The sequence below is a fragment of the Ranitomeya imitator genome, chromosome 2 (genome assembly GCF_032444005.1).
Source record: "Ranitomeya imitator isolate aRanImi1 chromosome 2, aRanImi1.pri, whole genome shotgun sequence".
Taxonomy (NCBI): domain Eukaryota; kingdom Metazoa; phylum Chordata; class Amphibia; order Anura; family Dendrobatidae; genus Ranitomeya; species Ranitomeya imitator.
Window position 1 is genome coordinate 407,705,954 of NC_091283.1, and position 72,089 is coordinate 407,778,042.

General features: G+C 45.3%; 1 long non-coding RNA gene across 1 annotated transcript; it reads right to left on the reverse strand.

Moving 5' to 3' along the window:
- Positions 1-11,619: 11,619 nt before the first annotated feature.
- Positions 11,620-14,486, reverse strand: LOC138667450 (uncharacterized). The gene is made up of 3 exons (XR_011318763.1): positions 14,241-14,486; positions 13,999-14,127; positions 11,620-12,352 (listed from the first exon to the last, which is right to left on the reverse strand). It is a non-coding gene; the product is annotated as an uncharacterized lncRNA (long non-coding RNA).
- Positions 14,487-72,089: the final 57,603 nt, after the last annotated feature.

The window sequence follows — 72,089 nt, forward strand, 5'->3', positions numbered from 1 at the left end:
AGTCTCGAAAGCTTGCAATCTGTTACCATCTTTTCAGCTAGCCATTAAAAGGTATCAACCACTGAGGACTCTCAATTCTAAATATTTTTCTTTCTACTGGCTTAGGCTAGTTTCACATTTGCGTTAAAAAACGCAGCATTAAAAACGCATCCGCAGGTGGTGAAAAAAACGCATGTAAACGCATTCAAACGCTGCGTTTTTTAGACGCATGCGTTTTCGTATGTGGTAAAAAAATGCCGCGTTTTTACGCGTTTACATGCGTTTTTTACCGCGTTTGCGTGTCTTAAAAGCATGATGAGAAATTTCACAAGAGAAAAATCAAGATCCAGACACCGCCAATGGGACTACAGAGGGCGTGTGACATGACTCTGTGGACCAAAATATGGAAAAATTGTAGCTATCAAAATGTGGTAACGCAAAAAATATTTTTGGGAATAAAAAGCGTCTTTAGTGTGTGACAGCTGCCAATCATAAAAATCAACTAGAAAACCCACTATAAATAGAAATGGCTAGGGTTAGGGTTTGGATCCCTAGGGTTAGGGTTAGGGTTTGGATCCCTAGGGTTAGGGTTAGGGTTTGGATCTCTTTATCACCTTAATGGGTTAGGGTTAGGGTTTGGATCCCTAGGTTTAGGGTTAGGGTTTGGATCCCTTTATCAGCTTGATGGGTTAGAGTTTGGATCCCTTTATCACCTTGATTGATTAGGGTTAGGGTTAGGGCTAGGGTTAGGGTTAAGGTTAGGATTTAGATCCCTTTATCACCTTGATTGGTTAGGGCTAGGGTTAGGGTTAGGGTTTGGATCCCTTTATCACCTTGATGGTGGGGGGTGGCTTATCAGTGTGTAGACTTGTTTTTCTCTATGAAAACGCATGCGTTAAAAAACGCAACAAAACGCATGTGCTAAAAGACGCATGCGTTTACATAGACAGCAATACGTTTTTATGCCACAAAAAAACGCATGCGTTTTTTTGCGGCAAAAAAACGCCTCTAGAAATTACTACATGTTGCATTTCCGCAACAAAACGCAAGCATAGAAACGACGCATGCGTCGTCAAACGCGGCAAAACGTATACACAAAAAAAGCATGCGTTTTTAATGTTAGATATAGGGAAAAAACGCATGCGTTTTTTTTGCGTTAAAACTAAGCGGCAAAAAACGCAAATGTGAAACCAGCCTAACACGGTACCAAGATATATTTCTTTCCTGTATCAAAGGTCGGTATTGTCATGCGACAGTACTGGAATAATTTGTCCGGATGTGTCCGCAGAGCTGAATAGAGCCTGTGAAATTGGCCTTTAGTGAGGCGCTGGCCTAAAAAGTGGATGCACCCACATTCTTCTTCTCCTCCTTCGCGGATCAACTATCACGGGGTATGGCTGGCCAAAGCGGCGTGACAAGACCCAAGTAAATAGCACCCGCTGATTGGTGTGAATTGCAGGAGGTCACACATGTTTCTCAAGTACCACATAAACACCTACACAAGCACAGCAACAAAATGGCCATATGGGAGGGTTCCACCTATTTTAGAGGCCTTAAATAGGATTATGCTGATGATTTAAATTAATTTAAGGCCTCAAAACCGTTAAATGTCCATTTTGTAAGGTTGTGTGAAAAAAACGCATCACGGATGCCATACGGATGACATACGGAGGTTTACATGCGTAAAATACGCAGACACACCCTGTCTACGGATGACATACGGATCACTGTTTTGGGATAATTTCTGCGTATTACGCCTGTAAAAAAATGGACCGTATTTTCATACGCCAAGTGTGACGCCGGCCTAAGAGTTTGAGTCCATCTTTCCCTTAGTGCGCTAAAGGTCCCCGACATCCATCTCGAGGTTTCCAGGCCGACAGACCGATTCATGCTAAAGGGTCCTATGCACCGCCCCAAGTAACAGGCTCACCTTGTTCCTAGAAACCTACTGCCTATAACGACTGCTAGTACCACAATACACTTTCCCTAACTGAACTTGACACACCCTGAACTTGGCACTAACTCTCTACAGTACCCCTAGCAAGACACAGTGCCCCTAGAAAACCACAGTGTCATCAGTAGCTACACCATACCCCCAGCAAGGCACAGTGTCCCCAGTGTCTGCACCATAACTCAAGCAAGGCACCTTACCACCACTAAGCCTCAGTATTCCATGAAGTAGTCATACAAACTCCAGGAGGCTTAAGATTGTGTTCACATGACTTCTGTTACACATGGGTGTAAGCCTATGTTCACATGTTGCTTTTTTGCTTCTTCTTTTCTGCAACCAAATCCTGATCTCTTGACAGTACAAAAGCTGCAGACAAAAAGCAGATGTTGCTCACTTTTTTGCTCTTTTTCTTGCTGCATTTTCCAGATTCCAAAGTTCAGCTTTACTGCCACCATACGAGCATGAAGAATGCAAGGTGTAAGGTCACCAATGCAATATACAAAAAAAGTTGCACTCTATAGTGTTAAAGCATGTCAATGTGAAATATATGAAATATGAATAGCAATATGGCTTTTGAACATTAGAAATATATTAATGAGACGCTTTGCACAAAATTTGGCCAAATAATGTCTTCTCATTATAAGGCCGGAGTCACACTAGCTGATTGCATCCAATGCGAGGGCATCAGTTGCGATATGCTAATGACCCTCGGCTCCTGCTCTGCTGCGAGCTGGAGCCGAGTGTCATGCGTCTGTGCTCCGAGCCTCTCGCACTGAGAGGATCGGAGCACAGCTGCGGAGGAGGCGGAGAAACTAATTTCTCCATCTCCTCCATTGCCGGGGTCAGCGTATAACGCACATCAATGTTTTCCGAGTGTTGTGCGCTGTCTCACTCGCACCCATAGGCTTATATGGGTGAGAGTGAGCCGAGAGTCGGCCGAGTGTCCGTGACAATCGCAGCATGCTGCGATTGTCGCGGACAGAGGAAAACGGGCAACAAAAAAAATCGGCTGCTGGGAGTTGCCCATAATTTAATATTGGTCCGAGTGCAATGCGATTTTTTATCGCATTGCACTTGTCCGATTTAGTCGCCAGTGTGACCCTGGCCTAAGAAGGAAGACCGGACTGTGGGTACCTGTGTCAGACCGGATCCAGAACTGCTGAGGCTGCGTCCCATGTTGTCCGGGGGAAGGCAAAAAGGCCCGGGCAGGTTCCCTGACCCGGAAGCTGGGGGCACGGATATATAGTAAGTAAAAGCGCGCACAGCGTCGGGCAGTTTTCCCGCCGGCGGTGACAGAGGCAAGGTGCGTGCCCAGCGGGCTCCGAGGGGCACGCAGCCGGGCCGCAAAGACACCTGGCCGATCCGATGCCAGGAGACTGCCGAATCCCACCGCAGTTATAAGGAAAGAGCCGGGAGCCCTGTTCAGCTAAGCGCCGCACACCAGCCTAAGAGCCAGGGCAGAGTTCAGCACTGTCCGCTGCTACCCTCGTTGCCAGACCATGGTCTGTAAGACCTCGTTGGAGAAACATTGCGCCAGCTATTGTCGGCGCTTCAGTTTTGGCGGGAACAGGCAGCGTGCAGCACAGACAGAGAAGTGCAGCGCGCCCGATGGCTGACAGAGAGTGAGGTACCGAGTGCTTTGTGACCGTGAGTACAGCGCACATGCCGCAAAGAGAGAACCGGGTACTGGACAGACGTTTTCAGCCCACCTTACCAGCATATACCTTCCCACCCATGGGAGACCCTGATTGTGCTGCGGCCTTGTTTGCTCTGGCTGCATATATTCATGGACTAGGGGCTCAGCGGAAGTACCGGAGACCGACCGCTGCCACCAGAAGACGGACCACCGTTACCAGCTGAACCTTCTTGTACCAGCACTGCGCCAGCCGTTGTTGGTGCTATTGACTCCCCCGCAGCATTCACAAGAACTGCAGTCATCTGATTCATTGTTCCTTATCTCTGCATATCCTTTACAATTGGACTGTTAATTTCCCCATTTAACCCTGCATCTCCCTGCGAGAAGTTAACCCCCTGTTAAATTAAAACTGTTATATTTGTTAACCCTTGCTCTGCCTTCTGTCTGTCACTGCATCCCGCAACCTGCTAGTGCGGCGCCCCAGAGACCTGGTCGTTGCAATATGACACTCTGCCACTAAGGGGTAAAGAGGTAAAGAGACTGCAAACTTGTGTCCTCATTATTGCCTGCACCTCACACCATCACCATCCACCTTACTGGGAAGCCCTGGGGACATACTTCACCTGTGGGAAGGTATACCATCCAGCTGCCATTCCATCACCCCAGCGTACCCCACAGCAGCGTCGGTCACCCTGACCGGACACCGCAGGTGGCATCACGAACCCCTGACAGACTATACCACCTTTATTGGACGCCCCTTAGCAGGGTCGGGGACCGGGTCTAGCCACCGTGACAGCCTCAGAACCAAACCAGAGAGGCCTGGTACCAAGAACGCGTAAGCCCTGTGTCTGGGGGCGATCCAACTTGGCGTCACGAACAGGATCGTACTTAAGCCTAAGAAGCAGGTCATGTGTGCCTTGGAACTGTGATTGAAACGTGTTTGAACCGTGATTTATTGCAAGGACTGTGTATTGCTACTTGCCGCAAGATTCCCGCCAAAACTGCCGCCATTGCAGTGCCACGAGGAGCGCAGGAGAAGAAGAAGGGCGTGGAGGTGGTCGTGGACAAGCTGAAGAGCGCGAACGACAATGGCCGCCCAGTCTAAATATTTCTGTACCTTGAGGACGTGTCCGTCAGCGGCCGAGATCTGCCTCCTGATCCTCAGTGGGGAGCGGAGACAAAGAAAGCGAAACCGCCCACGAAGGAGAGAGCGGGAAAAGGACAAGGAGGGAGAAGAAGTGACCCACGTGGAGGACGCCATGCCAAGCCGCCCGGGACCGGAGCGTGGGGTCGGAGCCGAGGACTCCCCCAGCTACCCAGAGAGATACCTCGGCCAGGCGTCACCTGTTGGCCCCGACTTCCTGCAGGCTGGAGTGGACGAGCTCAGCGATCGACTCCGGCGGACGCAGCTGAGCACTGAGGCCGGGTGGAAGGAGACCATCATCGGGGGCTTCACCAGACGTCTGTCGGCAGCCTCGTCTAGTCCGGAGCAAGAAAGAAGTTCCAGCGCTCCGAAGCCAGAAAGCAAGGCCCTGCCGGAAAGCGAGATACTGCAAACAGAGATGACAACGCCACAGCGCAAGGCCCCGCAGTCAGCGTTCCAGATCCCAGCGGAGACGGAGCAGGCCGGCACCGTAGGGACCGCATCTGAAGCAGGTATGAAGAACGACCCTGCCCCAGTGACAGAAGACCTACTGATAGGCTCCGCAGCAGCGCCACCTGCTGCCATGACTAAGACTAACTCTGAACTGACCAATCCTAATACTACTACCACAGTGGGCATTATTGCCGCTACTGAACCTACTACCAAAATTGACATTCGAACCCAGATTATACCTGAAAAACCGATTAGAGACATTGATACCGCATCGGATGAGAAGTCGAACACAGATCTTCCCAGCCCAGGAAGTGTTCGCTATCAACTGATGCCTTGCAACAAACCGTCGCAGAAATAAACCTCGAAAACCTGAAAATGTAAATAGTTAACTGTTTTCTGCTTTTGCTACTTTAAACCCATCCAGGGTTATTTCTTAAAGGGGTCCCTTTGTTTACCTGGGATCCCTATTGTTTATAGTTCTTTTTCTACTTTTGCACAGAGTTATCATTGTTCCAAAGACTGCCGGATCAGGGACAGTGAATGATTCAAAACTATTTTTGTATATAGTTTGCACTTTCTTAAAGGTGCTCCCTACTGGTTTTACAAGTGAAAGAAGACTTTGCGAAGATAATGCTTCTGGACATGACACAGAAGGTCTTGCTTTCAGTGGACTTGCAGACAGAGAGAATCTGCACTACTTTCTAGAGACTTGGGTCCCTCTTAAATGGAATGTTTACATGATTGCCTTAATAAAAGTTGAAACGTTAATAATGTTGAAATTTAGAAAGTTTGATCATGTTGATAGAGACTGAGGACAGGAAAGCTTGAAAGTGAACCCGTAGGGGTTAGAGAGAGAGTCCTCCTGAGAACTGTAGAAAGATGGTCGGCACAATGACAGTAGGCCCAGCCAAGGAGCTAGGCGGTCCTGCATTGGGGAAGTTAGAACGGAAAGAAAAGTTTAGTTATTTATATAGCATTTTATAGTAGGCCTTTAGTGGGTTCAGCATATACGCCCTTAAAGGAAAAGTTAACTTATTGTTCAAAGTTTGCACTTGGTAGAATACCCGGCTGGGTACTGAGAGTTATTTATAGTCAACATGTTATTTAAAAATATTTAATATTGTTTGTAACGTTCAAGTGTCCTCACCTCCCATAAAGGGAAGCATTGTTCTATTTACTTGTTTTAGCATTTCAAAAATTTTGTATGTCTTTTGCTGCTATGTATTGTTGTTCTTCTTCCCAGTCCAGGAGTACTGGATTTAACCGGGGGGAGTGCAGCGCCCCAGAGACCTGGTCGTTGCAGTATGACTCTCTGCCACTAAGGGGAGTGATGGTACATCTGATGGCACTGAAGGAATTCTCCTGACCAGGTATCACCAGCACACATTACACTTCACACTCTGGCCACTAGGGGGAGCAAAAGGCTTTATTTATTGGGCCCCTCCTCACACTGGTAAAACTAGGGGTTGGATAGAAAATTAGTCAGAAGCTGACTGGGTTGGATTCAGGCAACATCCCGTGGCAGGGGGTGTTGCAGGGAGAAGGCACAGGGGAGTCCCTGTCAGGCGTGGGAACCTGGCAGGTGCCTAGCGAACAGAACAGAACGTTACGGAACCGCGCCTGCACCTCCTTGCGGCGGTATCCTAAGAAAGAGACAAGAAAGGAAGGATATTGTGGAACAGTGTAAACGAGATCTAGCAAAAAGGAGTACCAGTAGGAGTCGTGCCATGAGACTGAGGCAACATCCTACTGAGGCGCGTAGCCGGTGGCCGGAACACCGCGGAAGTAACTGACTCTAGGCCTTACTTCAAACTCCGCAGGACAGTTAATTATAGGTTGGCTGTCTACCTTAAATTTCCTAAGAAGACATAGGGGGCAACATTGGAAGAGGGGCGTCTCTAGGGTCCTGGAAGACCTCCAAGCCTTCCCGTCATACGGGTGCGTCCTAGCCAAAACATACTGGGGGACGAGAAACTAGCAACATCTGGAACTAAAGAGAGAGAGCTGTAGAGAACGAACGAACGAGAACAGCAGTTGTGAGGACTATTCCGAATGCTCAGCAGGGTAGGACTACAACACACAGGCGCTAGTGGTGGGCAACGATTTCCATCTGCGAGGGAAACTCTGGAAGTGCCCATCAGGCCGGCCTGTCTCTGCTAGCCCTGTTAAACGTGCTCTGGATTGAGGATCCTGAAGTCTTCAGTAAAGAGGTAAAGAGACTGCAACCTTGTGTCCTCGTTATTGCCTGCACCTCACACCATCACCATCCACCTTACTGGGAAGCCCTGGGGACATACTTTACCTGTGGGAAGCTATACCATCCAGCTGCCATTCCATCACCCCAGCGGACCCCACAGCAGCGTCGGTCACCCTGACCGAACACCACAGGTGGCGTCACGAACCCCTGACAGACTTGCCACCTTTATTGGACGCCCCTTGGCAGGGTCGCGGACCGGGTCTAGCCACCGTGACAGCCTTAGAACCAAACCAGAGAGGCCCGGTACCGAGAACGCGTGGCCCTGTGTCTGGGGGCGATCCACTTACACCATCAACCAACGTCAAGGTGGTCCGATAAGACTGATGGGTCCCCAACAAATGTGAATACCTCTCCTAAGCTGATGTCTGAATTTCTGGGTGAATGTGGACACCTCTTTCAGAAAAGCCTGCAATTTTGGGTAGAGCCAGTCAGTCTTTTGTTATTTCTATGTTAGCTTACTGACTGAGCACTTCACTCTTCACCATGTGGTGATCTTAATTACTACAGGTTCCTATCTACCCATCAGTCTTAGGCTACTTTCACACTTATGTCTTTATAAAGACTTTGCAATGCGTCGTTCTGTGCAAAAAACGCATCCTGCAAAGTTGCCCGCAGGATGCGTTTTTTGCAAATAGACTTGTGTTACCGACGCACGTCGTGGCACTGGATGCATTGGTAATTGGCGGACCGTCGTCACAAAAAAAGTTCAATGTAACGTTTTTTTGTGCGACGCGTCTGCCATTTTCAACCGTGCGTGCTAGGCTGAAACTCTGCCCCCTCCTCCCCGCTCATCACAATGGGCAACAGACGCGTTGTAACACTGCATCCGCTGCCCACGTTGTGCTAAATTTAGCATAACGTCCATTGGTACGTCGGGCCGACGGTTTGCATTTTTGGGTGCAACCTGAGCCCTTGGTCAATGTTTTTGACCCCTGATGTTTTTCCAGTATGTTTGGGCCATCTGGTTATTGTTTTTTTTGTGTCTCTCCATTCAACAATGAATAAATCGCAGTTTCAAAAGTGAAAATGCTAAAAAAGATGGACGGACATATTTTCAGGAAGTAGGATGTAGGAAGTTTTTTGTATATTCTGCTGTGGATTTTTTGAAGGGTTTTAATACTGACCGCACAGAACTCTGTCCTATTCTGTCCTATCTAGCTAGAGTGGCCTCCTGTGCTAAATCCTGTTTTTTCTGCCTGTGTATGTTTTTTCCTCTCCAACTCACCGCCAATATTTGTGGGGGGCTGTCTATCCTTTGGGGATTTTCTCTGAGGCAAGATAGTATTCCGATTTCCATCTTTAGGGGTATTTAGTCCTCCGGCTGTGACGAGGTGTCTAGGTGTGTTAGGTATGCTCCACGGCTACTTCTAGATGCGGTGTTAAGTTCAGGGTTGCGGTCAGTATAGTGGCCTCTTTCTCCAGTGAAAGTTCTCATGCAGCTCCAAGGTCACCGGATCATAACACCAGTCACGTAGTATATTGCCCAGTCCCGTAGTATATTGTCCAGCTACGTAGTATATTGCCCAGCCACGTAGTATATTGCCCAGCCACATAGTATATTGCCCAGCCACGTAGTATATAGCACAGCCACGTAGTATATTGCCCAGCCACGTAGTATATTGCACAGCTACGTAGTATATTGCCCAGCCACGTAGTATATTGCACAGCGATGTAGTATACAGCACAAACACGTAGTATATTGCACAGCCCACGTAGTATATTGCCCAGTCATGTAGTAGATTGGCCAGCGACATAGTATATTGCACAGCGACGTTGTGTACAGCACAGAGCCCCGTAGTATGCAGCACAGAGCCACATAGTATATTGCCCAGCCACATAGTATATAACACTGCCCACGCAGTATATAACGGTGGCCACGTAATATATAGCACAGCTCACGCAGTATATTACACAGCCCACATAGTATATAACGCTGCCTATGTAGTATATAGCACAGAGCCACGCGGTATATAACACAGCCAACATAGTATACAGCAGTGTGGGTACCATATCCCTGTTAAAAAAATAATTAAAATAAAAAATAGTTATATACTCACCCTCCGGCGGGATCCACCGAAGCTCCGGCGATACGCGCATGGCTGCCGCCATCTTCCGTTCCCAGGATGCATTGCGAAATTACCCAGATGACTTAGCGGTCTCGCGAGACCGCTAAGTCATCTGGGTAATTTCGCAATGCATCTATGGGAACGGAAGATGGTGGAGGCCGCGCGCGGCTCAGCGGACAACGGAGGGTGAGTATAGCAGGTTTTTTGTTTTTTTTATTATTTTTAACATGACATTTTTTTACTATTGATGCAGCATAGGCAGCATCAATAGTAAAAGGTTGGGGACACACAGGGTTAATACCGGCGGTAACGGAGTGCATTACCCGCGGCATAACGTGGTCCGTTACCGTTGGCATTAACCCTGTGTTAACGGTGGCCGGAGGGGAGTATGCGGGCAACGGGCAGTGACTGCGGGGAGTAAGGAGCGGCCATTTTCTTCCGGACTGTGCCCGTCGCTGATTGGTCGTGGCTGTTTTGCCGCGACCAATCAGCGACTTGGATTTCCTTGACTGACAGAGGCCGCGACCAATGAATATCCGTGACAGACAGAAGGACAGACAAAAAGACGGAAGTGAACCTTAGACAATTATATAGTAGATAGCGTCTTTGGAGCAGAAGACACCTGAAGAATGGACCTAATCACTTGGTGTCTTTGGGAGCCTGACTGCACCCTAAAGGTTCAACTTGCATAGACCCTACGAGTGGTTTGGCACCATTGCTTCAACTTTCAGACATAAGTTAAATAAGTTCGAGCTCTGGATTGAGTGCGCGATGGCTGTAACTTTACTACGTCAACGCATGATAAAGATGAATGAATGGTATTGCGCCTAGACTGTCAGAAAACACAGGGTTAACGAGACAAGATTCTCCATAAACAGATTATGGAGAAATACCCGTTAAACACATATAAGAAGATTTTTACTCCATAAATTGGGATTACGTGGCGCTGAAGTCTATATGATCATTGTTTTATTTTTAGATGATCTTTTTGCACAGAACCTCTGATTAATCCTCCTAAATGGAGTTATGTAAGAAGTCGTTAGTTATACAGATAGGAATAAAGCCCCAGATGTGCTGCAGTTTTCGGATTATGATGCAATTCTTCAAGCCTAGATGTGTCTGCAAGGGCACGCTGTCGTATTCACTCCGCTGTGGGGGAAGGAAAGTGAGTGACAACCCCTCTAGGTGCCAGTAATAGGTGACTGGGCTGGCCGTCTTCTACGGCGCTGCAGTGACTACAATGTGATTGTATATTGCAAGGGTTAGTGCTCTGATTCCTGTGCAATCTGCAGATCTGTAGTTATGTTGGAACTACAAGGTCTAGCACCTACTCTGCCTGACAGTTCTGCCACATGGGGGGCGACCATGACCCTAGAATAGGGTAAAGGATTTGGTCTTACTGGTTTATTGGTATCTTAAGTGGCAGTATCTCTATCTTTATGCCTCATTTTGCCTTTTGCGTTTTTTTTGCAATTTTTATGGACCATTATACCCACATGGGTCTAAATTATTATCTGGTAAATTGTGATAAGGGTATTATGTTGCTTATGTGTCAGCGGTTTACACATTACTTGTTAGCTTCATAATTTAAATCTTTGCCTAATGAGGTCCTTGCAGCTGACTGGTTTCATACAACCCTCTCACAAGAGGATGGTTTGAATATCTAAAATTTTCTATATGATAGCAGCAGGTATATTTTGTATGTATTTTGTGATTGCCTGCATTTATTTATTCTTATCTGCAAATCTTTGCATCGGGCTACTATTTAGAGGTTTGTCAAATATTATGGCATGTAGGACTCTGGTGTATTGTACACATCATTTGTATGACCCATACTCTTTTGATTGTAATCGGAGTTGTGTATTTTTTTAAATGTTTTTAATGTTTTTTGTATGTGGTGGTTTTCAATAAAAAGCATTCTTATGTAACACTTCATAAAAAATTCTCTTCGCGATCCCCTTCTTTTTTATGCATACACTTTGTAACGGGGTCTACCAAGCTGGGGTACCTCTTTCAGTACCACCCCGTGTTTCAGGAGGTCCACTCTGCTTTTGCTGGATTCTGAATGAAGGACGCTGGCTGGAATTCCTTGATTACATGAGAGCATATAAAAGCGGACTGCTACTCCACGTATTTCCAGTCTAAAAGAACACGCTTTATTCACAGCACACAGAATATATAACACAGATATACAGGACAGGCCAATAGAAAACAGGCCAGACATACATTACAATAGCCGCAGGGGGCCTGAGCCTGCTGATATTTACTGTGGGAATTACAAAGGTGGGGGAGGACAGAAGGGGGATATCGTGTCCTCTCTGCCCAGGGGCGCAGCCTGTGGACTGATGCATTTCACATGGAACCTATTATACATAATATATAAAGCATAACATATTCTTGGTGCTGGGGGTTCTGTAACACGGCTCCCTTTTTCAGCGACACGATCGGCATACACAGTCTGATCCTTAACGGATCGGTTTGGGGATGACCGAAGTTTATGGGGTTGGTACAAGTTCCGTTTGTCGACTTAGTCCATCGGCATTACCGTTTTGTTTGCCGGGTCTGTAGTGGATGGTGAAGTCCAGAGGTTGTAGGGCTAAACTCCACCGCAGCAATCGGCCGTTGTCTCCGGAGACCCGATTAAGCCAGACTAGGGGATTATGGTCCGTTAGGAGGGAAAACTGTCGTCCATATAAATATGGTTGTAAATTTTTGAGTGCCCATACTATTGCCAGGCACTCCTTCTCGATGGCCGCATAGCTCACTTCACGGGGCAGTAGTTTCCGACTCAGGTAAGCTACCGGGTGTTCTTGGCCGTCCGGCCCAACTTGGCTCAGTGCTGCCCCCAATCCAAACATAGAAGAGTCTGTGTGAAGAAGGAAACGTTTAGTTGGATCGGGTGCGGCCAATACAGGGGTATTGGTGAGGGCGTCCTTTAGCTGGCGGAAGGCTTCCTCACACTCTGGGGTCCAGGTTACCTGGTGGGGTTGGTTCTTACGGGTCAGATCAGTGAGGGGCTTGGCCATGCTGCTGTAATTGGGAACGAATTTCCTGTAATACCCCGCTGTCCCTAGAAACGCCATGACCTGGGTTTTAGTGCGTGGGGTGGGCCATTTGGCTATGGCCTCAATCTTGGCTGGTTCTGGTCTCTGTTTCCCACTTCCCACCCAATGCCCTAAATACTGAACCTCTGCTTTGCCCACGTGACACACTTTTTCTTTGATATGTGCTCTGTTGTTTTGTATGCATTGGGTGATCCCAGTGTTCTTGTATTGATTGACGGTGCCTGCTTATTCACATACATATGCTGTTGGAACTACAAGTCTCAGCAATCCTTGATAGACTAAGGCTGGGTTCACACTGTATGTACGGCATAACGCGGTGTAACGTAGTCCATTAACGCCGCCATTACTGGCAATGGCAAACGCCACAATGGGCGTGCGCTAGCGATGTGCCGTCATTGAGTGATGGACCCGAGACGCGGGCTGCAGCGTTTCCGGGTCCGTCAATAGTAGCGCACTGCTAGCGCAGATGGAGCTAGCACATGCTCCATCTGCGCTAGCGCAGTGCTAAAGTTGGCACTTGCATTAGTGCAGTCCGTTTAGCGGATTTGTTGAACGGACTGCACAACGGAAGTGTGAACCTAGCCTAACATGAAGAGAATGTTTAGTGGTGTAACTATAGTCCGACAGGCTGCAGAGCAGATTTGGACCTGTACCCAGTAGCGTAGCTACCGGGGGGGGGGGGGGGGGGCAGAGCGCTCCAATACAGTTACATTCAGCGGCAGAGCAAGGAGAATCGATCTCCCTGCCCTGCCGATGGCTGCTATGGGGTCCCTGAGCAGGCGGGGGCCCTAGTGCCAGCAACATTTAGCCGATACAGCTGACCGCATTGATGGGAGAAGGAGCGCTACCCTCCCTCTCCCATCATCCCCCTGTCAGCGTCTGAGATGAGTGGGCGCTCAGAGCAGCGGAGGAACCAGGAAGAAGAGAGGTGAGTATTTATAAAACCCGCTCCACCCAAAGCACCGCTCCCTTCTGAACACGCGGTGATTCCAGATGTGTTCATTGCACACATCCGGAATCTCCGCACCCCATACATAGGACCCTGTGATTTACCTTGCGGCAAAGGAGCGTCGCCGCAAGGTAAACAGACATGCTGCATTCTAAAAAAGACGCATGTCCGGAAACGCAGGGCCGCCGGATGTGTGTTCGCAAGCGTAGTGGAGACGGGATTTCATAAAATCCCTCCACTATGCTGTAACATCTGGATGCTGCGGGTTGAATGCTGTGGCTGTACGCAGCGTTCAATCCGCAGCTAATCCGGATGTAATCCTGAACGTGGACACATACCCTAACAGTGTAATCACTGCACGCTTCTCCAATGCTGCACAGGGAGCCGGCCATCATGTCACCACAAGCAATTTGCATACTTCCGGACACAATCCGACTAGATGTGTGTAGCCTGACATGTCTAGTTGGCATATGACCCGCGTGTAGGCAAATCACATACTTGCAGTCACTTGCCCGCTGCTCCCGCCACCAGAAAATCTTGACAGTTCACACTGAGGATTCACAAGTCTGTGGATACATGAAGTGACTGCAGACTTGAACCGCAAGCCTGGAGAACCCCTTTAAGACACTGCAAAAGAAAATAACATTACGCAGATGTGTAATAATCTTTACTTTCATAGGATTTTTTTTACTTTAACTGCCCATGTTCACTCTTTAAAATATAGATTTTACATGACTTACTCAGAAGGTGATGACTGCATTGCAAGTCTGAGCCAAGCGATCCCTTTGGTTACAACACTCTGGCAACCGAAGGTAAATTTAGATCAGGATTTTGCTTGATCAACAAAGGCCCCAACAAACAGGCGCAGAAGAAGCCTAGTCACAGCGAGTGACATAGTGAAGAGCAGCACTGCCTCTAGTGGACAACTGCTGCACAAACATCTAGATTCCTGCAAGTGAGAATGTGCAAAGTCACTGTGAGGGGAAGAGGAATAATTCGGAGGGAAAGAGATAAATCTACAACTTAGTGCATTGTATCAGCTGCCTGCAAACATTGATCGGTGCCCTGATGAAAATCTTATGAGGCAGGGGAGGTATTGGTATTATATATCTCTACAACCCAGACTTATAGCGCATGACATTGTACAGCTGTAAGGTCAGGGCCAGACTTCAGCCTGAACCACACTCCAAAAGAAGTCAATGGAAGAAAATCACTCACCCATCGCTTACCTGCTCTGATCATTATTTATTTCCTTTGGAGCACAACTGTTGTAAGTTGCGCCGATTCTTTGGAATGCACTACCTAGGTTAATACGATTAATCCCCAATCCCCACAGTTTTAAGCGTGCCCTAAAAACTCATTTGTTCAGACTGGCCTACCGCCTCAATGCATTAACCTAACGATCCCTGTGTGGTCTATTTATAATAAAAAAAAAAAAAAGGTTCCTCGCATCATGTTCTCATACACTTTATGCAGTATTAGCCCTCTGTGTCTGTACTGCTACATACTTAGGCAGGTAACTGGTTCATGCAGCTTTACATGAACACCTGAGCCTTACACTATAGCTGGCCCGAATAACTAAAGCAATTGTTACCATCCACCTCTCGTGTCTCCCCTTTTCCCCATAGTTTGTAAGCTTGCGAGCAGGGCCCTCACTCCTCCTGGTATCTGTTTTGAACTGTATTTCTGTTATGCTGTAATGTTTTTTGTCTGTACAAGTCCCCTCTATAATTTGTAAAGCGCTGCGGAATATGTTGGCGCTATATAAATAAAATTATTATTATTTTATTATTAAATTGTGTGGCATGAGAAGGCTCCATCTGCAAAATCTGTCACAAATATTAGCTCTTCTGTGTGGCCAGACAAGACTCTCTGCTGCTAGTGTAGGATGCTAGCAGGTGCGTAGGATGCAGTGACACACAGGAGATAGAGCAAGGGTTAACGGGTTCTTTATCTATAAGAAAAGTAATGGTACAAGCAGGGGGGGTAAGAAATGTGATTGGAGGATAGAGGGAAAGTCAAATGCAATAGAATGTAACAGGTTAACTTATCAGTCTCTGTGTGCTGGAGGAAGGCGGCTGGAAGATCCCTCGGCGGTACGAGATGTCTCCGGTCCCGCAGATGAGCGATGCACTTTCTCCGGGTTCTACGGCATGTGATCTCCTGATCCGTGCACACGGTGAGGCAGAAGTGATGGTCGGCGGCACAGAAGGGGAAGCAGAGAGTTCAGTGAGCAAGGCCGCAGTAAGAGCACACAGTCGACTGGACACAGCCACAGGCACGGGCCGGTCCTCAGCAGAGCCCGCAAGGATGGGACTAATGGGACTAAGCAGTGCCTCTGCGGTGGTGAGCGGAGCGAAGATCTGTACTTTATCCTTGTCTCTACCCAGTGAGGAAGTCTCTCTGCACTGAGGGTAGGAAGTGTCAGCAGTCTGGCTAGCTGGGGGTATAGGCACAGCTAGCAGGCGTGGGTCCGTGAAGAGGGAGTTAACCGTCTTACTACTCACAAGCTCGGTCCCCGCCATGTGTCCCACTCAAACTGCTATTTAAGTCTGACCTGCCCCCATCAGTCAGTGTGCCCTGTACTGCTCTGGTCAGTAATCTCTTCCCTGCAACACTGGTGACAGCCCTGACGGTTCCGTGCCAGCTACGCAGGAGAGACCATCAACTTGGTTCTCCCCTCTACACTAGTTCACCAGTTGTCCTTTCCTGGACAACTTGGACCCATTGCATATCAGGAAGACCCCACAAGTCCTTCCGTATACTGCTAACACCCCATAAGACCTGCCATATACCGGGAACACCCCACAAGACCTACCATATAGTGGGAACACTCCACAAGACCTGCAGTATACTGGGAACACCCCATAAGACCTGCCGTATATCAGGAACACCCCACAAAACCTGCTGAAGACAAGGAACACCCCACAACACCTGAAGTATCCTGGGATCACGTCTCAAGCCCTGCTGTATACCAGAAAAACTCAATAAATTCTATCTTATACTGGGAATACCAGGAACAACACACAAGAACTGCCGTATATCAGTAACACCCTACAAGACCTGTCGTATATCGGGAACACCCCGCAAGAGCTGCAGTATACCAGGAAAACCCCACAAGATCTGCCATATACTGAGAACACCTCACAAGATCTGCCTTATACTGGGAACACCCCACAAGACCTGCTGTATATCAGGAACACCCCACAAGACCTGCCATATGCTGGCAACACCCACAAAAACTAGAGCTACATTATACCCAGAACACTCCACAAGACTTATCATATACCATGAACACCTCACAAGACCTGCTGTATACTATTAACACCCATAAGACCTGCCAGATACTGGGAACACCCCACAAATCCTGCCATATACCGGGAATACCCCACAAGACCTGCCATATTCCGGGAGCACCCCACAAGACCTGACGTATACACTGAACACCCCACAAGACCTGCCGTATACAGTGAACACCCCACAAGACCTGCCATATATCATAAACACCCTACAAGACCTGTTGTATATTGGGAACACTCCACAAGAGCTGCCGTATACTGGAAACACCTCAAAGACCTGCCATATACTGGGAACACTCCACAAGACCTAGCATATACTGGGAACACTCCATAAGACCTGCTGTATACTGAGAACACCCCACAAGACCTGCCATATATCGGACACACCCCACAAGACCTGTCGTATACTGGGAACACACCACAAGACCTACTATATACTAGGAACACTCTACAAGACCTGCCATATATTGGGAACACCCCTCCTGCTATTGTCATGATGTGACATGACCCAAGGGGGTTCGGTCAGCGGATGGTGCAACACACTCACAACGGGATGGAAATGGGGAGAGGAAGGCCCTACTGATAGGGAAATGGGGGATGGTCACAACCTGAGCTCAAACCTGAACCTTTCCCTGTACTCCCCTAACACCCTATGTGAGTCCTTACCCCCACTGCCATCAGGAACCTCGCCCCTCGCTGTCACCTAATACTGCCCTAGCTAGTGCACTAGCCGGCAAGAGGCACTAGCCTCACCACTGCAGATAATAATGCAGGGAAAATGACAAACACGAAAGGGATGGGGTAAAAGCACAATTTAGCTTCAACTTCCTCTGCTGCAAGGCACCGCACAGCAGAATATAGGTACCAGGATCATGAGCTCACAAAACCAGCTGATACACCACAGCAGCCAGCAAGCTCCTTTCTCCAGGCTTGGTCACTGTAGATTGCTCTATCACTGACAGTCAGCTGATGCATCAGGTGACCATTTAAAGGATGGTGGGAGTGGTCACCATCCACATCAGCTGACCTAGCCACACTGCAGTTACAGCTCATTGCCATCGGGGGGAACTGATATTAACCCCCGTTGATCATGAAAGGAAAAAGCTATATATAAAACAAAGTGAAACCAGAGCTGTCATGAATCCAAACATGAATCGTGACAGCCATAAACCCCACAAGACATGCCGTGTACTGAAAACACCTCACAAGACCTGCCATATAGCGGGAACACCCCACAACACCTACCATATACTGGGAACACTCCACAAGACCTGCTGTATACTGGGAACACCCCAAGAGACCTGCTGTATACCGGGAACATCCCACAAGACCTACCATATACAGTGAACACCCCACAAGACCTGCCGTATACAGGGAACACCCTACAAGACCTGCCATATAGCAGGACAAACCTTGAATCCCAAGCAATCCAATTTGCATAACAGAATATAGATCATCTCAGCACCATTTATCCCAGTGAAAACAGGAAATAAATATATCCCTTTTTCCTCAGTGTTTCTGAATTGTGATGCAATTTTCTTGCATGACGTGGCTTTACATTTTATGCCTTTTAATGACGTCTTTGTTTTAGATTCCTAACTTCGAGTGGCACTGCCGCCCACATCTCTACAGAGGCAATATGGATACTAGATATACCCATTATACTCCTGGCTATGGTCTGTCTTTCTGACACTGATGTTGTATGTGGAATTTCCTGAAGAAGAGGTCACACTGACCTTGAAACGCGTTGAATAAACCACCTTTTAAATTTATTATCCTTGGAACTTCATCATTAAGGCAGCGCGGATTTAACCCACACCTCCTGCACAGTTTATATTTCCGACACTGACTCATTGCTTCAAAACCACATTTACTTATGATCTAAATCTTCAAGCACTGCTAATATCTGTGATTCAAGGAACACACAAGCCCAGACCATGAGCTGCTGAAATGTAGTCATCATATCAAAGTCAGAACATTTCATTGACTAAGTGCAAAAAATGAAGCCACTCAGAACATTTGCTCTTTACATGACAATCCTTCCCAAGATGCGTTCAAGCGTTTGTGTGTTTTCTGTACAGATGGATGGCGGACACTCGCCGAGTGTGGATGATTTAGTAGCAGCTGGATTTAAAAGTGTAACTCCAGTTTGAAAAAACCAGATTGGGGAACAGATAGGGCAATCTGTCACAAAGACAGGGATCGTCGAATGGTGTGCTGCCTTCCTGGTGCTCGAGTCCGACACATCGCTGATCGGGTGGACAGATTACTGGGAGGGGCTGGTGAGGACCCAGCGGTCATGGTGCACATTGGCACTAATGACAAAGTTAGAGGTAGGTGGAAGGTCCTTAAAGATGATTTCAGGGAATTAGGCTGCAAGCTGAAAGCAAGGACCTCCAATGTGGTATTTTCCGAAATACTGCCTGTACCACGTGCCACGCCAGAGAGGCAACGGGAGATTAGGGAGGTTAATAAGTGGCTCAAGAATTGGTGTAGGAAGGAGGGGTTTGGGTTCCTGCAGAACTGGGCCGACTTCTCAGTTGGCTACAGGCTCTACGCTAGGGACGGGCTGCACCTCAATGGGGAGGGTGCAGCTGTGCTGGGGGAGAAAATGGCTAGAAGGTTGGAGGAGTGTTTAATCTAGGAATTGGGGGGGAGGGTATTCATTTTATAGGAGGGGAAGATAGTGCAGATAGAGACCTGGGCACAAATAAGGAAGTTGGGGGTGGCGGTGGCATGGGGGGTGGGGTTAGAACAGTTAATAATTTAAGAAAGAACAGAGGTTCAGAGAGATACATAAAATGTATGTATACTAATGCCAGAAGCCTCGCCAACAAAATGGATGAATTAGAACTAATGTTGTTGGAGCATAATTATGGTGGGGATATCTGAGACATGGCTGGATGAGAGCCATGACTGGGCTGTTAACTTGCAGGGCTATAGTCTGTTCAGAAATGACCGTACAGATAAGCGAGGGGGTGGGGTGTGTCTATATGTAAAATCGTCCTTAAAACCCATCCTGCGTGATAATATAGGTGAATTTAATGAAAATGTAGAATCCCTGTGGATGGAGATAAGGGGAGGGGGAAAAAATAATAAATTACTGATAGGGGTTTGTTATAAATCTCCAAAAATAATGGAAGCAATGGAGAATATCCTCGTAAAGCAAATAGATGAAGCTGCGACTCAAGGAGAAGTCATTATTATGGGGGGCAAAAACTACCCTGAAATAGATTGGGGAACAGAAACCTTCAGTTCCAGCAAAGGTAATCGGTTTTTGACAACTATGAGAGACAATTACCTTTCACAACTGGATCAGGACCCAAGAAGAAGGGGGGCACTGCTAGACCTAATATTAACCAACAGGCCAGACCGCATATCAAATATAAGGGTTGGGGGGTCACTTGGGAAATAGTGATCACAAAATAATAAGTTTTCATGTATCCTTTAAAAAGATGTGTAATAGAGGGGTTACAAGGACACTAAACTTCAGGAGGGCAAATTTCCAACGGATGAGAGAGGATCTTGGTGCAATTAACTGGGACGATATCCTGAGACATAAAAATACACAAAGAAAATGGGAGACGTTTATTAGCATCCTGGATAGGACCTGTGCATAGTATATACCGTATGGGAATAAACATACTAGAAATAGGAGGAAACCAATATGGCTAAATAGAGCTGTAAGGGGCGCAATAAGTGACAAAAAGAAAGCATTTAGGGAATTAAAGGAAGTAGGTAGTGATGAGGCATTAAATAAATACAGAAAATTAAATAAGTTCTGTAAAAAGCAAATCAAGGCAGCAAAGATTGAGACAGAGAGACTCATTGCAAGAGAGAGTAAAAATAATCTTAAAATATTCTTTAACTACATAAATAGTAAGAAACTAAAAAATGATAGTGTTGGCCCCCTTAAAAATAGTCTGGGTAAAATGGTGGATGAGGATGAGGAAAAGGCCAATATGCTAAATGACTTTTTTTCATCAGTATTTACACAAGAAAATCCCATGGCAGACAAAATGACTAGTGATAAAAATTCCCAATTAAATGTCACCTGCTTAACCCAGCAGGAAGTGCGGCGGCGGCTAAAAATCACTAAAATTGACAAATCTCCGGGCCCGGATGGGATACACCCTCGAGTACTGCAGGAATTAAGTACAGTCATTGATAGACCATTATTTTTAATCTTTAAAGACTCCATAATAACAGGGTCTGTACCACAGGACTGGCGTATAGCAAATGTGGTGCCAATATTCAAAAAGGGGACAAAAACTGAACTCGGTAATTATAGGCCAGTAAGCTTAACCTCTACTGTGGGTAAAATCCTGGAGGGCATTCTAAGGGATGTTATACTGGATTATCTGAAGAGGAATAACCTCATGACCCAGTATCAGCACGAGTTTACTAGGGACCGTTCATGTCAGACTAATTTGATCAGTTTCTATGAAGAGGTAAGTTCCGGATTGGACCAAGGGAACCCAGTGGATGTAGTGTATATGGACTTTTCAAAAGCTTTTGATACAGTGCCACACAAAAGGTTGATACATAAAATGAGAATAATGGGGATAGGGGAAAATATGTGCAAGTGGGTTGAGAGCTGGCTCAGGGATAGGAAACAAAGGGTGTTTATTAATGGAGCACACTCGGACTGGGTAGCAGTTAGCAGTGGGGTACCACAGGGGTCAGTATTGGGCCCTTTTCTTTTTAACATATTTATTAATGACCTTGTAAGGGGCATTCAGAGTAGAATTTCAATATTTGCAGATGACACTAAACCCTGCAGGGTAATCAATACAGAAGAGGACAATTTTATATTACAGGATGATTTATGTAAATTAGAAGCTTGGGCTGATAAATGGCAAATGAGCTTTAATGGGGATAAATGTAAGGTCATGCACTTGGGTAGAAGTAATAAGATGTATAATTATGTGCTTAATTCTAAAACTCTGGGCAAAACCGTCAATGAAAAAAACCTGGGTGTATGGGTGGATGACAAACTCATATTCAGTGGCCAGTGTCAGGCAGCTGCTACAAAGGCAAATAAAATAATGGGATGCATTAAAAGAGGCATAGATGCTCATGAGGAGAACATAATTTTACCTCTATACAAGTCACTAGTTCGACCACACTTAGAATACTGTGCACAGTTCTGGTCTCCGGTGTATAAGAAAGACATAGCTGAACTAGAGTGGGTGCAGAGAAGAGCGACCAAGGTTATTAAAGGACTGGGGGGTCTGCAATACCAAGATAGGTTATTACACTTGGGGCTATTTAGTTTGGAAAAACGAAGACTAAGGGGTGATCTTATGTTAATGTATAAATATATGAGGGGACAGTACAAAGACCTTTCTGATGATCTTTTTAATCATAGACCTGAAACCGGGACAAGGGGGCATCCTCTGCGTTTGGAGGAAAAAAGGTTTAAGCATAATAACAGACGCGGATTCTTTACTGTAAGAGCAGTGAGACTATGGAACTCTCTGCCGTATGATGTTGTAATGAGTGATTCATTACTTAAATTTAAGAGGAGACTGGATACCTTTCTGGAAAAGTATAATGTTACAGGGTATATACACTAGATTCCTTGATAGGGCGTTGATCCAAGGAACTAGTCTGATTGCCTTATGTGGAGTCGGGAAGGAATTTTTTTCCCCAATGTGGAGCTTACTCTTTGCCACATGGGTTTTTTTTGCCTTCCTCTGGATCAACATGTTAGGGCATGTTAGGTTAGGCTATGGGTTGAACTAGATGGACTTATAGTCTTCCTTCAACCTTAATAACTATGTAACTATGTAACTATATGTCAGAACTTTTGACTTGTGGGAGTCTGGCTTCTGAGATCCATTGAAAGCGAGTGGAAGAAAACCGGCTTCGCAAAAAAGAATATCAACCTTTAAATCAACAGAAATCATGGACCATCCACTTAAGAGAGATGTTTTGCACGCACCTTGCACCTTATGTCATATCATTATCAGAATTATCCTGCCAAAATTGCGGCTGTTGGGAAGTGCTCACCTATTGTGGTAGTGACTGACAAAATTAGCTAAGTACATCGATCTGCTTGTTCTGGCAAGCTCATAGAAAATTATTGAAAAATTGGGTGAAGTGCTTGCTCGGCCATTGCGACATTTCAAATCCATCGAGTCAGGAATGGTGGAGATACTGTTGATGGGTCAGGTCACCTATCCAATAACAAATTTTTAATGTCGGGAACAAAACTTGAACATGTCTCTTTTTGGAGTGGAAGTTCAGAACAATTAAATTTTTTGCTTCTGACGTAAAAGACACATAAAAGGGTCTTACGCCTTCTTCATACAAAACCTCAGTGAGTCAAACATCATTTTTCATTCTTATTTAAGCAACACTAATATAATATAGCCGTTTTCCCTTCCTCTCCTTCCCCATACTTCACTGGTCTTGAGGTCAGCACTGCATGATCTAGCCTTTAGTAAAGTTTTAGCTTTGCAAATGTTATTGTGTTTGGGAAAACCACCTTTTTCCTGATGGACTTTATCCAGTTCCTTTAACCGCTTGGAAAATAAGACTTTGCCAGATAAAATGCTGGTCATAATGCCATGTGTAAGGAACAAGCAAGTTTACGTAATGAATTAATTAATAGTGCGTTAGAATTAGTGTAGTAGGGTTCTTTAACTTGGACATTAGCGTAACATCGTTCTGTTTCGGGCTCCAGATCAAATATTCTGGACTATCAGATGATTAAAAAAACAATATTTAAGGGAGGCTTGCAAGAGGAGAAAAACAAAAGTACTAGTCCTTTCACAAAAATCCTATTTAAAACCATGGTTTAGCGTCCTCATCCCCCTGTAAAAAAAAGTAAAACTACTTTTGCGACACATACTGTACCTGTCTAATATGTCCAGAAACTGTTCCGATTCTCATACTTTTTGACTTGTCATCCACTGTTTTTGAATTCTTGTTTACTCTTCATCAGAATTCTTCCAGCGCTATAGGTGCAGGAAGTTCCTTTCCCTTACTTTCCAGTATATATTGTTCTTGCTATTTTCCCATGGTTATCCTGCTCAGAATTGAATACCTGTTATACCTGTATAAAATTAATCAGACAGGAGACCAGGAGCAATTCTTGCCCCACTTCTTGTAAAGAAAAAGACCCAGCCCCACTTCTTCTAGGGACAATGACAAATCATATAAATTTCAAAATCTGGCACTTTTTAGATTTAAATTTAATTTATTCAGGTAGGGCAACCCCCAAAATTTGTGTAACGTTTGATTCTTACAATCAGACCTTCATCAAACGGATTGCTTATAGAAAAAAGTAGTCCATGGACAGGGCAAGGTGATGGGAGAACTCTCTGAAGAAAGAGCTCCTTCAGGGAAAATTGGAGTGGTATCCTTTTCTGATCACCTTTTTCTAGCGGCACGGAGTCACATGTATCCTATCTATGTAGAAAGACCAATGTATACTTGCCATACAATGAAAAAAAATATGCCCCCATTTCCTGTAAAGAGACAAAGAACCATCTCCACTTCTTGTATAGAGACAAAGAACCACCCCACTTCCTGTACAAAGATAAAGAAATGCCCCCGCTTCCTTTATAGAGACAAAGAACCTCCCACGCTTCCCGTATAGAGACATAGAACTGCCCCCCACTACCTGTATGAAGACCGAACCGAACACTTCCTGTATAAAAAACACCCCAACATTCTGTATAAAAACAAATATCCGCCTTCACTTACTATATAGAGACAAAGAACTGCCCCCACTTCCTACATAGAGACCAAAAACACCCCCACTTCCTGCATAGAGACAAAGAACTGTTTCACTTCCTGTATAGAGATAAAGAACCACCACTACATCTTGTGTGGAGACAAAGAATTGGCTCACTTCCTGTATAGAGACAAAGAACTGTTTCACTTCCTGTATAGAGATAAAGAACCACCACTACATCTTGTATGGAGACAAAGAATTGGCTCACTTCCTGTATAGAGACAAAGAACCTCCCCCACTTCCTGTATGGAGACAAAGAACTCCACTTCATGTACAGACAGAAAGAACTGACCCACTTCCTGTATTAAGACAAAGGACTGCCCTCACATCCTGTATGGAGACAAAGAAACTCCCTCACTTCCTATAAGGAGACAAAAAACTGACCCCACTTCATGTACAGAGACAATGAACTGCCCCCACTACCTGTATGGATGCAATAACTGCCCCCACATCCTGCATAGAGACAAGGAATCCTCCCACATCATGTATAGAGACAAAGAACTGCCCCCACATCCTGTAAGGAGACAAAGAACCACCCCTACTTCCTGTATAGAGACAAAGAACAGCCCTTACTTCATGTATTGAGACAAAGAACCACCCCCATATTTTGTATAATGACAAATAACTACCTCTTTATTCTCTATATAGATTCAAAGAACCACCCCCGTTTTATGTTTAGAGACAAAAAACTGCCTACACTTCCTGGATGGAGAAAAAGAACCGCCTCACTTCCCGAATGGAGACAGAGAACCACCCCACTTCCTTTATAGTGACAAAGAACTGCCCTGACTTCATATACAGACACAAAGAACTGCCTACACTTCCTGTATTGAGACAAAGAACCGCCCCCACATACTGTATAGTGTCAAGGAATCCCCCCACATCCTGTATAGAGGCAAAGAACCATCCCCACATCCTGTATGGAGACAAAGAACCGCCTCCACTTCCTGTATGGAGACAAAGAACCGCCCCCACTTCATGTATAGGGACAATGAATTGCCCCACATTCTGTATAGAGACAAAGAACTGCCCCCACTTCCTGTAAAAACTGCCCACACTTCCTGTATGAAGACAAATAACCATGACACTTCCTGTATGGACACAAAAAAACAATACCACTTCCTGTATGGAGACAAAGAACTCTCCCCACTCCCAGTAGATAGAAGTCCTGACTTCTTTTCCTGTAGCTAAAACCAGCCTGAATTTATTTTATGTTGAGAAAGACCTGACTCCACTTCTTGGAATCCATCTTGGTGTCTCTGGTGATGGATTACACTGGGCAACAAGCAGTGGACAGAATAGGGACTGCTAGTGGCTGGCTCACTAGAGTGATTTTTTCGGTGGTGTGACAACATAAATAGATATTAAACAAATCAGTTTGTTTATAAATTATCACACCATCTAGCACAGTGTTCCCCAACTCTGGTCCTCATCAGCCACCAACTGGTCATGTTTTCAGGATTTCCTTAGTATTGCACAGGTGACTGAATTATTGCCTGTCCATGTGATGCAATTATCACCTGGGCAATACTAAGAAAATCCTGAAAACATGACCTGTTGGTGGCTCTTGATGACCGGAGTTGGGGAACACTGATCTAGCTGATGAGAGACAGCCGGCGCAAAGTATAGGGAATAGTGATGAATAAATCTTTTGTAATTGGAATTCGACAGCTTTCACAAATTTTTTCAATGATTTGATTTGTGGCAAATCAATTTCAATACTGCAAAGCCTTTAATTGGCCAGAAAAAATGTGTATAACAGTCTGACTTCACCTAGGACTTTACCCCATTTGAGCTCTTTAAAGAGGACTTTTCACTGAATTTTTCAATTCAAACTGAGCTCCTCTTTCAATTGCCCCTGTCCACTGATTCTAGAATACTTTCGTTTTTTCCTGTGCTCCTCCAATCCAAAGTTATGCCCCCTGGTAATAATGGTACAAATTTTCCCTTCAACAAACTGGGCGTGTACTACAGAACTGCTCTGTGGGCGTGGCCGTGTTTTGATTGGAAAAGTAAGAGCAATAAATAAAAGCCCACAGAAAAGTTCTGTACTATGCGTCCAGTTGATTTGTACCATTGTTAATGAGGGGCATAACTTTGGAACAGAGGTGCACAAAAGAAAAATAAAAAATATTTCAGAAACAGTGGGGCAGTGGAAATTTTTATGAGGTACTTGGCTTAATTCTAAAAAAAAATCATTTAAAGGTCCTCTTTAACTCAAACACATCCATTCCTTAGTAATGTACAAGTGACTTCAACTTATCTGGATAGGCAAAAACGCATGGTAAATAGCAGTAACCAACAGCCCATGTAACAATACTAGAGTACCAAAGGTTTTAAGCTACTTAAATTGTAAAAACAGTCCTTTTACAAAAGTTCCGTAACCCTAAAAGTTACAAGGTAAGTACCCAAACAGGAGGGAAGTTTCGGTAACAGCCAGTGACTAGCAATATGGTTCCAAAACCTTAACCTTCTTTTGTATTTTATTTATAAAGTATTTTATTTTTTTAGTTTAAACAATTTCCCCCACACTTTCACTAAAAATGCACAGGAATCTGAAAATGCTTAGTTGTTATGCACCTACATGTATGTGTAAAGTGTTGTTAAATTAGACTATTAAAATAAATATTCAAACATTAAAATGTCATTGATTATAATAAGGCTTTAGAAAAAAACCTTTACAAAAAATATAAATATATAATTTATGGCTTGTCCATCTCACTGGCCAGGAAGCATGCTTTCTCTGACACACAAGCCTTGGTTTCAGCATTTTTATTCAGGACAAAAATTAGGACAGAGGGGTATTAAACTGCCCTCCTTGGTTGTAGTGTGTCAATAAGAAATAAAAAAAATGCTGTTATTAAGATGCTCTTACTGCAATATATGACAAATCAATCAATTCATACTCACACATACTATCACATTGCAGGTCCTGCACTTTCCTATGACTTGAAATTTTGGATTATTATTCAGACCGAGACTACCACTTCTATTTTCAATGTTCTTTTGTGCTGCAGTAGTACACCACAATGAGGTTAAGCTTTTATATCTCTACTAGATGGTGGCCCGATTCTAATGCATCGGGTATTCTAGAATATGCATGTCCAAGAAGTATATTGCACAGCCCACGTAGTATATTGCCCATCCACGTAGTATATTGCCCAGCCATGTAGTATATTGCCCAGCTACGTAGTATATTGCCCAGCCATGTAGTATATTGCCCAGCCACGTAGTATATTGCACAGTCACGTAGTATATTGTCCATCCACGTAGTATATTGCCCAGACACGTAGTATATTGCCCAGCCACGTAGTATATTGCCCAGTGACGTAGTATATTGCCCAGTGACATAGTATTGCTGCGTGGTATATTGCACAGTTACGTAGTATATTGCCCAGTCACATAGTATATTGCCCAGTTATGTAGTATATTGCCCAGTGACGTAGTATACAGCACAGAACCACGTAGTATATTGCACAGCGACGTAGTATACAGCGCAGAGCAACGTAGTATATCGCACAGCGACGTAGTATATTGGCCAGTCACGTAGTATATTGCCCAGCCACGTTGTATATTGCCCAGTGACGTAGTATATTGCCCAGTGACGTAGTATACAGCACAGAACCACGTAGTATATTGCCCAGCCACGTAGTATATTTCCCAGCGAAGTAGTATGCAGTACTGAGCCAGGTAGTATATTGCACAGCCCACGTAGTATATTGCCCATCCACGTAGTATATTGCCCAGCCACGTAGTATATTGCCCAGCCATGTAGTATATTGCCCAGCCACTTAGTATATTGCACAGTCACGTAGTATATTGTCCAGTCACGTAGTATATTGCCCAGCCACATAGTATATTGCCCAGACACGTAGTATATTGCCCAGCCATGTAGTATATTGCCCAGCCACGTAGTATATTGCACAGTCACGTAGTATATTGTCCATCCACGTAGTATATTGCCCAGACACGTAGTATATTGCCCAGCCACGTAGTATATTGCCCAGTGACGTAGTATATTGCCCAGTGACATAGTATTGCTACGTGGTATATTGCACAGTTACGTAGTATATTGCCCAGTCACATAGTATATTGCCCAGTTATGTAGTATATTGCCCAGTGACGTAGTATACAGCACAGAACCACGTAGTATATTGCACAGCGACGTAGTATACAGCGCAGAGCCACGTAGTATATCGCACAGCGACGTAGTATATTGGCCAGTCACGTAGTATATTGCCCAGCCACGTAATATATTGCCCAGTGACGTAGTATATTGCCCAGTAACGTAGTATACAGCACAGAACCACGTAGTATATTGCCCAGCCACGTAGTATATTTCCCAGTGAAGTAGTATGCAGTACAGAGCCAGGTAGTATATTGCACAGCCCACGTAGTATATTGCCCATCCACGTAGTATATTGCCCAGCCACGTAGTATATTGCCCAGCCATGTAGTATATTGCCCAGCCACTTAGTATATTGCACAGTCACGTAGTATATTGTCCAGTCACGTAGTATATTGCCCAGCCACATAGTATATTGCCCAGACACGAAGTATATTGCCCAGCCATGTAATATATTGCCCAGTGACATAGTATATTGCCCAGTGACGTAGTATAGCTACGTAGTATATTGCCCAGTTACGTAGTATATTGCCCAGTCACATAGTATATTGCCCAGTTATGTAGTATATTGCCCAGTGACGTAGTATACAGCACAGAACCACGCAGTATATTGCACAGCGACGTAGTGTACAACGCAGAGCCACGCAGTATATTACACAGCGACGTAGTATTTTGGACAGTCACGTAGTATATTGCCCAGCCACGTAGTATATTGCCCAGTGATGTAGTATATTACCCAGTGACGTAGTATATTGCCCAGTGACGTAGTATACAGCACAGAACCACGTAGTATATTGCACAGCGATGTAGTATATTTCCAAGCGAAGTAGTATACAGCACAGAGCCACGTAGTATATTGCCCAGCTACGTAGTATATTGGCCAGTCATGTAGTATATTGCCCAGCTACGTAGTATACTGGCAAGTCACGTAGTATATTGCCCAGCCAGGTTTGTCACAGGTTAAAAAATAAAAAAAAACATATACTCACCTTTCCGATAGAGCCCACGGCAGCTTCCGATCCCAGGGTTGGTATGAGCGCAGGACCTGTGATGACGTCGCGGTCACATGACCGTGACATCATGGCAGGTCCTACTCACGCTGGCGCGCAGGGCCTGTGATGACATCGCGGTCACATGACCGTGATGTCATGGCAAGTCCTTCTGCCACCGGAACCTGGAACGGAAGATGGCGGCCATCGCGAGCTGCTACGGAGGGTGAGTATAGCAGTTTTTTTTAATTTTTTATTATTTTTAACATTACATTTTTTACTATTGATGCCGCATAGGCAGCGACAATAGTAAAAAGTTGGGAACACACAGGGTTAATAGCGGCGGTAACGGAGTGCGTTACCCGCAGCATAACGTGGTCCGTTACCACCGGCATTAACCCTGTGTTAGCGGTGACCGGAAGGCAGTATGCGGGCGACAGGCACTGACTGCGGGGAGTAAGGATCGGCCATTTTTTTCCGGACTGTGCCCGTCGCTGATTGGTCGCGGCAGCCATGACAGGCAGCTGCCGAGACCAATCAGCGAATGAATAACCGTGACAGACAGAAGGACAGACAGACAGACAGAAGTGACCCTTAGACAATTATATAGTAGATCGGTAATGATGAGCTGTGTGCTCTGACCTCCTATCCTTAAGCTGTAAAGCCCTAAAATGGCCGCTGCCTTCCCTGCTTACATTTTTTGTACTCACTGTGATAGTCCATCCTGACTGACTGCTCTAGAACTTCTAATATAATAGCTACAAGACATCATGGGAAAGCCCGCACATCCGTGCCTGATATCATAAGCCCATTTTTTGGTTAATGCAAATTTTCAGCAATTTGTGAAATAGCGCCAGGCATTTTTTATTGTTTTTCAATCCACACGGCACGAGTGGCACATTGTTCAAATTCATTACAACCTGCAACTTTTAGGAAAATTGATCTGAAAGATTATTTGCATCGGATTCATCTGCTCATCACTGATAGATAGGGCATGTTCAACTTTTCTGAATTAGTCTTCTTTCAGTGATGATCTGTCTATGGCATTTTTTCCCAAATAATTTATTTTTAAGGACTAGAAAATGCCCCCAAGAAATGCACATCACATATTCAACAAAAAACAATAAATATAACAAATAAAATATAACTAATATTAATTGCACTTTTTGCAAAAAAAAATTAAAATACTAATTACAAAATCTGCACGTGAAAAATAATTTATAGTGTCTTAAAGACAACATGAAATTAGACCAGACAGGCAGAAGTTGGCACAAATTTATGACAATGATGCAGACTATCTGATAGATTTGTGGCATCTGGTTGGATAAGTTAGTTTTCCATTTACAACCTTTTGGCTGGTTTATTCTACACCAATACATTGCACCAAAATAATGAGCCGGAATTAATGTTTCCTATTCATAGATCAGTCAGCATGGCGGAGACCGTCTCCTGCATTGGACCAGTACCATTATTTGTCTATTTTACGGTTGACCGATATCATGTAAGATGCTGGTTAGTTGCATCACTGCACTTGTACAGTAGAGCAAATGACTGACATATGACAGACATGAGAGGTCAAGTGTGCCTCATAGATGAATAGGTTATACATCATTAAAAATGTATGTATCTATCCATGACTGATCCTGTTTAACAGTACCTCTCTCCAGTAGTCCCTTAGTGAAAACAGAACATCCAAGCTGACCATTCATAGCAATCCACGTTAAGATCCAAGTACGAACGGGCTTGAACATTTGGTTGACATCTTCGAGGTTCACTAGTTTTGAAGACCCCTTCCCACTATCTGTCGCATATAAAATAATTTTAATTTTACATGGGTCCATTCCCTTTTTCCCTTTGTAATGGAATGTCACTAATGCAGCTGCTGAACACTCAGTCCTTGTAGTTCATGGGTTGGAAGCAGGAAAAATGAGCAGCAGTAAGAATATTAGTGACTGTGACGAGGCGCACATTGTAATGTCTATTGGATCAAATCATATGTCTATGGATGTCTACTGGATAAACTTGATGTCAACTGGATCATATCATCTTCAAAACAGCAGGTCTTGTGAGGTGTTCCTGGTATACAGAAGGTCTTGTAGGGTGATTCTTGTATATGGCAGATTTTGTTGGGGGCTCCCAGTATACGGCAGGTCTTATGGGGTGCTCCTGATATATGGTAGGTCTTACGGGGTATTTCTTGTATACGGCAGATCTTATGAGGTGTTCCTGGTATACACCAGGTCTTAGGTATTCCTGGTATACGGCAGGTATTATGAGGTTTCCCCGGTATATGGTGGGAGTTGTGGGGTGTTTCTGGTATACATCAGGTATTGTGGCATGTTCTTATATACACCAGGTCATGTGGGGTGTTTCTGGTATACATCAGGTATTGTGGCATGTTCTTATATACACCAGGTCATGTGGGGTGTTTCTGGTATATGGCAGATCTTGTGTGGTGTTCCCAGTATACAGCAAGTGTTGTGGGGTGTTCCCGGTATGTGGCAGGTCTTGTAGGGTGTTCCTAGTATAGGGCAGATCTTGTAGGGTTTTCCCAGTATTTGGCAGGTCTTTTGAGGTGCTTCCAATATATGGCAGTTCCTGTGGCGTGTTTCCAGTATGCGGCAGGTCTTGAGGGGTGTTCTCACTATACAGCTGGTGTAGTGGAATGTTTATGTTATATGGCAGGTATGGGGGGTTGTTACTGGAATACGGCTGATTTTGTGGGCAGTTCCTGGTATTCTTGAGGGTTGTTTCCGTATAGATTATATCCCGATTAGCATGTCTCTGGAGTGTAGGAGGAAACCGGAGAGCTCAGAGGAAACCCAAGCATTTAAGACCAGGAACCCAGTGTTGCAAAGTTACAATGCTGACCATTAGCCACAGTGAAGGACTGTTTGTATTGATCCATACAATGTTTGTCTTTTACCTTCATATTTGTTTTTCACAAGAGCCTACATACAATTTAGATGCTGTCCTACCGGAAACTTTCTATAAAGTTTTTAAGGTGCCTTTGATTAAAAATCGGCCTGATTTTACCACTTCGAATTCTGAGAAATCCTGATCAGACGCATGACACTACAGTCATTTCTATCAACCAAAATTCCGAATGCATTTTAACAAAATCTGGGAAAAGGGAGAAATAATCTCTACAGTAACACCCCAGATTATATATCCATATTCGCTCCAAAAAATGAATATGAAGTAAGGAGAAAAACAGGGAGCATATGGTAAAGATATAAATTAGACCATCTTTATTACTACAAAAAAGTTAAAACAGTCATTGGACATCAGTAGTATCACATAGTAACACACAACATCACACATGAAGGGGGGAAAGAACACCCCACATCTAACCACCCCAGCATACTATAACAAATATTGGTGATATAATGAGCATCATAAAATAGGTGCACTGAAAATAAAGGGAAATACAACCTTAACAGGGCCCAGGAAATAAGAGAGGAATCAATATTGGCAACTGGAGTAGCCTCTGTGACCACAGTATCACCCTAACCAATGTATAACAGCCCGTACGCAGGACCTAATCAGTGGTATGGGGCAGGTAGAAAGTAATAATGGCCCCTATACCCCCCGGTGACATGTGCAGCATACCACGAGCCCAGCAGGATAGGGGAACGGTATAGAAATGAAGAAGTTACAGCGGGACCAGTGCCCAGCGCAGAGACTGAAGCCAGCATGTACTAACAGCCAGAGGCGTAGCTAGAGCTTTTGCCGCCCGGGGCTGTTCCCGAGTTTGGCGCCCCCCCCCCCCGGCTCAATACACACAAAGGTTACCAAAAACGGTTTTCCTGTTTTGTAGAACTTAAACTGGGCCTAATGGTGTCACCCCCACATGCCACACCTGTGACTTAATACCACCACACCATGACCAGGCCACATAGTGACCGAATAATACTACATACAAGGGACAAATACCACAACACCATTTCCAGACCACATATTACCACCACATAGTGACTGAATACTACAATACTGATCAGTAATAAAAAAAAAACCACAATACTATCACCATAAGTGCCAGTATTCACAGGAGATCTGTACTTAGTATGCAGTGTCTGTGTAGAGGTAATACAGAGATCACTGGTGACATTATACACAGGACCTCTATATAGTATACAGTGTATAGTGTCAGTGTATAGGTAACACTGACTCACCAGTGACGTCTCTAGGTGAAGTCCTTCATCTTTCATCCAGCACAGACCGCCATCATTCCTTCCAGCCAGGACTCGTTTCTGCAGGAAATAACACAGTTATCTCGAGCTCCGCTTGCAGAACACATTACTTAATTTTTCACAACTTCTACATTACATCACATGAAGAAAAAAAGGTGATATAGTGTCACTCTGCACAGTAACAGGACCGCCCCCCCATTTAAAACAGTATACTCAAAAAATAAAATAAATACATCACTGCAGTAATAATATCCCTTAATTAGCCCCTATGGTAATAATATTCCCCACCCTGGCCCCGTTTCTCATTCCTGGCTCCAGCCATATGTTCTCGCATCCTGCCCTCATGAGTATCCATTCTACCCCATATGATCTCCACATCCTGCCCCACCAGCCTCCATCGTATCCGTCCTGCCCCATGATCCAATCCTGCCCCGTGTCTCCAATCATGCCCCGTATCTACATTCTGCCCATGCCTCAAGTCCTGCCCCCAGTGTGTCCAGCATATTACCCCCATGTTGTCCAGCAATCTGCCCCAGTGTGTCCAGCATATTACCCCCATGTTGTCCAGCAATCTGCCCCAGTGTGTCCAGCATATTACCCCCAGTGTGTCCAGCAATCTGCCCCAGTATGTCCAGCACTGCCCCCAGTGTGTCCAGCAATCTGCCCCAGTGTCCAGCCTTTCCCCAGTGTGTCCAGCAGTCTGCCCCAGTGTGTCCAGCATATTACCCCCAGTGTCCAGCATTGCCCCAGTGTGTCCAGCATATTACCCCCAGTGTGTCCAGCAATCTGCCCCAGTGTCCAGCATTGCCCCAGTGTGTCCAGAAGTCTGCCCCAGGGTCTCCAGCATTGCCTCAATGTGTCCAGAAATCTGCCCCAGGGTCTCCAGTATTGCCCCAGTGTGTCCAGCAATCTGCCCCATGGTCTCCTGTATTGCCCCAGTGTGTCCAGCATTCTGCCCCATGGTCTCCAGTATTGCCCCGGTGTATCCAGCAATCTGCCCCATGGTCTCCTGTATTGCCCCAGTGTGTCCAGCATTCTGCCCCATGGTCTCCAGTATTGCCCCGGTGTGTCCAGCAATCTGACCCATGGTCTCCAGTATTGCCCCAGTATGTCCAGAAGTCTGCCCAGGGTCTCCAGCATTGCCTCAATGTGTCCTGAAATCTGCCCCATGGTCTCCAGTATTCAGTGTGTCCAGCAATCTGCCCCATAGTCTCCTGTATTGCCCCAGTGTGTCCAGCATTCTGCCCCATGGTCTCCAGTATTGCCCCAGTGTGTCCAGCATTCTGCCCCATGGTCTCCAGTATTGCCCCAGTGTGTCCAGCAATCTGCCCCATGGTCTCCTGTATTGCCCCAGTGTGTCCAGCATTCTGCCACATGGTCTCCTGTATTGCCCCAGTGTGTCCAGCATTCTGCCCCATGGTCTCCAGTATTGCCCCAGTGTGTCCAGCAATCTGCCCCATGGTCTCCTGTATTGCCCCAGTGTGTCCAGCAATCTGCCCCATGGTCTCCTGTATTGCCCCAGTGTGTCCAGCAATCTGCCCCATGGTCTCCTGTATTGCCCCAGTGTGTCCAGCATTCTGCCACATGGTCTCCTGTATTGCCCCAGTGTGTCCAGCAATCTGCCCCATGGTCTCATGTATTGCCCCAGTGTGTCCAGCAATCTGCCCCATGGTCTCATGTATTGCCCCAGTGTGTCCAGCAATCTGCCCCATGGTCTCCAGTATTGCCCCAGTGTGTCCAGCATTGCCCCCAGACAGTCAGACATAAAGAAAAAAAAAAAAAGTAAAATCCTCACCTCTCCCGTTCCTAGCGCAGGTCCGGTGCAGTCAGCGTCTCTCCGGCTCTGCGACGCTCAGGACAGAGAGGCAGAGCGGCGCGCACAGTAATGACGTCATCGCGCCCTCTGCTCTGAGACGTCGCAGAGTCAGAGGACGCTGCAGCTGCCGGCGCCGCAGGAACCAGGAGAGGTGAGTATAGAGCGGGGGGCGGGGTCCGGTGGTGGGGGGAGCTGGCCCTGGTCGTGGGCGGCGGACGGCGCCGCCCGAAGATTTAAAGGGGCGTCTTTTTTTTTTTTTTTTCTTCTCCTGCAGCGCCGGCCGCCCCCCGCATTGTGCCGCCCGGGGCGGACCGCCCCCCCCCGCACCCCCCTTCCTACGCCACTGCTAACAGCTGGGGTGACCCCAGCGACCATAATAGAACTTTCTTAGAAAGTTAACTGGAAATTTAGACCCAATGCAATTCAAGATAAAATGAGGAAACTCCAGCCACTTATACACTTCTAAATCATGCAAAAAAATGATTTAATGGGGCATTCCGTAAGGTCAACCCTTTCTATTTGCCCCTCTAGGGTACATGGACCTCCGACAAAACACCAATTCTTCAGTAGCCTCAAGTCTCCGTTGCTACATATGGTACATTATAAAGGTTGACTTAAGATTTTACTGCACCAAGACCTGAATGGTCTTTTTTTTTCAGAACATACCTCAGAGTTTTGCCATATGGGACGTTGTTCCATTACTGCATGTCCATGATATTCCCTTAGCCTTGTCGGAGACAGAAGTGCGGGAATCTCTAGTTGAAAAATTAAGACACTTAGAAAGTAAATAAATATCGTCTTACAGATGGAAAGTCCTAGTGAACCTGTCGATAGAGGAACAGAAGGGAGGAAATCCCTGCTGCTGGGCAGAAGACGAAATATGTCTAAGGCAATTGTAGACTTTGTTGGTGACTGACACAGATTTTGGTAAGGCTACTTTCACACTAGCGTTGTGCACTGCACGTCGCAATGCGTCGTTTAGGAGAAAAAATGCATCCTGCAAAATTGCTTGCAGGATGCATTTTTTCTCCATTGACTAACATTAGTGACGCATTGTGACGCTTTGCCACACGTCGCAAATGTCGTGCGACGGTTGCGTCGTGTTGTGGCGGACCGTCGCCAGCAAAAAAGTTACATGTAACGTTTTTTGCTGCGTTGTGTCCGCCATTTCCGACCGCGCATGCGTGGCCGGAACTCCGCACCCACCTCCCCGCAACTCACAATGGGGCAGCGGATGCGCTGGAAAAATGCATACGCTGCCCCTGTTGTGCGGCGCTTTCACAGTATGCGTCGGTACGTCGGGCCGACGCAGCGCGACGGCCCTGTACTGACGCTAGTGTAAAAGTAGCCTTAGACACAATGAAAATAAAATGTCCTGGTAGTACGATGAACAGGTTGAACTTAACCCCATCGACTGGGGTTACACTTTAACATGGTGTTAAAAAAAAATTCAGCTTGACCTTGATGGTCAATCCGGTTGAACTTGCCCTGAAATGGTCAGCAACCTTTGCATAAATGCATAAATCAATATTACAAGGTGTTATAAGAATCTTTATAATGTACCTTATCAGAGAAATATGCTTCTTTCTCCACTCATGAGCCGCTACTTCTGATGTCCCTATCTCTTGATCTCATCATTCACTCTGAAATACTGGTAAAATGTGCCTTGGTGAAAACAGCTAACTGAGGGATCAGATTACAGTTACCTATTCAAGTATATAAAGAGAGGAAGGAGCACCTGGAAAGAAGTATGGAAACATGCACAGATGGTGCTGCTTTGTCATTTATCTCATGACACAGATGGAGTCACAGCTACACTGCTCAGAACTGCTGTTTAATTGTGCCTATGCTGCTGAATCCTGGTAAGCATCGTATGTCAACCCTTTGCTGGATTCACAGTTACATTGATCAGACCTTCTGTTTAATGGCTGCCATGCTGGTGCTGCTTTCTTTTAAGTATTGTATCTCACCGCCATTGCTAGATTCACAGCTAGACTTTTCAGAACTGCTGTATAATGGCTGCCATACTGTTGCTACTTTTTAGTAAGTATTGTATCTCACCGCATTACTGGATTTACAGCTACACTGCTCAGTATTGCTGTAGATTCTCCTTTCTGCTACTGCCTCTGAGCATATGTTATATAGAGAGGAGAGTAGGAGTATGTCATATCTGTGCGTGCTCTGTGGGACCTATCACCACAGCTAGCTTCCACCCACTAGCTTAGAGAAAACTGAATATTAGCGATAGAACTTGCACAGGGTTAAACTGGTGAAAATGGTCTAAGCCATTTAATGGCCAGAAAAAGTTATTCTTCCAAAAACCATAGCATGTAGACAAAATTTTCTAATCTAATTTTAACAAATGCATGGCAGAAGGCCAATGTACCTCTGTTTGGTGCCTTTTAGCTAATAAGAGGGATGGAAGAATTGGAATAAATTAGTATTTCTAATAGGGGTAATGACGTATCCTGGAGCATATTCAGCTGACAAACCTGCTTCACTGATGGCGGAAATATTTCTCCCTAGACAGTCGGCTGTCTTTGGGTTTTCAAGTCCATTTTTGTTTCAAGAAAGAATTCAGTCTTTTCCCATCTATATCAGAAGCCTCTATATTTGGAAGGCAGATGTTGGAAAATATTCTCAAACTATGAGGGTCACATCCATTTACAAGCACCTTAATTTTGGAAGGCACATGTTAGGAAACTGGTAATCTTGCTGACACAGCGCGATTACTGGAAGCTATTGAATTTCAGGCACACTCGGAAAGCTGCAAGAAACCGTATAGAGGTTTATAAATATACACACACGGTATGGATCAAATGTGCAAGATTTAGAATGGATTACGCTCATGTCAATAGATGCGGTTTCCATTCACATGTGTGAAGTGACGTGTGCTTCACGCTTCTTAGCGTGCACGTGTGCATCTTTTAATATGAATAGAAAATAAAGAAAAACAGCCCTATATAGCAAAGCTTTGAGAAATGTGACCTCATCTTAGCAGTAGTTTGGTTCATAAGACTTTGTCAATAAGTCTTCCTTTGATACTGCTTCAGGATAAAGCTTGAGTGGTCCTCGTCAGTTTTCAGTTACTTCGCTGCAGTGATTACATGCCGTACAATCACGAGAGCGCTACAGCCAATTACCAGTCTGAACGGTCATGAGCCGTACATGCAAGCAACACTGCAGTAACGTGGATATACAGTGATTTCAGTAAAGTAAATATAGTCTGGTGAAGACCACTGGAGCAACAGCGATGAAGCAACTGCAGCTATCCCGGCTAAATTATGGTTACTGTTCCATCATAACACATGTTCTGCTCTTTGGCTAATATTTTTTTCAATTCCAAGGCAAAATTCTAGCTTTCTGAAGCCACTATTAGGGGGAACTTACTGCTGTTTTAGTATTGAGTTATATGTGGCTTGGAAAGTTATTTTATGCTTCAACCCGAATTGCTTTCTCATGATTTTCCCACTATACATAAATATCTGATTGCTGAGATCTCCATGTTCCTCCTAATTGTGGTCATGATTGAATGAACCATCATGGCCATGTATGACCACTGCTACACCCATTCAGTGTCTATGAGACTGACAGAGATAGCTCGGTCTGGCTCTTGGCTATCTCCATCAGTGCATAGGCATCAGTAGAGCAGCAGCGATATTGCTTGACCATACGGCAGTGTGGAGCGCTGGGGGATCGGGACCCCAGGTCTTGTAACCGATGGAGACCATAGTCAGTCATTTGACACCTACAGTTAGGTCCATATATATTTGGACAGAGACAACATTTTTCTAATTTTGGTTATAGACATTACCACAATGAATTTTAAACAAAATAATTCAGATGCAGTTGAAGTTCAGATTTTCAGCTTTCATTTGAGGGTATCCACATTAAAATTGGATGAAGGTTTTAGGAGTTTCAGCTCCTTAACATGTGCCACCCTGTTTTTAAAGGGACCAAAAGTAATTGGACAATTGACGCCAAGGCTATTTCATGGACAGGTGTGGGCAATCCATTCGTTATGTCATTCTCAATAAAGCAGATAAAAGTCCTGGAATTGATTTGAGGTGTGCTGCTTGCATTCGGAAGGTTTTGCTGTGAAGTAAACTTGCGGTCAAAGGAGCTCTCTATGCAGGTGAAACAAGCCATCCTTAAGCTGCCAAAACAGAAAAAACCCATCCGAGAAATTGTTAAAATATTAGGAGTGGCAAAATCTACAGTTTGGTACATCCTGAGAAAGAAAGAAAGCACTGGTGAACTCATCAATGCAAAAAGACCTGGGCGCCCACGGAAGACAACAGTGGTGGATGATCGCAGAATAATCTCCATAGTGAAGAGAAACCCCTTCACAACAGCCAACCAAGTGACCAACACTCTCCAGGAGGTAGGCGTATAAATATCCAAATCTACCATAAAGAGAAGACTGCATGAAAGTAAATACAGAGGGTTCACTGCACGGTGCAAGCCACTCATAAGCATCAAGAATAAAAAGGCTAGACTGGACTTTGCTAAAAAACATCTAAAAATGCCAGCACAGTTCTGGAAGAACATTCTTTGGACAGATGTAACCAAGATCAACCTCCACCAGAATGATGGAAAGAGAAAAGTATGGCGAAGGCGAGGTACAGCTCATGATCCAAAGCATACCACATCATCTGTAAAACACGGCGGAGGCAGTGTGATGGCTTGGGCATGCATGGCTGCCAGTGGCACTGGGTCACTAGTGATTATTAATGATGTGATACAGGACAGAAGCAGACGAATTAATTCTGAGGTATTCAGAGCCATACTGTGTGCTCAGATCCAGCCAAATGCAGCCAAACTGATTGGTCGTCATTTCATACTACAGATGGACAATGACCCAAAACATAAAGTCAAAGCAACCCAGGAGTTTATTAAAGCAAAGAAGTGGAATATTCTTGAATGGCCAAGTCAGTCACCTGATCTCAACCCAATTGAGCATGCATTTCACTTGTTAAAGACTAAACTTCAGACAGAAAGGCCCACAAACAAACAGAAACTGAAAACCACCGCAGTGAAGACCTGGCAGAGCATCAAAAAGGAGGAAACACAGCGTCTGGTGATGTCCATGAGTTCAAGACTTCAGGCAGTCATTGCCAAGAAAGGGTTTTCAACCAAGTACTAAAAATTAACATTTTATTTAAAATTTTTGAATCTGTCCAATTACTTTTGGTCCCTTTAACCTTTTTACCCCCAAGGGTGGTTTGCACGTCAATGACCAGGCCAATTTTTACAATTCTGACCACTGTCCCTTTATGAGGTTATAACTCCGAAACGCTTCAACGGATCTTAGCGATTCTGAGATTGTTTTCTTGTAACATATTGTACTTCATGATAGTGCTAAAATTTCTTCGATATAACTTGCGTTTATTTGTGAAAAAAACGGAAATTTGGCGAAAATTTTGAAAATTTCACAATTTTCCAACTTTGAATTTTTATTCTGTTAAACCAGAGAGTTATGTGACACAATATAGTTAATAAATAACATTTCCCACATGTCTACTTTACATCAGCACAATTTTTGAAACAAACTTTTTTTTTTCAAGGAAGTTATAAGGGTTAAAATTTGACCAGCAATTTCTCATTTTTACAACCAAATTTACAAAACCATTTTTTTTAGGGACCACCTCACATTTGAAGTCATTTTGAAGGGTCTATATGGCAGAAAATACCCAAAATCGACACCATTCTAAAAACTGCACCCCTCAAGGTGCTCAAAACCACATTCAAGAAGTTTATTAACCCTTCAGGTGATTCACAGCAGCAGAAGCAACATGGAAGGAAAAAATTAACATTTTACTTTTTAGTCACAAAAATGATCTTTCAGCAATAATCTTTTTAATTTCCCAAGGGTAAAAAGAGAAAATGGACCTCAAAAGTTGTTGTCCAATTTATCCTGAGTATGCTGATACCCCACATGTGAGGGGGAACCACTTTTTGGGCGCATGGCAGGGCTCAGAAGGAAAGGAGCGCCATTTGACTTTTTCAAGCTAAATTTGGCTGGAATTGAGATCGGACGCCATGTCGCGTTTGGCGACCCCCTGATGTGCCTAAACAGTGGAAACCCCTCACAAGTGACCCTATTTTGGAAACTAGACCCCCTAAGGAACTTATCTAGATGTGTCATGAGCACTTTTATCCCCCAAGTGCTTCACGAAAGTTTATAACGCCCGGGCGTGAAAAAAAAAAATCCTATTTTTTCCACAAACATGATCGTTTAGTCCCCAATTTTTTATTTTCTCAAGGGTAAAAGGAGAAATTGGACCCCAAAAGTTGTTGTCCAATTTGTCCTGAGTACGCTGATACCCCATATGTGGGGGGGACCACTGTTTGGGCGCATGGCAGGGCTCAGAAGGAAAGGAGCGCCGTTTGACTTTTTCAAGCTAAATTTGGCTGGAATTGAGATCGGACGCCATGTCGCGTTTGGCGACCCCCTGATGTGCCTAAACAGTGGAAACCCCCCACAAATGACCCCATTTTGGAAACTAGACCCCCTAAGGAACTTATCTAGATGTGTCATGAGCACTTTTATCCCCCAAGTGCTTCACGAAAGTTTATAACGCCCGGGCGTGAAAAAAAAAAATCCTATTTTTTTCCACAAACATGATCGTTTAGTCCCCAATTTTTTATTTTCTCAAGGGTAAAAGGAGAAATTGGACCCCAAAAGTTGTTGTCCAATTTGTCCTGAGTACGCTGATACCCCATATGTGGGGGGGACCACTGTTTGGGCGCATGGCAGGGCTCAGAAGGAAAGGAGCGCCGTTTGACTTTTTCAAGCTAAATTAGGCTGGAATTGAGATCGGACGCCATGTCGCGTTTGGCGACCCCCTGATGTGCCTAAACAGTGGAAACCCCCCACAAATGACCCCATTTTGGAAACTAGACCCCCTAAGGAACTTATCTAGATGTGTCATGAGCACTTTTATCCCCCAAGTGCTTCACGAAAGTTTATAACGCCCAGGCGTGAAAAAAAAAAATCCTATTTTTTCCACAAACATGATCGTTTAGTCCCCAATTTTTTATTTTCTCAAGGGTAAAAGGAGAAATTGGACCCCAAAAGTTGTTGTCCAATTTGTCCTGAGTACGCTGATACCCCATATGTGGGGGGGACCACTGTTTGGGCGCATGGCAGGGCTCAGAAGGAAAGGAGCGCCGTTTGACTTTTTCAAGCTAAATTTGGCTGGAATTGAGATCGGACGCCATGTCGCGTTTGGCGACCCCCTGATGTGCCTAAACAGTGGAAACCCCCCACAAATGACCCCATTTTGGAAACTAGACCCCCTAAGGAACTTATCTAGATGTGTCATGAGCACTTTTATCCCCCAAGTGCTTCACGAAAGTTTATAACGCCCGGGCGTGAAAAAAAAAAATCCTATTTTTTCCACAAACATGATCGTTTAGTCCCCAATTTTTTATTTTCTCAAGGGTAAAAGGAGAAATTGGACCCCAAAAGTTGTTGTCCAATTTGTCCTGAGTACGCTGATACCCCATATTTGGGGGGAACCACTGTTTGGGCGCATGGCAGGGCTCAGAAGGAAAGGAGCGCCGTTTGACTTTTTCAAGCTAAATTTGGCTGGAATTGAGATCGGACGCCATGTCGCGTTTGGCGACCCCCTGATGTGCCTAAACAGTGGAAACCCCCCACAAATGACCCCATTTTGGAAACTAGACCCCCTAAGGAACTTATCTAGATGTGTCATGAGCACTTTTATCCCCCAAGTGCTTCACGAAAGTTTATAACGCCCGGGCGTGAAAAAAAAAAATCCTATTTTTTCCACAAACATGATCGTTTAGTCCCCGATTTTTTATTTTCTCAAGGGTAAAAGGAGAAATTGGACCCCAAAAGTTGTTGTCCAATTTGTCCTGAGTACGCTGATACCCCATATTTGGGGGGAACCACTGTTTGGGCGCATGGCAGGGCTCAGAAGGAAAGGAGCGCCGTTTGACTTTTTCAAGCTAACTTTGGCTGGAATTGAGATCGGACGCCATGTCGCGTTTGGAGAGCCCATGATGTGCCTAAACAGTGGAAACCCCCCACAAGTGACCCCATTTTGGAAACTAGACCCTCTAAGGAACTTATCTAGTTGGGTGGTGAGAATTTTGAACCCCCACGTGCTTCACTAAAGTATATAATGCCCAGGCGTGAAAATAAAAAATCCTATTTTTTCCTACAAAAATGATATTTTAGTCCCCAATTTTTAATTTTCCCAAGGGTAACAGGAGAAATTGGACCCCAAAAGTTGTTGTCCAATTTGTCCTGAGTACGCTGATACCCCATATGTGGGGAGGAACTACTGTTTGGGCACACGTTGGGGCTCGAAAGGGAAGTAGTGACGTTTTGGAATGCAGACTTTGATGGAATGTTCTGCTGGCATCATGTTCCATTTGCAGAGCCCCTGATGTGACTAAACAGTAGAAACCCCCCACAAGTGACCCCATTTTGGAAACTGTACCCCCTAAGGAACTTATCTAGTTGTGTGGTGAGAATTTTGAACCCCCACGTGCTTCACTAAAGTTTATAATGCCCAGGCGTGAAAATAAAAAATCCTATTTTTTCCCACAAAAATGATATTTTAGTCCCCAATTTTTAATTTTCCCAAGGGTACCAGGAGAAATTGGACCCCAAAAGTTGTTGTCCAATTTGTCCTGAGTACGCTGATACCCCATATGTGGGGAGGAACTACTGTTTGGGCACACGTTGGGGCTCGAAAGGGAAGTAGTGACGTTTTGGAATGCAGACTTTGATGGAATGTTCTGCTGGCATCATGTTCCATTTGCAGAGCCCCTGATGTGACTAAACAGTAGAAACCCCCCACAAGTGACCCCATTTTGGAAACTGTACCCCCTAAGGAACTTATCTAGGTGTTTGGTGAGAAATTTGAACCCCCACGTGCTTCACTAAAGTTTATAATGCCCAGGCGTGAAAATAAAAAATCCTATTTTTTCCCACAAAAATGATATTTTAGTCCCCAATTTTTAATTTTCCCAAAGGTAACAGGAGAAATTGGACATCAAAAGTTGTTGTCCAAATTGTCCTGATTACGCTGGTATGCCATATGTGGGAAAAAACTGTTTAGGCACACGTTGGGGCTCGAAAGGGAAGTTGTGACGTTTTGGAATGCAGAAATTGTCTGCGGTCGTCATGTTCCGTTTGCAGAGCCCCTGATGTGCCTAAACAGTAAAAAAAAACCACAAGTGACATCATTTTGGAACCTAGACCCCCCCCAAGGAACTTATCTAGATGTGCCCCCTTTTTGGAACTAATGTACGCTTTCTTGTAAAGTAAATTAGTAGTGCATGGAGGTGTGGTACAATCTGAAGCAATCCTTCATACACAGGCCAGGTTTTTCGGGGCAGGTGTCGCATTGATAAATGGTGTCCTTGCGTATTCCCCTTTTGTAACACACTCGGCACCTTTTTTGCGGCTTACCTTTTCTGCCGGTTGGCGGGACCACCCCCGGAAAATGCTGGCCTGGTACGATACGAGCACCTTCAGTTCCGGAAGTACTGGGGCCCTCTCCTTCCGGAGTACCAAATATCAGGGCCTTAACCACTACCTCCTGGAACTGAAGGTACGACGTATCGGTGTGGCGTGCACATCGTAACAGCAGGAAAGCGTTGAGCATTGCCATTTGTACGATGTGGACGGCCAACTTTTTGTACCACACCTTGGCCTTTCTCAAAGCACTGTATGGTTGGAGGAGTTGATCAGAGAGATCAACCCCCCCCCATGCTTTTGTTGTAGCCCAGTACACAGTCCGGTTTGCAGACCTGTGTAGAGGTACCCCGTACAGTGCTGAGGGCTCTGCCAGCACCATGTATGGTGGTCAAGAGAAGGACATCCCTCTTGTCCTTGTACTTGACCACCAGCAGGTGGTCGCTACATTGGGCCTTGCTCTCACCTTTTCTGAGCATCTGCCGAAGTAGCGTCTTTGGGAGGCCTCTCTGATTTTTGCGCACAGTACCGCAGGCTGCGGTACCTCGCGCAGAGAGGGATTTGTAGAGTTGGATGCTGGTATAAAAGTTATCAGTATAGAGGTGATAACCTTTATCCAGCAGTGGGTGCACCAAATCCCACACGATCTTCCCACTCACTCCCAGGACAGGAGGACACTCAGGGGGTTCAATCCTGCTGTCCTTCCCTTCATACACTCTAAACCTGTGGATGTACCCTGAGGCACTCTCACACAGCCTGTAGAGTTTGATTCCGTACCTGGCCCTTTTGTTGGGCAGGTATTGACGGAATCCGAGCCGCCCCTTAAAATGGACCAAGGACTCATCCACGCAGATGTCCCTTTTGGGCACGTACACTTCAGAAAACTTTTTGTTGAAGTGTTCGATGACCGGCCGAACTTTGAACAGACGGTCAAAGTTGGGGTCATCTCGTGCGGGACACTGTGCATTATCGGAATAATGCAGGAATTTATGGATGGCCTCAAAACGTCTCCGAACCATGGCCATTCGGAATACTGGAGTGTTATATAAAACATCTACACTCCAATATTGCCGCATTTCTGGCTTCTTCACGATCCCCATGTGGAGGACCAGGCCCCAAAACTGCATCATTTCAACTGCGTCTACAGGAGACCAGTTGGAAAATGATGTACCGGGGTTTTGCTCCAAAAATTGACGAGCATACAAATTAGTTTGCTCCACCATGAGGTTAATAAAATCCTCAGAGAAAAAGACTTTGAAAAAGTCTGTTTCTGTGAGGCCGTGGTGTCAAACTTGATTCCTGATTCTGCCACAAAATCAGGAATCAGTGGCTCGTAATTTTCGGGGGGCGAGGTCCATGTGGGTTCCGCAGTGGGGAGCGCTGGTTCAGGAGTGGTGGGGGCTGCCTCATCTTCTGTCCTGGGGCGTCTGCGTGGTGGTTCCGCAGGACCCGAGGAGGAAGATGAGGAGGAAGAGGAGGAGGAGGAGGAAGAGGATGAAGAATCAGAAAAGTGAAGAAAAGTGGGATCCTCTCCCTCGCTATCAGTGTCGGAGGCAAGGAAAGCATATGCCTCCTCCAATGAATAGCGCTGTTGGGACGAACGGGACGAGCGGGACATTTTTGTGTGAATATGGTGATTGGGTGCACTTTATTGATAACTGTATGTGTATGTGTGGGGGGATAGTGATTTGTGCAAACTTATCTGAAAAGAAAATGCTAAAAGGAGAAGAAAAACCTGTAAAAAAAAAAAAAGGCAGGCACAAACTCTGATAAGAGAACTGCGTCACTTATCAAAGTTTGGCGGCTGCGGGATGTGTGTACGGAGGTTGCGCAAAAAGGCTGAAGGGAAAAAAGCGAGCGCGAGAGTTGATCGGTGAACTGCGTCACCAATCAACGCTCGGCGGCTGTTAAATGGGCGCACGGAAGGAGGTGCAAAGGGGGGTAAAAAGAGGGGGAAGGGAGATGGGGGTGGAAGTGGGGATTGGGCAGGGATCAGTGATCAAAACGTACGGTTGTAGTCAGGTGGCGCAAAAGGGGGGTGAAAAAAAAAAAAGGAAAACGGCAGGCACAAACTCTGATAAGTGAACTGCGTCACTTATCAAACTTTGGCGGCTGCGGAATGTGTGTACGGAGTTGGCGCAATGGGGGTGAGGGAAAAAAAGCGAGCGCGAGCGTTGATCGGTGAACTGCGTCACCAATCAACGTTCGGCGGCTGTTAAATGGGCGCACGGAAGGAGGTGCAAAGGGGGGTAAAAAGAGGGGGAAGGGAGATGGGGGTGGAAGTGGGGATTGGGCAGGGATCAGTGATCAAAACGTACGGTTGTAGTCAGGTGGCGCAAAAGGGGGGTGAAAAAAAAAAAAAAGGAAAACGGCAGGCACAAACTCTGATAAGTGAACTGCGTCACTTATCAAACTTTGGCGGCTGCGGAATGTGTGTACGGAGTTGGCGCAACGGGGGTGAGGGAAAAAAAGCGAGCGCGAGCGTTGATCGGTGAACTGCGTCACCAATCAACGTTCGGCGGCTGTTAAATGGGCGCACGGAAGGAGGTGCAAAGGGGGGTAAAAAGAGGGGGAAGGGAGATGGGGGTGGAAGTGGGGATTGGGCAGGGATCAGTGATCAAAACGTACGGTTGTAGTCAGGTGGCGCAAAAGGGGGGTGAAAAAAAAAAAAGGAAAACGGCAGGCACAAACTCTGATAAGTGAACTGCGTCACTTATCAAACTTTGGCGGCTGCGGAATGTGTGTACGGAGTTGGCGCAACGGGGGCGAGGGAAAAAAAGCGAGCGCGAGCGTTGATCGGTGAACTGCGTCACCAATCAACGCTCGGCGGCTACTAAATGTGCGCACGGAGGCGGCACAAATGGGGGTGGAGGGGGTAAAAAGAGGGGGAAGGGGGGATTGGGGTGGATGAACGGGGATTGGGGTGGATGAACGGGGATTGGGGTGGATGAACGGGGATTGGGCAGGGATCAGGGATAAAACTTACGTTTAGTTGTCTTCTTTCTTTAGCAGGGATTGTGGTGCTACAGGCTGCTGTGGCACCACAATACCCAGCACGGCAGGGAGATCCAGGCATAAAATCCAGCAGGGAGATCCAGCAGTATGACCGCTCTGTAGGAATCCTCAGCTAGAATGAGGACCCTGCAGAGCGGTCATACACAGGTCAGGCAGGTGACACAGACAGGTCACAGAGCGGTCATGCTGCTGCTGTGACCTGTCATTGGTGGGATCGACCATAACATCGATCCCACCAATCAGAGCTTTCCTGGTGACCTGGCTGTGACCTGCCTAGGATCGGATCTGTTCGCGCCATCCTAGGCAGGTCACAGCCAGGTCACCTGCAGGGCACAGAGCGGTCACAGCATGATCGCCGCTGCGCCCTGTGATTGGCGCGATCGACGATGACATCGATCGCGCCAATCGGCTCCTGCAGGCCCTGCTGGGCCTGCACTGTGTCCTATCCTAGGATCGGTGCTATTAGAGCACCGATCCACGCAGGTTCCGGCAGGGCACAGCGCGGTAATACCGCGCGGTGCCCTGCGATTGGCGCGATCGATGCGATCGGCGATCGCGCCAATCCGGGGTGTTCTTGCCGGTGCCTGGCGTTGCCAGGCACCGGACCTAGGATCGAGTACATCGGTACTCGATCCTAGCCTGTGACCTCATTGTTTCAGCCGCTCCGATTGGCTGAAACAATGAGAATGGCTGTGATTGGCTGTTCAGAATTGAACAGCCAATCACAGCGATCGAGAGGGCGGGTGGGCGGCGACAATGCCCTGGATGCCGAGGCCATCTCCCCCCAGGTGAGATGGCGTCGGAATTTTAATGCGATCACCGCGACTTAAGTCGCGGTATCGCATTAAAGGGCAGGACGTACTATCCCGTCAAGGGTCAGATAGGCCCAGGGCACCTCGACGGGATAGTACGTCCAAGGTCACAGAGGGGTTAAAAACAGGGTGGCACATGTTAAGGAGCTGAAACTCCTAAACCCTTCATCCAATTTTAATGTGGATACCCTCAAATGAAAGCTGAAAGTCTGAACTTCAACTGCACCTGAATTGTTTTGTTTAAAATTCATTGTGGTAATGTCTATAACCAAAATTAGAAAATTGTTGTCTCTGTCCAAATATATATGGACCTAACTGTATCCTATGGAAACCACTGTAAAATAAAACTCACCTTTCACTAGATTAATGCAGCTTGAACCATCAGATTCTATCTGGGCAATTGCACCCAGGTTTTACCCTGAAATGTTGGGATGTACAGTACAGACCAAAAGTTTGGACACACCTTCTCATTTAAAGATTTTTCTGTATTTTCATGACTATGAAAATTGTACATTCACACTGAAGGCATCAAAACTATGAATTAACACACGTGGAATTATATACTTAACGACAAAGAGTAAAACAGTTGAAATTATGTCTTATATTCTAGGTTCTTCAAAGTAGCCACCTTTTCCTTTGATGACTCCTTTGCACACTCTTTGCATTCTCTTGATGAGCTTCTAGAGGTAGTCTCCGGGAATGGTTTTCAGTTCACAGGTGTGCCCTGTCAGGTTTAATAAGTGGGATTTCTTGCCTTATAAATGGGGTTGGGACCATCAGTTGTGTAGTGCAGAAGTCTGGTGGATACACAGCTGATAGTCCTACTGAATAGACTGTTAGAATTTGTATTATGGCAAGAAAAAAGCAGCTAAGTAAAGAAAAACGAGTGGCCATCATTACATTAAGAAATGAAGGTTAGTCAGTCCAAAAAATTGGGAAAACTTTGAAAGTGTCCCCAAGTGCAGTGGCAAAAACCATCAAGCGCTACAAAGAAACTGGCTCACATGAGGACCACCCTAGGAAAGGAAGACCAAGAGTCACCTCTGCTTCTGAGGATAAGTTTATTCGAGTCACCAGCCTCAGAAATCGAAGGTTAACAGCAGCTCAGATTAGAGACCAGGTCAATGCCACACAGAGTTCTAGCAGCAGACACATCTCTACAACAACTGTTAAGAGGAGACTTTGTGTAGCAGGCCTTCATGGTAAAATAGCTGCTAGGAAACCACTGCTAAGGACAGGCAACAAGCAAAAGAGACTTGTTTATGCTAAAGAACACAAGGAATGGACATTAGAACAGTGGAAATCTGTGCTTTGGTCTGATGAGTCCAAATTTGAGATCTTTGGTTCCAAACACAGTGTCTTTGTGCGACGCAGAAAAGGTGAACGGATGGACTCTACATGTCTGGTTCCCACCGTGAAACATGGAGGAGGAGGTGTGATGGTGTGGGGGTGCTTTGCTGGTGACACTGTTGGGGATTTATTCAAAATTGAAGGCATACTGAACCAGCATGGCTACCACAGCATCTTGCAGCGGCATGCTATTCCATCCGGTTTGCGTTTATTTGGACCATCATTTATTTTTCAACAGGACAATGACACCAAACACACCTCCAGGCTGTGTAAGGGGTATTTGACCAAGAAGGAGAGTGATGGGGTGCTATGCCAGATGACCTGGCCTCCACAATCACCAGACCTGAACCCAATCGAGATGGTTTGGGGTGAGCTGGACCGCAGAGTGAAGGTAAAAGGGCCAACGAGTGCTAAGCATCTCTGGGAACTCCTTCAAGATTGTTGGAAGACGATTCTCGGTGACTACCTCTTGAAGCGCATCAAGAGAATGCCAAGAGTGTGCAAAGCTGTCATCAAAGCAAAAGGTGGCTACTTTGAAGAACCTAGAATACAAGACATAATTTCAGTTGTTTCACACTTTTTTGTTAAGTATATAATTCCACGTGTTAATTCATAGTTTTGATGCCTTCAGTATGAATGTACAATTTTCATAGTCATGAAAATACAGAAAAATCTTTAAATGAGAAGGTGTGTCCAAACTTTTGTTCTGTACTGTATCATAGAAAACATAGTCTGCAAAGTCTGGTAGGGACTAGTCTCGCAAGTCCAACGGCTGACATCTCCTCAGCTTCCTCTTGTTCATTGACTTGTCTCTCCCATGTGCGTAGCCAGCCGCACACGACTAGTCATATCTCTCACTATAGTCCCCATTTGGGTTTTCAGAACTTTCTAGAAATGTTCCGGACTTAGGTCTAAGAGGTAAGGTTTCTTCTTGTGGAGAGTGACATACCAGCAAATGTTCCAGCATTTCAGAGTCAAATATACCTGATTGCCATCGTGCAGCCGGGGTCTGATCAATGCTCCCCGTGGCTTGGACAGCATGAAACTAGTGACAGGTTCCCTTTAAAATATTATATCTGAATCACAGACTGACATTTGTGCAATATTCGTTGTTTTTGACCGACTCCTGGGAACAACGTGAAGTTGGCGCTTAATTCCCAATATGGAAGAAGCAGTAAAGAAAGTTCATAGTGGTCAATGGACATTGCTGTTTTGTAAGGCAGCCAGCTAAGGGTCGCACGCCTGTGGGAAATCGTTTGTGCACAGGACTGAGTAGTGCCTACAAAGTGCATCTAATGCTTTTTTCTAAGAAATTGCTTTTTGGGAAGATTTATTAGAGGAACAAGGGTAGTTTCTGTTCCTGTCTAGTACAATGGCTCTCGGGCATGCTAAGCTGGTGATGGCCGGGTGATAGTCTGGACTACCCTACTCACTGGCTAAATATACATTTCCTGATATTACCACTTTCTCTATGCTGTGTTAGGCAGTGACAAATCTGACCAGGTGGGTGACCAAAAGAACCACGCGTAGAAAGAAAGAGGCTAATTTATGGATTAAACCTAATCTCCAACCAACTGAATATATCAGATGCTCAGTTAAACAAAGTAAAACTCAATAAGTTATTCAAAAAAAAACCTAAGCCAGCCCCATTCTCCGTCACAGTCAATGTACAAACAGAAAAGGGGCCTTGCTTATCCTTTGAAATCAGCCAGTCAGCGTTACCCCTTCACAAACATCACTGGTCTCATATTGACACAGAACACTGTCTACTGTTTTAAACACAGGACCGGAGAGGATATGTGAATATCAAGGCACATGTGATAATAAAAGTCTATTAGTAAGACTTGATCGCCCATTCTACATCAATACACATTAATATGGAGTCAGCCCCTCTGCAAATATAATGATTTCCGTTCTTCTGGGAAGTCTTGGTACAAGATTTTGGAGGCGTCTGTGGGAATTTTTGCCCCTTCATTCAGAAGATCATTTGTGAGGTCAGACACAGATATTGGGGAGAGGCCGGAATCGCAACCTCGGAGGTGTTAGATGGGGTTGAGGTCGGGGCTCTGTGCGACCGGTCATGTCCCTGCACCAGCCATGTCTGTATGGACCTTGTGCACTGGGCACAGTCATGGCGAACAGAAAAGTTCCTTCCCCAAACTGTTCCGACAATGCTGGAAACTGCAATTGTCCACAATGTCTTGTGCTGAAGTTTCATTCTCTGAAAACTAAGAGGCCGAGTCCAGCCGCTGAAGAACAAACCCATAGTATTATCCCTCCTCCTTCAAACTTTAGTGGGCACAATCAAGTCATCAAGTCAGGCAAGTAGCATTCTCTTGACATTTACCAAACCCAGACCAGTCCAACAGATGACAGATAGAGAGTGTAATCCGTTACTGCACAGAGCATGTTTCCTCTAGAGTTCAGTGGTGGCGGCTTTACACCACTCCATCCGCTGCCCGGCATTGTGCTTGGTGATGTAAGGCTGCATGCAGCTGCTCGGCCATGAAGCTCCAGCGGGGGAGCAGTGTTTGTGCGGATGTTAATACCAGAGGAGGTCTAGACTCTGCAGTTATGGAGTCAGCAGAGCGATGTTGACTTTTCTGTCCGGTGCTCCTCAGCACTTGTGACCCTACTCTGTAACGTTATGGGGTCTCCACTTCGTGGCTGAGATGCTGTGGTTCCTTAAATATCTCAATAATATCACTTACAGGTGATGGGGAAGATTTAGGGGAAAAGAAATGTCATGAACGGACTTGTTACCCCAGTGGCTCCTATTACATGCCAGTGAGCTCTATACCACCAGTCGTTCTGTCACATTAGTAAAGGCAGAAGGCATGGAGATTGGCGGATGTTATACACCAAGGAGCTGGATATATACTGGGGGCCATGGGGCCAGATGTTATAAAATTGAGGTAATGGGCAGATGAAATACACTGGGGAAAATTGGACTGAATGAAGATTCATTTTATTTAAATGCAGACCCCCTTCAAGTATTAAAAGTGTACTTCAGCTTTAAATTAATAATTTCCTACCACGCTCATAGAAAAGTTATCTCAGTTGGAATATGACGCTGTTCTGTTTAAAAACACATGGGAAAAAAAGACCAAAGATGTGTCGATGTATCAGACATCTGAACGGGCACCATAATGTTAGTCTAAGGAGACAAAGCCTGTTTTTTGTTCCTAATCCTATGTAAGTTTGTGCAGGAGGTTGCTGATAGTCGCTGCTATTCATCTCTAAGCAACCATGTATAAGCGAGTTATTGCACTCCTACTCAGAAGCGGCGGAATAATAGAGCACACTCACATCACCGCGCAGGACGACATCTCTAAACCCCATTACTGCTCATATAATTCCTTTTTATAAAGCCACTGTCTCCCACGCTCAGAAAATACTTCATAATATACCTGTGTTACTAACCTAGAAACTATCAGTAAGAAAGTCATCCCTCCCTGAATATGTGTCCTCAGTGTGGGAATGGGCTCACAAGGGCCCACCAGTAACCAACTCCAGGGCCTCACTTTTCAGCTACATACAAATGTGACATTATCCTCAATCACAAATGTGTATAATAATGAACTAGGTAGATTGTTAAATGAATAAAATGCTGCCTTTGTACGTAGTGATTCAAGTATATTGTGCCTAGTACTGCTCATATAAGAAAGTGGCGGCCCACCGGAGAATTTTCCTGTTCTCCTGTGGGCCAGTTCAAGCCTGTTGTGGTCCATCTACCCAATCTGTTTTGGAATTGCCACTTATGGTCACGGTATTTTTAAGGCTATGGTGACAAAGTTTTTTAATATGTTTTATATGTTATATGTTTTTATGTTTTTTTGGGAGCAGATCCACTCAACAATGGTCTTGAAAAATGGTGGGAAAAAGCTTCCTATCACATGAGAAATCAAAGTAGGCACTGTCTAGAAAGAACACTTCAGGGGGAAAAAAAACTCTTCCAAAACTCTCCAAAACCACTTCAAGTTTGTGTGCACACAACATTTTTTTAAGTTGGTTTCCGCCATGGAAAGAGTCTGATAAACCGATCAAAAAACATTCAAAAGAATATAAGTAATTTTATCTAATTTTATGTAAAATGACTGTACTGTTCAGGCTCTTAAACGTCTTTTAACGATTTCAGGGTTTTAAAAATGGTTGAAAAAAGTAAAATGTCCACTTGTCTGACCTATTTTGGAAAATGTTTTGTACTTTCCAATGCAAGTCAAAGGGTAACTTCAAGAGATAACCGGACGTTTTCTGGAGTGTTTTGCGATTGTTTTTGCTTAAAAAACACTTGCTGTTTCTTCATTATTCAATAGAGTGAAAAAAACCACTGTAAGACAATAGAGAAAAAAAAATCACAACACCCATAGGAAAATTCTCCAAAAATTCACCGGATGAAAAAAATAAAAACATATGAAAAGCGCTCAAAAAAAGACTAAAAAACAGCTCAAAAGATGTTTAAAAAGAGGAGAAAAAATTAAAACCTCGGGGATAAAACAACATTTTAGTGGTAAAATTGTAATTTATTCTTTCTTCACGGCTCAGTGGTATAAAACTCTGTGAGGCACATGGTGTGTCAATATGATCACTGCACCCCTAGATGAGTTCATTGGGGAGTGTAGTTTGTAAAATGAGATCACACATAGGGCATTTCTGTTGTTCTAGCACCTCAGGGGCTCTGCCAACGTGACATGGCTCCTTCAAACCATTCCAGCAAATTCTGAACTCCAATATGGCATCTCTTCCCTTCTGAGCTTTGCACTGTGCCTCAAAAGTAGTGATCCCCATATATGGGGTATCATCATACTCGGGAGAAATTGCACAACAAACTGTATGGTGCAATATCTCCTGTTACCCTTATGAAAATGCAAAATTTGGGGCTAAAATAACATTTTTATGAGGAAAATGTGATTATATTATTTTCACGGCTCAACATTATAAACTTCTGTGAAGCACCTGGGGGTTCAAGGTGCTCGCCATGCATCTAAATACATTCCTTGAGGGGTCTAGTTTCCAAAATGGGGTCACTTGTGGGGGGTTTCCACTGTTTATGTGCATCAGGCGCTCTCCAAATGGGACATGGCATCCTCTAATGCAGAGGTCCCCAACTCCAGTCCTCAAGGCCCACCAACAGGTCATGTTTTCAGGATTTCCTTTGCATTGCACAGGTGATGCAATTATTACCTGGGCAAGACTAAGGAAATCCTGAAAATATGACTTGTTGGTGGGCCTTGAGGACTGGAGTTGGGGACCTCTGCTCTAATGCTTCCAGGAAATGTTACATTCAAAAAGTCAAATAAAGCTCCTTCCCTTCCGAGCCCTGCCGTACACCCAAGCAGTAATTTTCTCGTCATATTGGGTATCGGCATACTCAGGAGAAATTGCACAACACATTGTATGGTGCAATTTCTCCTATTACAATTAGGAAAATACAATATTTTGTGTTAAATACATATTTTTGGGGAAAATTCGATTTTTTTTTATTTTTACAGCTCAACGTTATAAACTTCTGTGAAGCACCTGAGGGTTCAATGTGCTCACCACACATCTAGATCAGTTCCCTGATGGGTCTAGTTTCCAAAATGGTGTCATTTGTGGGTGATTTTCACTGGTTAGACACATCAGTGACGCTCCAAATGCGACATGGCGTCTGCCAATTGTTCCAGCAAATTTTGCATTCAAAAAGTCAAATAGCGCTCCTTCCCTTCCGAGCTCTGCCATGCGCCCAAACAGTGGTCTTCTCCCTCATATGGGGTATCGGCGTACTCAGGAGAAATTACACAAATTTTGGGGTCCATTTTTTCCTGTTACCCTTGTCAATATAAAAAAATTTGGATCTGATTTTTTGAAAAAAGTTAAATGTTCTTTTTTTTCCACATTCCAAAAATTCCTGTGAAGCACCTGAAGAGTTAATAAACTTCTTGAATGTGGTTTTAAGCACCTTGAGGGGTGCAGTTTTTAGAGTGGTGTCACTTTTGAGTATCTTCTATCATTAGTCAAAGTGACTTCAAATGTGAAAAAAATGGTGTTGCAAAAACGAGAAATCACTGGTCAACTTTTGTGGTGTGTCATCCTATACATCTCACAATGGGTAGGAGCCTGTAGGGCATGGGGTGGTCATACTTGTTTGGGGCGGGACTATTTTTTGATGCTACTTTCATTGCCAAATTCCGTTTACTGTTCCACTGCCTCAGATTGTCCCACAGGCTATAAGTTGCACTATGTCCTTTATTATGTAACTATTTGATGCAATAAGGATCTCATCTCTATAATGTCTCTTAAACTGCTTGTAATATATGTTATATGTACTGATATACCTTTTATGCTTACGGTTTTGGAATACACATACCTTTTTACACTACTTTTCGGACGTACAGTTAGGTCCATATATATTTGGACAAAGACAACATTTTTCTAATTTTGGTTATAGACATTAACCCCTTCAAGTCGCGGCCCTTTTTCATTTTTGCGTTTTCGTTTTTCACTTCCCTCCTTCCCTGAGCCATAACTTTTTTATTTTTCCGTCCATATGGTCATGTGAAGGCTTATTTTTTGCGGGACAAGTTGTACTTTTGAACGACACCATTGGTTTTACCATGTCTTTTACTAGAAAACGGGAAAAAAATTCCAAGTGCGGTGAAATTGCAAAAAAAGTGCAATCCCACACTTCTTTTTTGTTTGGCTTTTTTGCTAGGTTCCCTAAATGCTAAAACTATCCTGCCATTATGATTCTCTAGGTCATTACGAGTTCATAGACACCTAACATGTCTAGTTTATTTTTTATCCAAGTGGTGAAAAAAAATTCCAAACTTTGCTTAAAAAAAAAAAAGTGCTATTTTCCGATACCCGTAGCGTTTCCACTTTTCGTGATCTGGGGTCGGGTGAGGGCTTATTTTTTGCGTGCCAAGCTGATGTTTTTAATGATACCATTTTTGCGCAGATACGTTGTTTTGATCGCCTGTTATTGCATTTTAATGCAATGTCACGGCGACCAAAAAAACGTAATTCTGGCATTTCGGATTTTTTTCTCCCTACGCCGTTTAGCGATCAGGTTATTGCTTTTTTTTAATTGATAGATCGGGTGATTCTGAACGCGGCGATACCAAATATGTGTATGTTTGATTTTTTTTTTTATTGTTTTATTTAGGATGGGGCGAAAGGGGGGTGATTTAAACTTTTATATTTTTTATATTTTTTTCAGATTTTTAAAAACATTTTTTTTACTTGTGCCATGCTTCAATAGCCTCCATTGGAGGCTAGAAGCTGGCATAGCCTGATCGGCTCTGCTACATAGCAGCGATCATCAGATCGCTGCTATGTAGCTGAAATGCAGGTGTGCTGTGAGTGCCGACCACAGGGGGGCGCTGACAGCAGGCCGGCATCAGTAACCATAGAGGTCTCAAGGACCTCTATGGTTACCTTCCTGATGCATCGCCGACCCCCGATCATGTGACAGGGGTCGGCGATGACGTCATTTCCGGCCGCCCGGCCGGATGCGGTAGTTAAGTGCCGCTGACTGTGTTTGACAGCGGCATTTAACAGGTTAATAGCGCCAGGTGAATAGCGATTTCACCCGCCGCTATTACGCGCACATGTCAGCTGTACAAAACAGCTGACATGTCGCGACTTTGATGCGGGCTCACCGCCGGAGCCCACATCAAAGGGGGATTCACGGCATGCACAGTACATGTACGGCGCATGTCGTGAAAGGGTTAACACAATGAATTTTAAACAAAACAATTCAGATGCAGTTGAAGCTCAGACTTTCAGCTTTCATTTGAGGGTATCCACATTAAAATTGGATGAAGGGTTTAGGAGTTTCAGCTCCTTAACGTGTGCCACCCTGTTTTTAAAGGGACCAAAAGTAATTGGACAATTGACTCCAAGGCTATTTCATGGACAGGTGTGGGCAATCCCTTCATTATGTCATTCTCAATTAAGCAGATAAAAGGCCTGGAGTATATTTGAGGTATGGTGCTTGCATTTGGAAGGTTTTGCTGTGAAGTAAACATTCGGTCAAAGGAGCTCTCCATGCAGGTGAAACAAGCCATCCTGAGCAGGGCGCGGATGCGCCGCTCTATAACTCCACACCACGCAACAAGCAGTCTCGGGCACCTAAACACCAAGGGTCCCTTTCCACATTCTTTACCCTCTACTCTGGCTACAACAACCAAGTACCCCCATGACTAAGACCCTGGAGGGTCGAAACGTTGGGTTTTATATCAAGTATATCACTGCACTGCTTGTGGTTCATTTATCTGTTTGACACTATCTTTGGAATAAAATTGTGAAAACACGCTTGCAAACTTACAAACAAGAGTATGCGGTGAATTTCTACTACTATTTACGGGGGCCACCTGGTCCATTCCGCCTGCACCACGTACCTTAGACTAGAGTGCACACCATTTTCTCCTTATTGCTGCTTAAAGGGACAGCACCCATTTCTGCCCCATACAGTAGTCAGGGCAGCAATGCCCTGATGGCGGCCCTGCGCCCAAGACCCCCTCCCCCCGCAGCAGCCGGGACTGAGGTGGGTGGGCGGGGTGACCCCCGGACTTTAAATTTTTTTTTTTTTAAATTTGCTCAGGTGCCGCTCCCTGCATTGTCCCCGCCTTAGGCACGTGCCCTCAAGTGCCTAGTGGCAAATACGGCCCTGTCTGAATCACTGGGATCTGTTGAACCATTCCAGAGTTATAACCTCATAAAGTAACAGTGGTCAGAATTGTAAAAATTGGCTTGGTCATTAACATGCAAACCACACTCGGGGTAAAGGGGTTAAAGTCACTGGATGTGTGGTTGTGCGGTATGCAAACGATCCCATTCAAACTCTCTTACACAAAGGGTTGCAAAAGAGCTGTGTATGTGGCACCCCTAGGGGTATTTGCCACAAAAATAGTTACTGACAGTAAGTACAAATACTAAAATAGCAAGACTGCACTACCACCTCCGGCCAGAAGGGGGAGCTCCAGAGACTCCCCTTAATCCATTCTGGTCTGAGAGAAGAAATGGCAGTTGGGCCAAGGAGCTGATAGTGAGAGGTCATACAGTTGAATCTCTAACAGCCCTGTGACTGTTACCAGGCCTAAATCACCGGCCTGAGGAGAAGAGGGATAGAGAAAAAGGACATTGTGAGAACCGGGTAGCATTAATCACTACCCAGAACAGGCGCAAAGACGGATACCGGATCCGTGGCTGTATTCATTATATATAATACAGCAACCGGAAAAACGTGAGGTGATATCAGCTTCACTAGGGTCGGATGCAGCAACGGACACAGAGTTCAGCGGTACTCCCAGAGGGGGTAAACCGATAAAAGGACTCGGGTTGCCCGTCGAACCAGGACCCGGAGGGGACAGATTGGGCCGGCAGCCAGTTCACATACAGCAGCAGGGCCACACAGAAATTGCGCACAATAAGAGGCGAAGACCCCGGCAGGGTCAAAGTAACTCAGAGTTCCCATACAGACTCCGGTGACAGGACTGGTTGTAAATCCTTTTATGTTAAAGGGAACCTGTCACCCCGTTTTTTGAGATTAAGCTATAAATACTGTTAAATAGGGCCTGCGCTGTGCGTTACTATAGTGTATGTAGTGTACCCCGATTCCCCATGTATGCTGAGAAATACATTACCAAAGTCGCCGTTTTCGCCTGTCAATCAGGCTGGTCTGGTCAGGTGGGCGTGTTCACAGCGCTCTTTTCTTCCCCAGCTTTCCGTTGGTGGCGTAGTGGTGTGCGCATGTCCAGAGTTCCGACTTCCCTGCGCCCACGTGAAGACACAGCGCGCGATCTGCGCTGTAATCCCTTGCATCGGTGGGGGCGGCCATCTTCCTGGGGCCGCGCATGCGCAGATGGAGTGCTCTGCTGCACGGGGCTTCAGGAAAATGGCCGCGGGCAGCCGCGCGTGCGCATTAGAGATCGCGGCGGCCATTTTCCCAAAGCCGAGATGCAAACTCGGCTTTGGGAAAATGGCCGCCGCGATCTCTAATGCGCACGCGCGGCTGTCCGCGGCCATTTTCCTGAAGCCCCGTGCAGCAGAGTACTCCATCTGTGCACGCGCGGCCACAGGAAGATGGCCGCCCCCACCGATGCAAGGGATTACAGCGCAGATCGCGCGCTGTGTCTTCACGTGGGCGCAGGGAAGTCGGAACTCTGGACATGCGCACACCACTACGCCACCAACGGAAAGCTGGGGAAGAAAAGAGCGCTGTGAACACGCCCACCTGACCAGACCAGCCTGATTGACAGGCGAAAACGGCGACTTTGGTAATGTATTTCTCAGCATACATGGGGAATCAGGGTACACTACATACACTATAGTAACACACGGCGCAGGCCCTATTTAACAGTATTTATAGCTCAATCTCAAAAAACGGGGTGACAGGTTCCCTTTAAAGTAAACTGGTTAAACGTTTCAGTGCCTCAGTCTTTCATTTGGACAATAGCCATCTATCCAGGATCAGGATCGTCACCGCTGGGAGAACCTGCTGCTGATCAAGTAAGTGCCTGTCCCCTCATGATACCCCTTACACTGTGCATTGCCTGAGGCCACAGCACCGGGTCAAGCCACCCGTGACATCCCCCTCAAGAGACAGACTCCATTGGTCCGGTGCTGGGTATCCCGGTCTCCTGGGCGTCACAATTGGCGTCACGAACAGGATCTAGCCAGCCCGTATACCGGGTATTGTGTGCCGTGATTGGAGCCCAAAACTGTGAAAACTGGGATGAAAAATCTTGAAAATTGACTTTATTAAAGAAAAATCCATTCCCCATTGAAAACTGTTGAAAGTGACTTTTCCCCATTGGTTATAATGGAGTAAAGATGGCCGCCATCCCCTGAGGTAATCACTTCATAACCGTTAGGCACGAGACTGTTAATTGAGATACGCCATCACCTGAGCCCCAGTCTAACTGAAAAACTTCAGAATCCGCCATTACAGAGCGCGGTGGGTGGGAGCAGCAGGGGGCGTGTCATTGTGGGCGGCACCAAGCTGAGCGCTCTGACATCAGAGCAAGGGGAAAATCGATCCTGCTGCACAGCGGAACGAATGTACACTATACCGACGGAAGCGGAGGACCGGAAGGGTCCGGATTAACTAAGGGGGCACAGTATGTCGCAGCACGGAGACGCCGCAGCACTCGGCAACGCTAATGCAGCTGAAAGACAGAGTGTCAATAGAGAGTCCGGCAGCGCAGCGGTGCAAGGAGTGGCGCCCATCATGCCGGTGCTGATGCCATATACCCCGGGTGGCCCATGGCTTCCAATGTATGAAGGTGAGCCTAATACCCTTGACGATTTCAGAGAAAAGATGCTGGCCCATTTTGACATGTTCCCTGTGGGTGAAGTTCAGCGTGTTAGTCTCCTGATGATGCAGTTAAGTGGCCATGCTAAGCGAGAAGTCACAGCATGGGCAGCTGATCTAAAAGGCACTGTTGAACGCATATTTGCTGGATTAAAAGCTACATTTGAAACCACGGCCAGCAGCAAAGCTAAAATACGATTCTTTAGTTGCAAACAAAAAGCTAATGAGGGCGTGAGAGACTTTGCCTTAAACCTGCAGGAAGCCCTTAAATCACTTACACTGGCTGAACCCATTTTTAACACCGGAGCGGATAAACTGCTAAGAGATCAATTTATTGAGGGACTCTACACCCCTTCTCACCGGGGGCATGTGAGCATGCTTGTTTTTAAGAACCCTGAATTGACATTTGCCCAATTAAAGGAGAGCGCTATACGTCTCCAGCTGGCAGAGGCACCTCGGGATCAGGATCCTGCGCAACCCATAGCAGAGGCACCTCAACAACAGGGAGTGCCAGTGACATCAGCTATGTCTGGGGCCATTGCTAAGCCCCTGGGGCCCAGTACTAATGAGGCTCTTCAACAAAAGCTTGACTCTTTAGCTGATGTTGTTGCTTCAATGGCTAAAACCATGCAGGAGATGAGAGGACACAAGATGGAGTTGGCAAACTGTAGAGAGGATGTTCCATGGATGAGACCCCGGAGATACCCGACATGGAGAGGACGACCCCGCGACCGCTACCAACCGGATGGACAGCCCATTTGCCGTCGTTGCCAGCAGCCGGGCCACTTTGCACGAGATTGTGATTTAAACGGGAATCCCCTGGGAATGCGGGCCGCTTCGCAGGAATGAACTTTCAAGGCCCAACACCCTGGCACGACAGGTACATCGGAGGACGACCCATTATCCCTATCGTGCTGGACGGAATTCCCCTCAACGCTTTGCTGGACACAGGTTCCCAGATTTCATCTATACCGTATATCCTTTATAAGAGGTACTGGGCTGATGCAGATATTGATAAAGGGCCCTCTGATGTTGAACTAGATATATGGGCCAGTAATGGTAAGTTGGTACCGAAACTAGGATTCAGGGAGATGACCATAAAGATTGGTAAAGTAGAACTGAAGAAACAGGGTATAATTGTTGTTGATGTTGACCGGCGGAACTGTGAACCAACTGTATTGATAGGAATGAATGTGTTAGAGAACTGCTTTTCCGAAGTCATTTCTGTCTTACAGCAAATTGCTGAAACTGCCCAATCCTGCCAGCAGAGAGTTCTCCGGAGGGAAATAAAAGTATTGATGTTAAGGCAACAGGTAGAAGTTGCAGGTGGAGAAATCGGCAGTGTGAGGGTAAGTGATCCAACGTCTATTGTAATCCCACCAAAAACAGAAATGCTGGTATGGTGTAGAGCAGCCATTGGTACTAAGGGACGAGATTATCAAGCCTTAATAGAACCAGTGTACACCGACAGCAGGCCCACTATACTCACAGCACGAGGGATAGTCGAGGTACACCGGGGACGAGTGCCGGTACGACTTTTGAACTGTGGAGAGGAAGAGGTCACTTTGCCAAGGTATGCTACAATGGCAAAGCTATATACTGTTGACAGCAATGCCATCACAACCATTGAGCCCTTAGAACCAACCTGTCAGGTGAAAGGCAATGGCTCAGATGGAGAAATGGAGGATTGGTGCCAACAGCTACACGTGGGCATAAATTCAACACCTACCCATCAAAAACAAGGGGTGTATAGGCTAGTGACGGAATATGAACAAGTCTTCAGTAAACACCCATTGGACTTCGGACGGATAGAAGGGGTAGAACACACAATCCCCACAGGTGACCATCCCCCAATAAAAGAAAGATATAGACCCATACCGCCCGCTCACTATCAATGTGCAAAAGATATGCTGAGGGAAATGAAACAGGCCGGGGTAATAAGAGACAGCTGTAGCCCCTGGGCGGCCCCTCTAGTGATTGTCAAAAAAAAGGACGGAACCATGAGAATGTGCGTAGACTACCGGAAGATTAATAACATCACCCATAAAGACGCCTACCCCTTGCCTAGGATAGAAGAGTCCTTAACTGCTTTGAAATCTGCTAATTATTTTTCCACCTTAGACTTAACAAGCGGGTATTGGCAAGTCCCTGTGGCTGAGAGAGATAAGGAAAAGACGGCATTCACCACACCAATGGGTCTATGTGAATTTAATCGCATGCCGTTCGGACTCTGCAACGCATCCGGTACCTTCCAGCGGCTGATGGAATGCTGCCTCGGACACAAGAACTTCGAGACCGTCCTCCTGTACCTAGATGATGTGATCGTCTACTCAAAGACTTACGAACAACACTTAATAGACCTGGCAGAAGTGTTCGAAGCCTTATCCAGGTATGGCATGAAAGTCAAGCCATCCAAATGTCACCTTCTCAAGCCAAAGGTACAGTACCTGGGACACATCGTGAGTTCGGAGGGAGTAGCACCAGATCCCGAGAAAATAAGCGCCATAAGGGATTGGCCAAGACCTACCAGCGCAAAAGAAGTGAGACAATTCCTGGGATTGGTGGGTTACTATCGCAGATTTATAAAAGGATTTACCAAGTTGGCAGCACCCTTGCAAGACACCTTGGTAGGGCAGACGAAGAAACCTTCAAACCGAAACCCTCCTTTTCAGTGGAACGACGAAAGGGAAGACTCCTTTGAACAACTAAAGAACGCACTAACCGGAGAAGAGGTTCTGGCATACCCAGATTACCATAAACCTTTCATCCTCTACACCGATGCCAGTAATGTGGGACTAGGAGCGGTGCTGTCACAAAAGCAAGAAGGTCGGGAGAAAGTCATCGCCTTTGCAAGTAGAAAGCTCCGGCCTACTGAAAGAAATTCAGAAAATTACAGCTCCTTCAAATTGGAACTACTGGCAGTAGTTTGGGCTGTGACGGAGCGTTTCAAACACTATCTGGCCGCTGCAGAATTTATTGTCTATACTGACAACAATCCGTTGACCCACCTGGACACAGCCAAATTAGGTGCGTTAGAACAGCGATGGATAGCCCGGTTATCTAATTACTACTTCATAATCAAGTATCGAGCAGGTCGCAAGAATGGAAATGCCGATGCCCTATCCCGGATGCCACACTTGAGAGATGTAGAAGAGGAAACGGGGGAGCTTGAAGAAATTGAACTACCAGCCTTCCATCGTCCCAAGGCAAAACATCATCAGTCAAGTACCTATCAGAAACAACAAGAGGTGAATTTTAATCCGTTAGCACACCATAGATGGGCTGACACCCAAGACAGCAATCCGGCTGTGAAGTTGGTGAAGGAACTGTTGACTGAGCAAAGTGCATATCCCTATGAGGATGCCCCAGAAGAGACGCATCAACTCTGGAAAGAGAGAGGCAAAATGTTCCTGTATCAAGGGAAGCTCTGTAGAAGATACACCAATCCGAAAACACATGAATTGGTTTGGCAGATTATTGTGCCTAAACAAGATGTGAAGATGGTCCTCGAAGCTTACCATAATGGTGCTGGTCACTTCGGTTGGAAAAAGTTAGAAGTACTTCTAAGAGAAAGATTTTATTGGGTCGGGATGAGAAAATCAATCGAACAGTGGTGCAGAAATTGTGGCCCGTGTAACCTCAGAAGAAACGATCAAAAGAACCAAAGAGCACCACTGCAGCCCATAATCACCAAACAACCACTTGAACTTGTAGCCATGGACCACGTGAAGTTGACACCAAGCCGGTCCGGCTATGTCTATGCCTTGACCATCGTGGACCATTATTCAGGTTTCTTGGTAGTAGTACCCGTAAAAGATCTGACAGCAAAAACAGCAGCCAAAGCGTTCCAAACGTACTTTTGTAGACCCCATGGATATCCGGAACAGGTTCTCACCGACCAAGGTACAGCCTTTGAATCAGAGATCTTCAGAGAATTCTGTAATATGTATGGTTGCAAAAAGATCCGGACGACGGCCTATCATCCACAAACAAACGGCTTATGCGAGAAGATGAACCATATTGTAATAGACCTACTAAAGACTTTACCTGAGACAGAAAGGAATCAATGGCCAGAGAAATTGCCTGACTTGGTGGATCTGTATAATCATGTCCCGGTGAGCTCCACCAACTGCACCCCAGCTTACCTTATGCGTGCAAGACCCGGCCAATTACCAATCGATCTAGAAATGGGAATTCTGAAACCAGACGCAGAAGTTCAAGACTCCAATTGGGATATCATACGGCAAAAGCAGTATCGCCAAGTGCAAGAGAGTGTGGAAAGAAGCCTTCAGCAAACTAGAGAAAGACAAGAGCGAACTTTCAACCAGAATGCTCTAGCGACCCCATTAAGACCGGGTGACCAAGTGCTCAAGAGAAATCGTCGAACCAATAAACTGGACAATCAGTGGGAAGCCGTACCCTACACAGTTTTACCAACAAGAGTGGATAATCCTAAAATGTGTCTCATTAGCAAAAACGGAGGCTTAACATCTGTACTAGTGTCAAGAGACAATCTTAAATTATGTCCGGAAGCATTGAAAGAGCCAGACGTTGTCCAGCCAGAACCAGAAGTTATTCAACCCATACAGGTTCAACCAGTAAAGGAAAAAGAAGAGGAAGTGTATCACACCTGTATAGGAGACTTTCCCAAAACCCTACTAACATACCATGGTGCAGTAGTGGTTCCCATGGTGGCCTTTTACCCAACACCGAACCCAATACCAGAAGTTCCAAGACAGGAAGAGGCTGACCCCGTACTACAGGAGGTTCCAGGCCAGGAAGAACAGATTCCTGGTCAGAGTAATCCCATTCACGGTGGACTTGCCAACTCCATAGTCGTGGAATTATCTTTAGCAGAGCGGGCAGATACTACATCCGCAGTAGACAGTAGTACACCACATGAAGAGACACCGCTATTACGTAGATCACAGCGTAGTACCCAGGGTCAATTACCGGCCAGGTATGCAGATTACCAACTATAAAGCTCATAATGTGAATTGTATATATGTTATGCCGTATATAGTTAAACAGAAAATGTAGTATAGTCATTGCTATCAGTCTGCAACATTTAAGCCCAGTGCCTACAGAGACTTGTCTGTATGAACTTATTGCATATTCTTGAACTTTTTATCAGCCCGGAGGCACTAAATCAAAGCTCCGGAAAGACTGCTTTTTGAACTTTGCTTTTTGCTCTTTTAGAACTTTCTTTAGACTTTATATTGATAACTCCGTTGGAAAAATGGAACTAAATTCCTGGACACTAAGTACAGTGCCGTTCCTAATACCTTCAAGGATAGAACTGTATTAATGGACGCTATTTGAAGTGACTTTTTACAGAACTCTATTTTTGTTTCCTTGAGTGGTTTTTGTAACTTTTCATTTTTAAGACTCTGTACATATTAATTGTTATTTCAAAATGTTATTGTCCCACAGTCCCGGAGTACTGTTCTTAACTAAGGGGGAATGTGGCACCCCTAGGGGTATTTGCCACAAAAATAGTTACTGACAGTAAGTACAAATACTAAAATAGCAAGACTGCACTACCACCTCCGGCCAGAAGGGGGAGCTCCAGAGACTCCCCTTGATCCATTCTGGTCTGAGAGAAGAAATGGCAGTTGGGCCAAGGAGCTGATAGTGAGAGGTCATACAGTTGAATCTCTAACAGCCCTGTGACTGTTACCAGGCCTAAATCACCGGCCTGAGGAGAAGAGGGATAGAGAAAAAGGACATTGTGAGAACCGGGTAGCATTAATCACTACCCAGAACAGGCGCAAAGACGGTTACCGGATCCGTGGCTGTATTCATTATATATAATACAGCAACCGGAAAAACGTGAGGTGATATCAGCTTCACTAGGGTCGGATGCAGCAACAGACACAGAGTTCAGCGGTACTCCCAGAGGGGGTAAACCGATAAAAGGACTCGGGTTGCCCGTCGAACCAGGACCCGGAGGGGACAGATTGGGCCGGCAGCCAGTTCTCATACAGCAGCAGGGCCACACAGAAATTGCGCACAATAAGAGGCGAAGACCCCGGCAGGGTCAAAGTAACTCAGAGTTCCCATACAGACTCTGGTGACAGGACTGGTTATAAATCCTTTTATGTTAAAGTAAACTGGTTAAACGTTTCAGTGCCTCAGTCTTTCATTTGGACAATAGCCATCTATCCAGGATCAGGATCGTCACCGCTGGGAGAACCTGCTGCTGATCAAGTAAGTGCCTGTCCCCTCATGATACCCCTTACACTGTGCATTGCCTGAGGCCACAGCACCGGGTCAAGCCACCCGTGACATCCCCCTCAAGAGACAGAGTCCATTGGTCCGGTGCTGGGTATCCCGGTCTCCTGGGCGTCACATGTACATTAAGCAGTAAGTTATTTGCAAACTTTTTTTTCTTTTTTCAAAAAGAATTTAGGCATTAGAACAATGAAAGAAATTTTGGCAAAAGTGTACATATCCCTTAATGGTGGTTTGTCTACTATGAGCCACTTTTTCCTGAACTCCTCATTCATACTGAAAAACTGATAAAACATGTCTGGTATTCCAATGGATATTTATAGTCTCACCTATTGATCCTTCACCACTTTTCCATAGTGGAGTAGCTTCCTTTTCCAGCAGGGACACTTGCAGACAATCAGTGGCTGCAGTGAACAACAAGTCACCACTGCATACAGTGATTGGCTGCACTGTTCGTATGTAAGGCATAAGAACTGAATCTGAAAAAAACTACTGGATAACCCGTTGTAGAGAAAAGATGGATATTGAGCTAAGATATCAGTAAGTATGTCAAGGGTGCGGTCATGGAGTGTCTCATGACCTCTGCAATCAATCAGTGGCCACTGACCACTGCAGCATTCCCATAACATTGCACAGGCAACAGCACCATGGAACGGTAGGTAACTTTATACAGTACATCTTTATTCTTAGACTATCTTGGACCCAATTTTTAAAATTATTAAGTGGCAGACATCTCCTTTAAATGAGAACTTTGGCAAATTAAAAATAAGTGCACCATGTGCTGGCATGAGTGGAAAAAACGCAGTTGTATCCGTTGCCAGGGTTGAGTAGTAAGGTCGTCGGATTGAGCTCTGATTTCTCTTCGGGAATCCAAGAAGCTGAACGTGACATCCAAACTTCTCATCTCTAGTTACTACATAAAAAGTCTTTAATCCAGCCTGGATGGGGATGAAATATTGAAATTCTGGATTAGGAAACATCGTAAAAAAGGTTTTGAATAGAACCCAAAACAAAAAAGTAAAATGTCTTCTAATCTACTCATATGTGGTTATCCCTGGTCAGCCTTCTTCTCCGGATCTTGACCCTCCTTGCTGGACCTAACAAGCTTTTTAGATTATTCAAATGTTCCAGTAATTCAAGAGTTAACAGAATTGCACTATTAATGACTGGTGAAATAGTCTGTGCTTAGTCAACTGGTGAAGTGAGGGGATATGTGTTGTGTAACAGTTGGCCTCCAGGCGGTGTATGGATTTACTCTGTGGATATTAGATAAAACATGTTGTGCTGTCCGCTCCCTGCAGCCTTCGATTTTCTACTATGTCAAAGAGAAGAGCTAAGATTTAAGGGTGTTTTCCAGCTTATACAAAGATGGCAATGACACAGGATGGAACCTCTAAAACGCGAACCTACTGAGATTATGGGGTCTCATGGCTAACGAAGAGCTATGGCCATCCACATCACCCTTAAAATTGTTCTTTTCTTGTGTTCTGGCGCCACTTTATTCTAACAAGTGTTAGTTCTCAAACTGCCTGGACCACTTACCTGTAAGTCTTGGATAGACTCTAACTTGCAGATTGCTAGTAGTCCAACCGGTCGTGAGAATTGCCTCTAAGAAATCCTGCACGTGATCTGCACTCCTAACCCCCTATTCCATAAATAATTTTATGGTTTCCTAAGAGGTACATTAGAGAACATTACGTTTTCTTCTAAGTAGACCCCAAAAGTGCAGTGAAATGGAACACAAAGTATAAAACAATAGTAAATCCCAACAGTACAGGCTGTAGGGATTCACTCCCTCGGGTAGGCATTAAGTTGCGTTCACACACGCATTGCATTTTGGTCCAGACAGGTGCAGTTTTATTGCATTCATAAAATTCAAAGGGATTCAAAACCAAAAACAGTCCCTTTTGAGTGCAAAGGTATAACAGCAAAGAAACAGTTCATTCAACAGGCACAAATGCTAGTGTGGTTTCACCAGAACAGATTATAGTCCTTTCTTCCGGAGCAAACTTTATGCACAGAAGAGGCACAATCCCACCAGTCCTGGTATCACCTTTAACCCAACTCCATCAGCCTTCAGTGACAAACAGAAATATTCAACTTCACGCACAGTTCACACTGAACAGGCTGCAGCTTCCACATGGTTCTCTGCATCCCAAACACACAGACTGCTCAGCTTTCCTAGCTAACCCACGCAGTCTCCATTCAGTAAGAAGCCCTGGCATTTCTCTCTCCCAGTTACAGCTCACAAAGTGACTGGTCACTCACCATCTCTGGCATACTCGAGCATCATCCAGCAGACATACAATAGTGAACACAGGCTTTAGTTCTTAGTCAAAGCAAGTCAGGTGCATCTAATCAGTGCTAGGATATAACCCTAGCCTACCTGTCTTTGCTACAAGGGGTAAACAGGATCAATATTAGATTCCTTTCAATCTTAGCAGAGACAAGTGTCAGCCGAATATGCATTCACCAGGCAGCTATTTTTCACAACTCTGCCAAACACACGATCCGTGCTTGTTTGAATGATCATGTGTTTTGGACAAGGAGAAAAGAGAAAACCATTGTGGTATGGACTAGGGTTGAGCGAAACGGATCATTCATTTTCAAAAGTCGCCGACTTTTGGCAAAGTCGGGTTTCATGAAACCCGACCCGACCCCTGTGTGGGGTCGGCCATGCGGTACGCGACTTTCGCGCCAAAGTCGCGTTTCGTATGACGCGCTTGGCGTCATTTTTTCAGCCAATGAAAGAGCGTGGGCAGAGTGATGACATAGGTCTTAGGGGCGTGGACGCCTATCGTCATCTTGTCACTTGTGCGCTGCAGCGATTTGAAATGTGTAACACCAGCTTTTCTGTTCAGGGACGGAGGAGAGAGAGAAGAGAGAGAGAGAGAGAGAAGAAAAAAAAAAAAATCCCATTGACTTTGCATTGGGTTTCGTGTTTCGGTCGATCCCCGACTTTTCGCCATAAATGGCCGATTTCACTCGACTCGACTTTAGAGATAGTCGGGTTTCGCGAAACCTTACTCGACCCTAAAAAAGTAAACGTCGCTCAACCCTAGTATGGACATATCCCTCCTAAAAACAAAAAGAATTATATGTTAAAATTCCAAATGTCCGATCCCTCTCTTTCCTGACATTATCTATTGGGTGAGAGTCATCCACATAACCATCAGATGGTCGGTGGGCCAACTTTCATCCAATTTGTATTGGGTTTTTTTTAGGAGGAGCCATTGGCCATCTCCTACGAGAGCAAAAGAATCGGATATTGCTATTCAGCAAGCGCAATCCTTTCTTGCCCTGAATTGAGAAGCCACCATAAACATTAGCCATAGAAACGGTCCTGCCTGACATTACTCTAATATGTAGCCTGATGTCAATTATCCCAAGCTACAGTTTGATCCCCACTTGATAAGAGTGATTGCACTCACTTATGTTGACTTAAATAAAGATTACCGTAATTTATGCATGTGACAGAAAATAGATTTTGTGAGGCATATGAGAACAACATTTACTTGCCGACACGAGGTACGCAGTCTGGATAAAAGTATCCTTTCTGCCCGTGATGGACATGATGGACACACACAGCTGGGCTTTCCCTACTCAGGAATAATATTTGGTCCACCCTTCAACACCAGCTTACATATCAATTACTTGGTTGCCATGTAAATCATCTTCTGTATTCCTGTCCCAAGGATAATTTCATAGCCCTCAGGGGAGATAAACAAGTCTGGAGACTCATTATCCTTGTCTTTTTCTATATTAGCTTTTCCGTTATGACTCCCCCCCCCCCCATATCTTCATCAAGTATATTGTTGGCATCTGAAAAATTGCAACTAAAAAAAATGAATGACAAACAATCCATTTAAAACTACAGGGCGTATTGACTAAGGTTGATGCTAAAAGCTCTCCAAGGTGAAGAAGGCCAATAACTGTAGCCTCAGATATAGAGCTCGGAGACACGACTGATTTTCTCGGACACGTGCTATCTGTGGTTTTCACATATAAGGCTCGTACCTATGATAGTCTATGGGGCTATGCACATATCCGATTTCTCCCTTGGATCCAGTGTTCTGCAGAGACATGTCCTATTTTGATCCGAGTGTCAGATCAAAATTGGCAATGCAAGTCTATGGGTCTGTGAAAAAAACAACAACCGCACTCGGATGATAGAATGGAGAAGATGGAGAAAATTTTATTTTCTCTCCACCTCTGATAAAAACTGATGCCACTCTGATCGGAGTTTGATCAG